Consider the following 72,089-nt stretch of genomic DNA (forward strand, 5'->3'; position numbering starts at 1 on the left):
AATAATAAGTCTTTTTTAAGCCATTTGACCAGGGGTCGTGGCCCCTGTCCCCGGTCGGGCGCAGACGGGCTTGCCTTTGGAGCGCCAGCAGCATGCCCACTGAGCACGTCCGCTGCGCGTGTTGACAGGCATCTGGTTATTGTAGTGGACGGGGCTCTAGGTCATGTGACCGTCGGAGCTCCGCCTCTACTCGTCCCGCCGGTAGTGAGCAGGCAAAGGGGACTGAATTGTGCCAAACACCCTCCACAACAATCAGGCGTGAAGCACGCGGTGGACCGAGGTGAGTGCAAGTGTTAAAAACAACAGTGAGTAGCAATTAATCAATGTTACTGCAAGCGACGAATTTAAAACACAGGTTTTGGTTTCTTGAGGACAAAGGAGGAGTGCAGTGTCTATCAACAGAATTTAGCGAGGCTATGACTTACTCCACTTGCTGCCTTTCTAGTCCTGCGCGCTTTGGCTGTGCGTGTTGACAGGCATCTGGTTAAAGTAGTGGACGGGGCTCTAGGTCACGTGACTGTCGGAGCTCTGCCTCCACTCGTCCCAACGGTAGTAAGCAGGCAAAGGGGACTGGATTTTGCCAAACACCCTCCACAACAATCAGGCGTGAAGCTCGCGGTGGGCCAAGGTGAGTGCAATTGTGAAAAACAACAGTGAGTAGCAATTTAGCAATTTTATTGCAAGCGACAAATTTAAAACACAGGTGTTGGTTTCTTGAGATCAAAGGAGGAGTGCAGTGTCTGTCAACATAATTTAGGGAGGCTATGACTTACTCCACTTGCTGCCTTTCTAGTTCTGCACGCGTCCTTTAAGAGATGTATTTGTACAGAAAGTATATTGTTCATATCTCTGTCTCAATATTTTCTTTTGTTCTGTCCTGCCACATGTCTTAGTAAGACACTGAAGCATTTTATTGCACGCATCATGTAAATTTCCAATTTGAACTGATATGTTATTCCTTTACCTCCCTAGACAACATGACTGATGAAGAGGCCAAACAGCATTATATCCGTTTGGAGCGCTACTGTGACATCCAGCATGTAGTCAATGCCTACAAAAAGATGGGGAAGATATTAACTAGGACCGGGAGTAAAATACCGCTCTGCTTGCGGAGCTGGTGGAATTCAGCAACTCCACATTCCCTGGGGAATGAGGAGTTACCGATAAACTCATCAACAGAGCGAACTTTTTTATGCACTTGCACATGCGCAGGGAGCAAGACGAGACAGTGGTGGAGATTTCGTTGCGCGCACTGCATCGCATTTGGGGATGCAGTGCGTGCAACAAAATCCGTTTTATTTATTTATATGTTTACTTACCTGTAACCCTCCGTAATCCATAGTTTACAACACCCCACCCTGCCCTCCACATCTCCACGTCACTGACCGGCAGGTACTCCCACTACCGACCGCGGCTGGTTGAAAGAATCATGCCCATACGTCTCCCAAGTCATACTCCCCTGAGGAGGTGTTGCTGTGTGCCGTGTTCTGTGCTCTGTCTTCCATGCAGCAATATGTGTGTGCAATGTGCCATAGATTACACTTGCGCTCAAAACATATGAGAACTCTTAGGGTCAGATCGACACATTTACCCTACTTATACCAATGTAGCATTATTTGCCATTTACCAGTTGCCACTGAGCTCCAACAGTATGTGCTTGCATTTATTGTATACTGGCATCCAAGGTATTGGATTAGACCTATGCATCCTTGTGTGGCACAGGTATCATGCTAATTCAGGAGGAGTATGGGAATGGCTATCTGCCAATCATTAGTGCCCAGCATGACCATTTATGTACTTTAGGATATCTTCAGTGTGAGCATTGTGGCTATCATATGTGTTTGATCACATTGTCATGTTCACTGAGCTGTAAATATGTGGATGAGTGGGACAGTGTTATTGGGTCACATGCATCACAGACCCTGTTTTTAGAAGATACGCATTTGTGTGTGTAGTTGGAGCTTTTCACTGTGTGTCAGTCAAGTAACTGAAGCTTATTGTCACAATTTGATGTTATTTTGTGATGCAACACATTCCTCATTATGCCATTGCAATGGATGTACTTGTTGGTGCTGCATATTCAAATAGAGAAGGTACTATTGAATTTGACTTACTCTCTTTGAGATGCTATGAATTGAGTTATGCTGATACACATCTACCATGGTATAACTAGTTCTTTCTGCAACAAACACACAAAACTCTGGTTTATAGTAGTGAGTTTATTTACAAATGTAGGTGGCTCCGAATGAGCTTTTTGTAGTGTTTGGAGCAACTACACCAACATTAATAGTGAGCAAAAGATGTCCTGACACAGCTCATTTGGGAGACATGTAATGCGACAGAGGTGAGGACAGTTTCAATGAGGAGGTATAAATTGGAGTTAGGCAAGGTAGACTTCTTCAAAAGTCCACGAGTGGAAAAGATGAACAAATGCACAAACAAAAAGTTACAGTACTGGGTGACATGATGACCGACACAGGAACACTGGAAAATGGCCAGGGGCTGCGGACAAATGTTACCTGCCAGTTCACCGATGGAAACTGGTAAAGCCTACATCTTCCTCCCCTGATGAGTAATGTGTCTCTTCTGCAGTTGGTGGTGTTTGTGTGGGAGGCACACACACACCAGGGGAAGAAGATTTGGCTACCCTGTCTTTGCCAGCATTTGTCTGTGCCAGCAAGGAAGGCAGCATAGCCCTGACAAGGGACTGATGTATTCACCACAATGCAGCAATGTTGCTATGGAGGGCAGCCATTGTTGTTATGTAGGAGTCCAATTTGTGCTCCATAGATGCCATGAAGTTAATGATGTTTCCCCACTTGGTGGCAACCTCACTGGTTTCAAATATGAGAGCTGTTGTTCTTGCTTCTCCCTGATGACACCAGCAGTGTCAGGTAGGGACTCGTCTATTCTTTGGAACCATGGGTAGGTCCCTTTAATTGCCTCAGATGTATCCTTTTTGGGACCGATGCACCAACAGACTCCCTCTAGGCTGGCCACTATGTTCTCTATCCATGCCTGTAGCACATCAAACGACCAATGCTGGACTCCTATCACTCGCCATTGGAAGACACCTTGGTGGGCACACAGAGTCCACAGCTAGGCCTGCACTGGCAGATTGGGCATGTTCTGTGGGTGGTGCTTCCTCTTGAGACCCCACAACGCTGTCATCTCTTGCCATGACCAGAAATGGAGATTCTATGGAATTAAGATGTTATTGGCAGGTTCATTGTCAATAGGGGTCAGGATGTCAACCCCAACAGGTTTGTCATCCAGGGAGAGGCTGCTTGACAAGATGTGTTGTTTGTCCCTCTGCAATGAGAATTAAATATGTTAATGATGATCTATGATATATGCTGACAAAAAGTAATGTGGGTCACAAGACTTTTTTCAAATGTACTTTGTGTTACTAATAGTTGTGTAGAACATGTGTTACTACAAGTAAATGAGGGCCAAGCTATACAGGTGTTGCCTTTCACATGGAAACATCTTCACATTGTTCACACAACCACTGTGTGACAAAGGCTCCTTTTTGTGTCATACCACACATTCCAACGCAGTTACACAGCTTGCTGGCCTGCCTGAAAGGGTGAGTGCAGGTGAGGGCCCCATTTTCCATTTACTCAGCTGGCTACATTTTTAAGGGCTAGAATTATGTTAGAATCACTTATTGACACCACTGCTGAGAATAGTGCACCATATCTCCAGGGTTCCTGAATTCCCTCTAGGCATCTAAAGAAGTTGTAACTCTTTATTCTGCCTGGTTGGAGACGTTTGCCATTTCCTTGTGGAAATGCTTAGAACATTGTTATATAACAATCAGGGGGTATAACATTATCCAGATCATCTTACCAGTGACATCCGCAATTTTATAGAGGATAAAGGAATCTAGGTAGGAATAGTACACAGCTATTTTCTTTTGCAGTGGTGTAACAAAGGCCCCCACAGGCCCTGAAGTGCGGGGGGCCCCTGCTCCAGGTGGCCCCCTCACAGAATACACTGGCCTGAGAGCCCCCGGGTAAATCTGCAAGGGGCCCCTGATTGTACTTTGCAGAGTGGCCCCCTAAAGGTTTGTTACACCACTGACCTAATGCTATAAAGTAGTTTGGGAGTTTGGAGCCTCGATATCGAACGATTAAGCAGGTGGAAAAGTGCCACAAATCATAAGTAGTCCACAAGCTCTGTTTTGAGAGAAAAAAAATCCTTAGCGTGTTGGCTAAAACTAATCAAGATTCAGTTTTCATCTTGTAGCTAGAGAATTTGGCAGGTTATTCATTGGTGCAGTGTATTGAGCCATGCATAGGAACCTACGGCCAGATTCATGAAAGACCCGTTTTGCGAGTCTGAAATAGCGATTCATAAGGAATCGCTATTACAGACTTGCAAAACGGGATTCATGTAGGAATCGCAAAATTAAATGCGATTCCTACAGATTCCTTATTTGCGATTAGCAAATTGCTAATCGCAAATAAGGAATAACTCCCCATTCATTCCTATGGGCCAAAAGGCCCATAGGAATAAATGGGGAGTATTCCTTATTTGCGATCAGCAATTTGCTAATCGCAAATGAGATAGCGATTTAAAGGGTGCCAGGGGTGTCCAGAGGACACCCTGTAGCACCCCTTAAATGCTAATTTAAACAGGTGTTGCGCACACACATGTCCAAAGGACATGTGTGTGTGCAACATGCAACTCAGAAAAATGCTTTTAAAAGCATTTTTCTGAGTTTTCGCTATTTACCACGAGGTTTGACCTCGCGGTAAATAGCGGGCCGAAATTGCGAATTCGCAAATTTTAAATGGATGATGAGTTGCATTTAAGGAATCTCAAATATAGATTCCTTAAATGTAATTCCTCGCAAAATAACGAAATCGCTATTACCGATTTTTGCATTTGGGATGATGAATCCCAAATGCAAAAATAGCGCTCGCAAAGAGCCAGATTCTCAGAATCTGGCCCTTTGCGAGACGATTTCGGCTTGATGAATCAGGCTGCTAGTGAAGCAGTTATCTTTTACAGTTGGTGCTTCTATACCCATCCAATTCAGATTTTCCAAGCCATCCTCATTGAACCAGAATTACAATAGTTTCAATATAAATTCTCAGCGTTAGCAATTTAGACTGGATAAACAAAGCCCCACTTTTGCTTAGGGCATCTGGTGTCGTCCTAAATAGCACTGATGTTTTTATTTTTTTCCCAAAGGAAATCTTTCAATGTATTACTAAAAGTAATATAAAGGTGGTCGCGCCATACCATAATCAAATGAGTCAACTAAGTCATCCTTCAACTGACAATATGGTTTCCCAATTTTGCAACAGTGCCTTAAGAGAGTCTCTTAGAAGATACAAGCATAGGTCACAAGACCTTGAAATTCTTCAACAGGATTCAAGCAAAATTGGGAGTATCTCAGAACTCCCAATATGGTACATTTGACAATACTACACCAAGAATTTCAGATACTACAGTGTGTGATAACTCTGAGGTGCAGTGTTACTGCACTATTAAACGTTTGCCTCTGGGGAATTGGGAATAATCATGGGACTCGGTGTTACCATACCTAATCCTTGGTGTGTTTCCTCAATTCTGGGCATTTTCCTCATGTTTTTTCTCCAGTTTTTTCCCAATACCCATGAGAGAATATCTGCAGGTGTGCACAACTTGTAATTCCCAATTTGTTTCCAGCTCAATCAGTATTACAAAGGAACTCATTATAAGTACTATATTTCATCAGAAACAAACAGAATTACTCATCTGCAGACGTTAGATTTGTATACTTACTAAGACCTAGCTGTATGCATTTTGTCATAATGTTGTGTATTGTTGTTGTTAGAGATTTAATCACGATACCAAACAACCGGAAAGCCAGGGACCATCCCTGCCTTATCCAATTGCGCACTTCAAATGGATCAAATGAGTAATACTTCATCTTTACAGTGCCCTTGTAATCTTTGCATATTCCTTCTATTGTGTGACAGAAGATAGGGCCCGAGGTTTTTGTGTAGTAAAGTAAATATTAGATAATGCAATAGTATTAAAGGATTTTTCAGCATCAGGATTACTGACATATGCATAGGTACTCACAAACTCTCCATGGCCCATTCACTCCCAGATTACCTGCTCTTGTCAAGGAAAAGAGTAGCAATGGGCCCGATTCACAGAAATAACTTAAGACAACAAAATCATAAACTTACTACCACTTTGGAATTCACAGAAGGCACTTACTCAATTTGGTATTCACAGATGTTAGGAGTCCTAACTTTAGGACTCCTAAATGCCTTCGGTGAATACTGAAAGTCTTAAAGTTAGGATTTTTCTCAGTTTAGGAGTGGTAAAGTTAGGACTCCTAACTTCTGTGAACACCGAGATGAGCAATTGCGTTCTGTGAATACCAAAATGAGTAAGTGCCTTCTGTCAGACTTTCGGTATTCACAGAAGGCATTTAGGAGTCCTAAAGTTAGGAGTCCTAACTTTACTACTCCTAAACTGAGAAAAATCCTAACTTTAAGACTTTTCGTATTCACAGAAGGCATTTAGGAGTCCTAAAGTTAGGACTCCTAACTTCTGTGAATACTGAAATGAGTAAGTGCCTTCTGTGAATACCAAAATGAGTAAGTGCCTTCTGTGAATAGAAAAATGGTAATGAGTTTAAGATTTGTCTTACGTTAGTTCTGTGAATCAGGCCCTATGAGTTCAGCATCAGTATGCGGAGGGAGCGCCCACAAACTTGGTTTGGGTGTTTTTGAAAGGTTGTATTTCTAGGGGGAAGCAGATTCTCTATGAAGGCTTTAAAGAAAGCCTTTATGGAGTGAAAGTAAATCAGGTTTAACCTTGCACTTTATTAGTGTCTCTGTTGGGTGCCATAAAATAAATAGGTTTATAAAACACACAAAAGAAATCCATATTTTAATTTGAAACATTCTATTGGTTGTACATCTGCTATTTAGCCCTTATCCACAAATGTGGCAGCATCTTCAGTTACCGCATATCTAAAGATTACAAAATCACCTCATATGAACAACTGGAGAGCTCAAGGAAAGTGTGGGCATGACTGATCTCCATAGTGTATGGCCATAAAGTCCAGAAAGGGCTCCATTTTCAATAACACTTCTTCAAAGAAACTCCTCCGAGAGAACATTATAGTTTCCAATGGTAACTTAATTCACACCTTGACTACCTCCATCATCTCTTGATTTCCACTCTTTTTTCCAAAAGCAAGCTGTAGCTGGCTACAGTCCTACTGTTACCAACAACATGGATGCACAATTTCTCTTTCCACTGTTATGTTTTTAGCTTTCTATCCTCTATCATCATCCTAAGCAGTGTAACGAGTCTTGTATCTGGTAATATAAGGATGCTCGGCTTGTCAATAAAGTCCCGGCAAAAAAGGAAGACTCTTTCTGGTACTGTGCAATATTAGATGAGGTGGATGGTGAATTTCAACTGACCAATAAGCTTTGGGGGCAGTTCCCTCTTGGACCAGGACATTGAACATCTGTGGTTATACTCCTGTAAGACACTGTGGGATGTAGTCAAACCAGCATGGCTCCGAAGGAATCACCTCTTCACCCTGCATAGGGCCTATTATTCACCACAAAGAATTTAAAAATGTTCAAAGGGTCCGCCAGTATTATGTATGAGGTGCAGGACAATAGCTGCTTCTGATCTCCACATGTTTTTCGACTGCCCAGCCCTGTCTTCCTTTTGACACTCCATAAGCAAATTACTGACAACATCTCTTGGCTGCCCAACTATAATTACCCCTTCGTTGGTTATATTTGGTTTATTGGAGGGCGTGATAGGCCCCGCTAAACAACTTCTCTTCTATGCTATCCTGTTGGCCAGAAGAGAAATCTGCAAAAAATGGAAGGAATCTACATCACCTTCTTTTCTGGATTGGAATGCATCAGTATTGCAGGTTTCTAGGTTGGATTTTATGAGATCAGGCAATCAAAATAAACAAGCTTTTTGGAATATTTTGAAATGGGGGCAATATTGAGACGACGGATGTTTTTTTTTTCCCCTCTCCAATGATTAGGCTGCCCTACTATTTTGCAGATACATCCGGAGACATTAGGTTGCGCCCTGATGTGGACAGGTTGGTTAAGCCCAGTAAGGTGGCTCCCCACAGATCTCTTTAAAAACCTTTGAGTATCTGATAACACTGGTAGGCAAAGGTCAAACCCTCCAGATGCCTATATATCCAGGGGCATATTATCAAGGGGGTTTATCTCCGCTTTTTTGGCTTTAGAGCTTTTGGCTGTTGGCTTTTAGAGCGGACTTCAGACTAGATTCATTATACTTCACATTCACAGACTCTCTTGTCCGCTGAGCTTTGATTGAGAATCTTATCCCACTCGCTTGAGCTATATTATGCTGAGACTCTACTGAGTTTCTTGAATTTCTCTTTATGGGATTTTTTGCATGTATTTCTCTCAAAACCTTTGAACTGTACTTATTGAAACTTTGTGCCTGCTCTCACTCCCTCAATATAGAGATGTTGATGAGTTCTAACTGACTCCTTTCTCTTAGAATAATGATTATTTCCTGTATGGAACACGCTTATTGTTTATAATGATTTATGTATTTTAGTAATACTAACAAGATTTAAATGCTTTTGATTACTAAAATGATTACCTAATAAGGATAAGCTACTAAAGATCGAATTATTAAAACCGTATAAAGTTCTCTAACTCTCTTCATTGACTCAGAATTATGATTATTGATGATATATTGTTGATATATTGATAATTTGCTTTTCTCTTTTCGCCACAGCAGCCTAAGTCCACTGGCCTGACCGAGCAAGGATTAGCCCAGCTGAATAGTAAACCATAATATTGAATTTTACCTGACTCTCACTCCAGCAATGAGAAGTGATCCTGTTCCAGAAGAGCATTGAAAGCTGATTGGCTGACTGGAGGCGGAAGAAGCAACATATTGTAAAGCTTCATGATATGTATAGTCTTTAATACGGCATGTACGTAGAGTAGGTGTTGGACTTTGTCCTTTTTGCAGGGTCAACCCAGTACATTTTGCCTCCCTCCTGTATTCTTTCTGTTCTGTTTTTGTTGGTTTTATGACTTTGGGCACTTTACCTCTGCTGATCAGTGCTAAAGTGCATATGCTCTTTGTGTAAATTGTGGTTATGGATTGGTGATTCCATAATTGGCATATTTGATTTACTTATCAGACCCTATTCTAGTGCACTGTGTGTGCTCAGGGCCTGTAAATCAAATGCTGCTAGTAGGCTGCAGCACTGATTGCGCCACCCACAGAAGCAGCCTGTAAAATGTAACTCTGGCCTGACGTTGCAGAGCCTGTGTGCCGTCTGGTACTGCCACGTCGACTTGGCAAGTGCACACACTTTGGGCCCGATGTAGGTAGGGCTTTACCGATCGGTATCGGCCGAAAATACCGATTTTTGGCCCTTACCGATCGGTAAACAGCCATCGAGATGTAGGGAACCAAAAACAGAACGAATCGGAATGAAAACCGATTCGGAATGAGTACCGAATGGGAAAGAATCCGATACGTACATACCGAAAATCGGATATGTAACGAATCGGAAAAACACCGATTCGGTTACAAAGACCGAATCGGTCCATGTACCGATTCGTTAGTGACACCGAATCGGAAAATCACCGATTCGGTCCTACTACCGATTCGTTAGTGACACCGAATCGGAAAATCACCGATTCGGTCCTACTACCGATTCGTTAGTGACACCGAATCGGAAAATCACCGATTCGGTCCTACTACCGATTCGTTAGTGACACCGAATCGGAAAATCACCGAATCGGTCCATGTACCGAATCGGAAAAAATACCGAATCGGACATGAGCCGATTCGGAAATCATGCCGATTCGTATGATTCTCCGATCGGGAAATTCCCCGATTCCGACAGTTGGGGAGATGTAGGGAGGCACAGAAACACCGAAATCGGCTCAAAATCGGTAGAATTCACTCGGTATTTACCATGGATTGCAATCAGGTGGTAACCAACTCCAACCCATATAAACAGTCCCAAAATGCATTGCAACTTGCAGGATGGCAGCTTTCTATGTCATTGCGAGGCGGCTACGGCTACAGCAGGAAGGACAGAGGGAATGGCTAAGAAATGAACAGGTCTACAGACAGAGGATAACCCTGTTCATGCTCACTGAGGCTGAGATCCTACAGAGATACAGGCTGGACTCTGACACCATACTTGAGCTCATCAGGGACCTTAAGCCATACTTGGACCACCACACCCCAAGGGCACACGCCATCCCTGCGCACGTCCAGGTGCTATGCAGCCTACACCTGGTAGCGTCTGGCAGCTATCAAAGTGGAGTAGCAGCAGCAGGAGGGGTGAGCCAGAGCAGCCTGTCAAGGTTCTTCCACATATTCCTTGACGCCATGATAGACAGGATGGACCAATACATCTCATTCCCTGCAACCCACGCAGAACTGCTACAAACCAAAGCTGACTTCTACCAGATGGCGCAATTTCCCCAAATCATCGGTTGCATAGATGGCACGCATATTCCGATTTGCCCACCAGCGGACACCGAATACATATACCGCAATCGGAAATCTACACACACCATCAACGTGCAGGTGATCTGCAATGCCAAGTGCACCATCACAGACCTGGTAGCAAAATTTCCAGGAAGTACCCATGACTCCTATATATTCCAACAGAGCGGCATATATGCACGGCTGATGGCTGGCGAATTTGGAGAAGGATACCTCCTAGGTGAGACACATCATCAGACCCCCATAACACATAGTAGGTAGGTGTAATACATGTATGCATGTGTCTAATGTGACCCCTTTCTCTTCCAGGCGACAGTGCATATGCCCTCCGCTCATTCATACTCACCCCCTACCTCAACCCCTCCACACCCAGCCAAAGGAGGTATAACCGGGCCCACATACGCACCAGGAATGTTGTTGAACGGACCTTTGGCATCTGGAAAAGTAGATTCAGATGCCTGCACAAGAGTGGAGGTGCAAGGCAGTATACCCCTATCACCTGCTGCAAGATCATAGCTGTATGTGCAATGTTACACAACCTTGCGGTCAAGAAGGGCACTGAGGTGGAGTTGTCTGACTACGAGGACTATGACGACGACGAAGCTGTGCCACTGACACAGCCAGCTGGGGTGTGTACGCCAAGTGATGGCAGATACAGACGTGAGGAGATCACTGAGAACTATTTCTGACTGAGTACAGATGCAAAGACAGCTAAATGTTGCTTGAAAAAAAAATTTATTAATAGTGATGCACCACAGTTACAGCACTGATGTGCATCAAAAAATGGAGAATGTAAACTCAAATAAAGTCCAGGGTTCTGGTTTGCACATCCCCCCTTGCCAGTCTATTTTTTGGCCCGCTTTCCAGACCCACTGGGGTGTCCCTCGGCCCCCTCCGAATGCCCAGCAGCATCAGCGGATCGCCTGGTGCTCCTCCTTGGCTCTGATGCAGCGCTGGCCGGGCTGCTGCGGCTGCTGCTGTCTCCAGCATCACCCAGGTCCAGGGCAGGATTGGAGGCGGCGTTTGATATTAACATGGCCTCCATGGCCGTGGTTATCCTGGCCATCCCCCTGGTGAGCTCAGCCGTATGCTGACTGAGCACTGACTCTTGATTTGAGCTGCGATGGCACAGCTGTGCGGTCGCCGCTGCAAGGCGGGCCATGGCCCGGTTGAGCACCCGGGCATCCCTCCTGCGCGCAACCTCATGCTCCTCCTGCCTGGCAGTTGAGTAGGTGATGGCAGTGGTCAGCCTGCCCAACCCTGCTGCCACCTCCTTGTTGCTGTCCACAACAGCCTGGAAACCCTTCACCAACTCCCCCATCTGCATGTTGTGCTGTAGGAGCTGGCGTTGGCAGGCCATGGTGGATCTGGCCTGTTGGCGCTGGATTTTTACCATCTGGCCCTCCAGGCCCAGGAACACACTGCCCTCCCGTGCTGGTGCAGCAGTGGTGGTGGTGGTGGCACGGCGTCTGGCACTGCTGCCTCCGGCCTGCTGAGTGGGCTGGGGTGCCACTGGTGGTGGTGTGGTGCTGGCCGGTCCCGGAGCCCCTGCTCCCACGACAGGTTGGACGGGTGGCAAGGCCACGGTTGTGGCAGGAGCTGTTGTCGGCGGAATGGTCTGCCTTGTAGGGGAGTTGTCTGGTGAAAATTGCAAGGGGGGTGTGCTGGACAGTACTGGGGAGTGCACTGCCTGGAAATCAATCACCAGGACTCCCTCCATTCCAAGCCCTGGGGTGTCTCCTTCCTCATCCTCATCCTCCTCCTCCTGGCCAGCCGGGCAGGTGCTCGGCCCTGCGACTGCAGTGTTTGATGTTGATGCTCCCTCTGCTGCCACAGTGGTGCCGCCTGATGGTGCCCCTAGGTACAAAGAAGCATTTGTAAACTGAGTGCCGATGTATTACAGTCAGTACAATTATGGCATTCCACATGTCCTTGCATCTCCTTACACCGTGTCACACTGTTTCCTGTCTTGTGATTCTGCACTGACATATTTGGCTAACTTCTGCTGACTACATGTACCATGATGCTTGTCTCTTGTATGTTGGTGACAGTACAGTGCTGGTGTTTGCCTATGCATTGTGTCTCATGGGGAGGTGTCTGGTAGGGTGTGTCATGATGCGCATGCTTCTTACCTGTAGCTGTGGCTCTCGCAGAGCTGTCCAGGGTCCCGATTCCTACAATGCTCTCCCTCTCGATGGTGCTGGAGACAATTTCCTCCAGCTCGGTGAGGGGTGGCGCCGGGTTCTTGCCTCCTCCCGTGAGACCAGCCTGCTTTTGAAGGTCAGCCAGCTTCCTCTTCGTGAGGCTGCGGAGGTCGTAAAACCTTTTCTTAAGTTCCTCAATGGACCTGGGGGTGACACCAGCAGCATTGACCTTCTGGGCGATGTCGGCCCACATTCTCCTCTTGGTGCTGTCTGGCACGTTGAGGGACAGCTTGCCAAAGAGCTGGCGGTGCACCCTCACCACCTCCTCAACCAGCACCTGAAGTTCGGTGGTGGTGAACTTGGGCTTCCTCTTTTGGGAGGACTTCTGGCTTCCTGCCTGATCTGCCATTTTCTGCTGTTCAGTCTGCAACCTCCTTCTCCCACTGCTGCTAACTGTGTGTTGGGCTCAGGCAGGCTTTCCAGAAACTTCTAGAAACTTCTTAATTAGCTGCACCTGCCAGGGTTGCCACTCCCTGTTTGGGTGGGGGAGGGGGAGCCACCTCATTGGCTGAATCGCCTATTGCCGAATCGCCTTTTACCGAATCGGTAAAATCCGATTCGGTAAAATCCGAATCGGTATTATCCGATTCGGTAAAAGCCGAATCGGTTCATTCAATGCATTCCTATGGGCTTTTTCGCCATGGGTCTATGATTGCCGATTCGGATTTTACCGATTCGGCTTTTGCCGAATCGGTATTCGCCGAATCGGGAATATCCGATTCGGTGGTAGCCGAATCGGTGTTTTCCGATTCGTTGTTGGCCGATTCGGTAATTTCCGATTCGGCCCGAGCAGAATCGGAACGTACCGAATCTCATTACCGATGCCGGCCGATTCGGTATTCATTCGGTATTTTTTTCCTACATCTCGTTTTCCGATTTCAGAATACCGATTCGGCCCGCCTCGGTATTTTGAAATCGGAAGATCGCGTTTACCTACATCGGGCCCTTAGTCCCTTAACCTTCCATTTTCTATATCTTAGCCACCCCTAAGGAAGCCCAAGGTACCCCTGTGGGCAGGGTGCAGTGTATGTAAAAGGAAGGACGTTCCCTGGTGTGTGTGCCATGTCCTGAGAGTGAATTATTGCCAAATTTATTTTTCACTATTGCAAGGCTACCTGTTCCCATAGGACAGAATAGGGAGTTTGTTTATAGCATCTTATAAACATCACTGGCCCAAGCAACGATGTAGAAAAATTAAGTTTAGTATGCCTGAACTCAGAATGTTAAAGTGCATATTTTAATGAGGGTGACTTTTTCATTCTGTGTTTGAAAGTACCACTTTTAGAAAGTAGGTATTTTCTTGCCTAACCACCAGTGTGCCTCGGCTAGATCTGTGTGTTGCATGTCTGGCTTTTGGATGATAGGAGCTGGAGAGGAGCTGTGGTTCCAAAACTCTGATGAGTCAGGGCTGGGCTGAATGAACCTGGGCTGCATTAAGAGTAAGGGGAGGAGATTTCCTTTTCACCTGAATGGGCTTGGTCTGCCTTCAACAATGCTGTCTCCAGCTCCTGCCAGGAAGCTGCACCAGTGAAGACAGAACTGGTTTTGGCTGGGTACAGACACTCTCTGCCTTAAGAGAATAAAGGATGTTGGTGTATAAAAAGAGGGGCCCAGACCACAGACTTCTAGATCACTTCTGGAAAATCAAGAGGAAACCTTTGCCAAGGAAAAGAGCCAGAGAAGATGAGGAGGAATAATGCCCATGTGCTGTTTGCTGTTTAGTGTTGGCCTGCAGTGGCTGCTGCTCCAAGGAAAGGAGAAGAAGGACTTTGCTGTTTTGCTTTGTCACTTGCTTGAAGAAAAGATCTCCAAGGGATTGAAACTGAGCTTTCCTCCTGTTCTGAAGTCTCAGGAGCACAAAGACTTCACTCCTTCTGTCTCTCTGCATCTGGAAGTGCTATTTCAGCTGCTACAGAAGGAAATTCCATCACCGACTCCAGAGAGCTATGCAGTAACCTGCACCGAAGCCGTGAGAGCTGCTCTGACTTGTGACGTAGGCCTTACGCCTGCTGCCGTGCTGCTTCGACTCTGAAGCCGACTTCACAATCGCTGAGCCAATCCTCGACATTGGTGACTCCCAAATCTATTGACAGCGCGCTATCGTATGGAACAGTGGTATTGGCGTAATCATGACATCATCTCCCCGACGCAGTAAAGAACCGTTGTCTCGCCTCCCCTGCGAGGAGTAAGGAACAGAAGCTGCAACTCCACTAGGGTCTTAAGGAGCTGACGCCGCACAGTACCAATGAAGCCATACCTCCCCGACGCCTTGAACTGTCTTTGCTTTCATCTTTCCAAGCTACCGTTCTGTGTGGACCCAAAGCCATGCAACTGGTGGTCGGCGCCGTACTTTGGGATTTCCATTGGTCATGATGTCGTTATAACTCCAAGTGGAGTTATTTCTTGCTACAAGCTTTATTTTAGTGAATAACTGATTTTTTAGGATATCTTGATAACTGCACTGTGGATTTTTGTTGTTTGGTCTTGTATGGTTTAGATAAAGATTATTTACTTTTCCAAACTGGTGTGGTGTTCATTTGTAGTGTTTTCACTGTATTACTGTATGTGTTCACAAATGCTTTACACACTGCCCCTGAGATAAGCCTGTCTCCTCATGCCAAGCTACCAAGGGGGTGAGCAGGGGTTATTTTAGGAGTGTATCCACCTTACCCTGACTAGAAGCAAGGGTCCCTATTTGGACAAAGGTACCTACCTTTGCCAACTAAAGAAAACCCCCATTTCTAACATTGGTGGTCAGCTGTGAGGATCCTGGACTTGCATTTGTGATTTACATACAGTGATTGGTGTACACCACTAGTGAGTGCAGACCATTACGCAACCACATACTGTTTTTTTCTGTTTTCTGGCATCCTCCTGGAAGTACTTTTGAAACTAGGACTCTGGTAAGTTGTTGCAAAATGGAATTTAACTTCTTGCACATGTTCATCTACACAATGCAGGAGCTATGTGTGTTCTGCAAAGAAAGGGGGTTGCCTGTGATGAGAAGGTCCAGGGAGGATCTAGAGGCATCCCTATTTCATTATGAGCTACCCCACTGGGGGCCAACACTACAAGTGGAGTCTGAGGAGTAGGACGTCCCTAAAAGTGAGGGAGAGACAGAAAAAAATGTCTGGCTTCTGGCTTGTGAATGAGGCTGAGGGAGCTTGATGAGGAGATCAAGAGGGCTGAGGCCAAGAGGGCCTAAACCCAAGAAGAAGAAATGTGTGTAGCTCAGGAAGTGAGCTTGGCTGAGTTGGAGTCCAGCTTAGATGGTGGAAGCAAAATTGAGTTATCTAGTGCTGAGGGAGTAGTACACACACCCAGAGATGTGGCACCTGACTTGAAGGAAGGGGTTAACATACAACAGGGAGTTCAAGGATAGGAGTTAGCTCCAGTGGTGCGCAGTGTCTGGCACAGGGGTTCAAAGTCCTAGTGGTGTGTGGGACACTCTACTGACTCTAGATGAGAGGTGCAGAGAAAGGGGTTCCCCCAGGATAGAAGTCCCGGTGTGTGAGGGTGGAGACCACCCAGATGAATGTGGGTTGAGTGACAGAGACAGTCAGATACTGTCTTGCCAATCTCAGGAGAGTAGTGTGGGGTACTTGTGTGAGGCACTGGATGGTAAGACAAAGTATAGCTTGGTTAACACCTGTGTGGGGTTGTATGATTCAATTCGTGGAGAGCATATTTTAAATCCCTGTTTTCCAGAGCTATGCCAACGCCTGGTGGAGTGTGAGTTCTCTGACCCTAGGGAGTTCACACTGGAGGCAGACATTTTAGTGGATTCCAGAGGGTCTGAAGAGGCATCTGGGGTGATCCTAAAGGAGGTGGCTTAGGGTGTTTTCCAACCAAATGAGGGGAGGGTGGTGGTAGCCCAGATAGGTCCCAGAACAGAGGTATAGGGTCCCATGTTCTGTCCCAGGGGAGAAGGAGTGGGAGTGGACAGTGTCCCAAGGTGCCCGAAACCCAGTCCCAAAGCCTGGTTGATTCCATGAGTGAACGCCAGGAGGGGGGCCTAGTCTTTACCAGGAGGCCATCCCCTGGGGGGATCCCAAGGTGTCAGTTGAGCTGGGGAGACTACTGCAACAAGCATTCCACCAGCTCTGGTGTCTGGCCACACCACTCCAGTGGGGAGGGTGCATGCGTCCAGAGAGAGGGGTGAGAGGGGGACACAGTCCACAGTGGAAGGACCATCTCTGAGGTCAGAGCACCCCAGGATGGACCCTGGTAAGGCCACATCTGGCCTTGGAGGACTTCATGCTCTGTCAGATGGACAGGAGGCTGTATTCCTGTGCCAGGAAGACTCTGACACAACTCCAGAGGAGAGTGTTTCCCTGGAGGGGGGTTGCTATACTCCCCCAGAAGTCCTGGGTTGCCAGGCACAGGTCCAGCCTAAGGGTACAGACCCTGGGGTGGAGGGCCAGGTTCAGGGTGTCCCCCATGACCTGGAGGAAGGGGTGACTGCTAACAGTGTCCCTACCAGTTTGTCTTTTGGGGGCACCTCTCTAGGTGGTAGGGTGCAGGGCCCCAGTAAGGGGGGGTGGGGAGAGGGCAACCTCACCCCTGACCTCTGCCCAGTCTAAGGGTACAGACCCTAGGTTGGGATCCCAGTTGTAGGATAGAACCCCTGCACTGTGGGCGAATTGTGCAGGACACCTGTCCCAGATGCCCTGACAATTCCAGAAGGGGGTAATGCTCCAGGTGAGAGGGTTACAGAGCCCCTGGGAGGAGTGCCAGGTGTGGGAGAGCCCACCCAGTCCCCTGTCCAGTATCAGGATACAGACCCTAGGCTGGAGGGTGACGGTCAGGATGTCATCCCTGACCTGACCGAAAGAAGAGTGGACATAAGGTGCCCACACTCTCTGATGCCACAGAGGTTGGATAACCATGAAAGGCCTGGGGCCTGGCTCTCATCACTGACAGCTGTCAGTGGCCACTGTGTCTTGCTGTCCTGGTTTATAAAAGTGGAAGGTGCTCTCCGATGTAATCTCTAGATTATCAATTTATAGGTGTTTCAGTAATTGGTGCTATGGTACTTCATCCGCTGTCAAACCGGATGACTGGATAATGGAAACAATAATAATAGTAGGAGAACCTACTAGTACCATGCACTGTTCACCGGGTTTTATTTGATCCCAAAACCCTATTCTTAAATTAAAATAGACAAGATTGGACAAATGTACATACTGTCATTATATTTAGTTTGTTCAGAACTACGTGGACAGAGCTATCCCTGGGAGGGTGACAGGAGTCATACACCTGGGCTGAACTGAGCCAAACCACTGTGTTGGCGATGTGAGTACTGCCTGTCAGTTGGGAGACACCTGTGAGCAAGCTAAAGTTAGGTGCTGCACAGATTGTGTCCACAGGTGAGGAAAAGCGTTCCCCATGGGTGAGCTTAGTGGGCCCTGAGAGTATGGACAGAGGGATCCAAATGGGTTCAGATTGGCATAGGACTGGAAAATGCCCCTTCAGTAGCGGGCCAGGGTATATGTTCTATTGCCCCAACTTGGAAAGCCTATCAATGTATTGATTAGTCTACCCTGGTTTTAGGCTGGAAGGGGGCCATATTGGACTTGGCCCTGTGATCTTAATAAAGATGATTTACTAAAGATTTGAGTAATAAAATCTGACTTTTATGACTGAAAATAGATTAGTGATTGTGATCATAATTTATTTGATGTATAGCTCCTGATCTTCTCTAAAACAACGGAAAAGATACATAAGAGCCCCAGATGAAAGTAGAGCGGGAATTAGCCCATGTGATGGTACACTGAGATTCTTTTAACAGAGACCTGATTCCCACTCCAGCAATCCAAAATGTTCTTTAACGTATGACCCAAGTCCACGCCCCTTGTTTCCCACAACCACTCTTCACCCACTCCTCTGTTGCTTCCTGTTCTGCTCAGGGCCTCGCCACTCCACCCTTGCTCCCCACCCTGTGGGGTACATTACATTTATTTGAGGGGTTTTTAGAGTGCCTGATAGTTGACTTTTGATGTTGCGACACTGAATTCCAAAAAAAGAGTGTGCCCTAAAACATTAATTTAGTTGTATTTATGTATCTAATTAGTATGTACTGTGTTGAATCTATAAATAGAAAATAAAAGAAAATTGTAGCTTCTTCATTCCTCTGGCAATGGCATGCATGATGATGCATTCCATGACATTATCATGCATGTGCACACAGCAAACCTTTTTGTTGACGCTGCGGACCTTCAAAAAGAAAACATTTGCTAAGCTAATAGTCCGACAAGGTAAAATTTTTGATTCTGCCAATGCTTGCTTTTAAAAATTCTATAACAATGGACCAATTTACTCTTCCATTTTGTGAATAGTTTCCTCCTTCTATTTGCCCTTCTCCTTGCCATCTTTAAATAAAGGTATCAGCTGCATCTTTAGGATCAGCGGGAGCTGTGATTGACTCAATAGACGAATTAAGGATCTCTCAGTGTGGCTTTCCAAATGTCCAGACACCTGCCAGTTATATGCAGTTGGCTAACAGAACTGGTACTGGGGAAACCCTGCACGTTTCTTATTCTTTACTAAGAGCAAATAGTGTTCCCCAAAGAATAGTTTTAAATGACCTAGAAATCAAAAAATATTAGGTTTTAATGAAACAAAAACAGAATAGCACATTAAATCATAGTACAAACAATAAACTAAATAGACATAAACACAATATCCTTATACATAGTAGCGCGATAAATCAGTAAACTGTCACAATCAGAATTGATAAAAAAAAGTCATAGTATTGTTTTGTAGTGATTAAAAATACAAGATGGACTTAAAATGGAGGGCACACAGACAATGCTGCTCAAATACCTAGAAATCAAATGATAACTATTCTGCTGGTTATATCCGACTCCGGAATACCTGAGTGCCGGAATACAATAATGTAACACAAGCCGGCCGGCAAGCCCAAACTACTTTCAAACAGCTGCACTATCTAGTATAACAATCTATATGTTAAAATATGGTGACAAGCTGTGGTTTCTCAGTAGAAGCAGAGGAGCGTTTCCCCCCACACACTGCAGAGCAGAAAGCATCATAAATGAAATAGCTGCTATTTCCATATAGGTAAGAGCGGTGGGGCGTAGGGGCCGAGTGGGGGGGATTTCGACAGACAACCTTGAGGGAAAAATAATTATTTATTTAATGTTCCCTTGTGGGCGTCTGTTGAAATCCGCACCCCGCGCTTCACCCGGCCCCATCGCCCACCGCTCTTACCCGCAAGGGCCGCGGCTGTGAAATGGTGATAAAATGATTTTACCGCCGTTTTATTGTTGACACTTCCTGCCAGCAAACAGAGTGCAAGGGCAGGGCAGGGCCAGAGTATCACTGCTGCCAATGATTGGCAGCAGTGAGGAGTGGCCCCTTAAGTTTGCAGTGTGCATGTTGGTTTGGATGGCTACTTTAAAACAGTAAAACTGACATGTGCAGTTTAAACTTCTCCAACCTGGCTGTCTTGGACAGCTTGGTTAGAGAGCAGGCACAGCTCTACTTTTGGAGTGTGGAGCCAGCCCACTCCATCCAATCAAGACGCTTTAGAACATCGTCTTGATTGGATGTTGAAGTTGGCTGTGCGCTCGGAGGACGTGCTGCAGAACATTGAGCGGCAGTATCAGGTAAGTGATTTTTTTAATGTGTATATTTATGTTAATGTGTATATTATTGAATATTTGTTATGTGTATTAAATTTACGTGCTATGTGTATATGTATATATGCGTATTTGTTATGTGTATATTTTTTGCTCTCCCCCAATGTGATTTGTCACCAACCGCCACTGATGGTGACCCCTATCACTCATGGAGTTTAGGCCTGCCAGTCTGTCTTCTCTTTTGCGACAGCTGGTTTATTTAGGTAGTGGCAGCAGGGCTTTAAGTGGGCCGGGTCTCACCGGTGCTGAGCGCCAGCAGTTTTTTAAGGAGGCCTCTATCTGGCTCTGTATTGTGCCCTGGCACAGGCGCTCCATTTTTTTCCGGACTACAGTGACAGCAGGCACATCAATGTGTGCATGCTCACTTCTCACTAGTGGAGAAGATACGCATGACTTCATGCCTGGCGAACGTTGTAGGGGAAGGGGAATCCCTTAAAGAGAGCCATTTTCTCTATGGAATTCCCTTCTCTTTTTGAAAATCAAGAGCAGCAACATATTGCGGTGTCACCAGGGCTTTGAGTGGAACCCTTTTCAATTTTATATACAAGCCATAGTTGCTGCATATTTATCTTATGCAACTAACAACCACTGACAAAGCCAATAGTCGTGACTTGTTGTAGGTATATGCTACTTGTTGTATCATATATCTGGATGCAATGACAGAAACAGCAAAATACAAGTCGGGCGGTACACTATGCTAAGCGCAGACTTTTACCCTAAATGTGTTTAAGCCACGCCCTTAATCACATTTTCCACGCCCCTTAGACAGACTCCACCCCTCCCCAACCCCAGTTTTTTCATCCCACTTAAAGCCCTGGGTGGCCTCAAACCAGGCACGCAACACCCATTGGACTCACCCCCCCCCCTCGTGTGTGGCAGCCCGGGATGAGACAGATCCCGGGCACACACACAGCCGCACCCGATCGTTTAACAGGTCTTTAAAAGACCATTTGAATGCTGATTAGGCCTGGCTGTTGTTTCACCCCTTGTTGGAGGCCCTGCAGCTCCACTCTGCCTACTGATTAAAGGTTCAGCCCCGCCCCCCCCGAAATTCGGCTCTAGTTGCGCCTCTGCCGCAAACTATTGGCATTTAGCCAATTTTGCAAAAATCCTTCCTGTACATCTTTCGAACACTATGAAATATTAAGACGGTTTAAACTGCTTTAATCTGCGATTTCTTAATCAATGTTGGAAAGGAGCGATCGGGAGCCGGAGCTTATGTCAGCGGGTGCACTGCTGCCTCGGCGCTGACCCTCTGACGCGTTATGTAAGCTGCCAGGACTTCCCGGCCCTGCAGGCTGATGAAGGTGACAGATGGTCAGAAAAACCGCAGCAAGCACTGAGCACGGGCTGTCTGGGAATGCGGTTAAAGATACAAGAACCAATGAATTATTCTCTTCCCATTCATTTTCTACACACCAAAACTGAGACCATGTTCCTCCTCGCGCACCCCTGCTCGTGTATCGTCCTCTATAAAACAGTGTCTTCTTGCACATGCAGTTTTTTCTTGTCCACTCCTGTCAAGGCTTTAAGTGAGCCGGGTCTGTCCGGGTCTGAGCACCGGCAGTTATTTTCTGGGGGCCTCGAAACGGGTCTCTTTCGGGCTCTATATCCAGGCCTTCAAAGGTAGTCCGTTTTCTTATTTTTTTCCTCGACTGCAGTGAGAGCATGAACATCGATGTGCCCATGCTCACAAACAACTTCAGAAGTACTGACTTCTTACTTTTTAACAGCGCCCCTTGCCGCGCTTTCCCTTTTCCAGTAGCTGTCTCGCTGTCCCCGGACTCGCAGCACTCACTCTCCCCGCCCCCACTTCTAAGCAGCAGAAGCCAGGAGCAGCAGTGCCACCGGGTCACAACTCCATCCATCTTGCAGGAAGACGAGCTGTTGGAAACTGCGTGGTAACTGCCATAGGATCACCTAAAAGCCCTTTGAATTAATTTTGTGCATGTGAAGAAGCTTTTCTTCAGCTTACATTCTAACCTCCGTAACTGATCACAAAACGACCCCAAAGGCAGTGTTTCCAAGTAGAACAGCGTTTTCATTTAATGACTGAGTTTTTTTGTCTCGGATATGAAAGGCACAACAACATACCCTCAAATATTATTCATACACTCTAGTGTGCTTCCTTCGCTGTATTATTTGATATAAAGTGATGAGCATAATTTGGGCAGGCACTCGAAAAACCACGTGCAGGCAGTAAATAAACATTCATACCACCAGCCGAAAAACCAAAGTCACCCCTCCCTCTGACCCCAACTGCTGCAACTGCTTTGCACTTAGGTACCGGCCGCAACGAAAATGAAAAGTAAATTGGGGTGGTTCCTTTCACCAAGTGTATTTCTGCCTAGGTTTGGACAGTTTCACAATTATTTCGGATCTAGTCACTTAGCACCCTTTCACCTGTACCTGCGATTCTTTCATTAACAGCACTTGCAGAGATGGGGTAAGCCAATGCTGAACAGCCTCACCCCCATTCTGAAAAGGATTGACAGCGAATGAGGAAAAGCAAAGACGTGCACCTGCCCATTGGGAGAGGAGTTGAGTGGTGACAGAAGTTTTGCTGTGCTAGGGGACTCCCTTTGATTTCATGTCATTTGTATTGTAGGCTTAGTTTGGCCAGCCAGCCAGTTAGTTTTAAAAGTGCATTTGTTTTATGTACTTCGTGCAACACGTTATTGCTTATATAAGGTGCTTAATGTGCTTCGGTTGGCAGTGCACTGTTTGTGTTGTATGTTTAGTGCAGGGCTTTAAGTGGGCCGGGGCTGTCCGGGTCTGAGCACCTGCAGTTATTTTCAGAGTGCTTTGAAACGGGTCTCTCACAGGCTCTATTTTCAGGCCTCCAAAGGTAGTGTGCTTTCTTTCTTTTTTTTTTCCTAGACTGCAGTGAGAGCATGCACATCGATGAGCGCATGCTCATTTTGCTCACTACTGAGCAGTGGAGGTAGTGAACATGCCAGGTGAGCCGTGTTGTAGGAGGAACGGGGCTTTAAAGAGAGAAATGTTTTCTCAGGATTTCCCTTCTGGCAGCGCAGGTGCAACTTCGTTGTGGTGCCAGCCTTCACATGGTGGGACGATTAGGAGAGAGATGACCATAGGCAGCCTGCTCCAGCACAACCCTGCTCTGACTCTTCACACTGAGCGTCAAGGCTGCAGTGTAACCCAGCAACAACTGAAACGCAGAGAGAGGAACTAGTCTGCGTTATCCTGCCCTAGCCCTAACACAATGCTAGTTATCTTGATTTAGACCACGCCCCTACTTGGATAGACCACGCCCTACTTGGATAGGCCACGCCCCTCTAAGAGGTTTGCTCCGCCCATTTCAGAGCACCACCAGTTTTTTTTTACCACTTAAAGCCCTGACTCCTGTACAAATTAAAATCGACTGCTTTCCACCGATGTCATTACTGGTGTGCCCAGAGCTGTCACAGGTACATTATCACCATTTTATTACAGAAAGCGTGCACTGGTTTAAGTAGGACGTGAATAAGAACGGCACGGCTTTCATTATTTACATTTGTAACTTCTCCTCATATTCTAAAGTTCATCTACAACTTGTGTTTACATGCACTATAAATACATCTTTTGAAGGTTTATGGAAAGTTAATTTACGTAAACAAAGTCATTAGAGATTCACTTCTCGTTCCACATAAAATGTATACGTTTTTCATTCATCATTCTAAAAGCAAGTATCAGGGCCCATCTGCAAATAAAGACGTTTGGGGAATATGTTGCATATATTGAAAAAGCGAAATTGCCAGAGGAAAACGTGTCTCACTGATCAAATCAATAAAAGACAAACCCATAATGAAACATTAGGAAGTGCCTCAGGGGCGTAGGAGACACTAACATTCTGGGGGGGACAGGGACAACCTTGTGGACTTTCCAGTGACCCTATACAAATCACTGCCCGTTAAACAAATACAATTGCATTCTTTCGAAATTACATATTGCGAAAAGCAGGCATGTTGTCACAGTTTTCATGTATGCTTTATTGTTATTTACATTCATATAGTAATCAGACCAAATGTTAAAGAACCATGCATATGAATCTTGCTGCACCAAGCAAACAAAAGTCGCTACCTTAGGGTGGGGGCGTCGTGTTTACAAGTGCATTATGATTTGAAAAGTACCTGCTGCTGCATTCCTGGTCTTCAGCAATTTTCAGATAACTTTGGTGATTAATGTTCTTTATTGAGAGAGATCGGAGGTTTGTCTAGTGGAAGTTTTGACTCTTGGTAAGGTAGCCACAGTGGGTTAACATGTCTGCTGCAAAGAATGTGTAGCACACAGATCACAAAATGCATATCATGTAAATTGAAACAAAAGGGGATGATGAACGGAGCATTTGAGCAAATCAAACACTCACCCCCAGTCAACTGATCTGATTTTATTCCATCACCATTCTTTAGCTCACTCAGTCACCCCAGTTCAGACATGGCCATATGCAAATCAGTCTGACCCTGTGCCTCATGGGAACAGTCCAGCCCGAACTGCCAAGCCATGTCTTCCCTGGACCGGAAACAAGCATCCTGGGACCGGTTTCGGATTCGTAATCCTCATCAGCCAGGCTATCTTGAATCCAGTGGCCAAGTGAGCAAGGGACTCACGTCTGAGCATACCCTGCCAACTTAGGGTGAACAAAGCGAAACAAAAGCGGGTGATGATGGTTTAAACCCAGGTCAGTTGACTGGGGGTGAGTGCTTGCAATGTTCAACACTCCGTCCATCATCCCCTTTGGTTTAGCTAATTTCCCCCTGAGTTGGCACGGTATGCCCAGACTTGAGTTCCTTGCCTACTTTGCCACTGGATTCAAGATAGCCGGGCTGATGAGGATTATGAATCCGAAACCGGTCCCAGGATGCCTGTTTCCGGTCCAGGGAAGACATAGCTTGGCAGTTGGGACTGGACTGTTCCCATGAGGCACAGGGTCAGACTGGTTTGCATATGGCCATGTCTGAACTGGGGTGGCTGAGTGAGCTAAAGAATGGTGATGGAATAAACCCAGATCAGTAGACTGGGTGTGAGTGTTTGATTTGCTCAAACGCTCCGTCCAACATCCCCTTTTGTTCCGCTTTGTTCACCCTAAGTTGGCAGGGTATGATCAGACGTGAATCCCTTGCTCACTTGGCCACTGGATTCAAGATAGCCTGGCTGATGAGGATTACGTATCCAAAACCGGTCCCAGGATGCTTGTTTCCGGTCCAGGGAAGACATGGCTTGGCAGTTGGGGCTGGACTCTTCCCATGAGGCACAGGGTCAGACTGATTTGCATATGGCCATGTCTGAACTGGGGTGGCTGAGTGAGCTAAAGAATGGTGATGGATTAAACCCAGATTAGTTGACTGGGGGTGAGTGTTTGATTTGCTCAAACACTCTGTCCATCATCCCCTTTTGTATCGCTTTGTTCGCCCTAAGTTGGCAGGTTATGCTCAGACGTGAGTCCCTTGCTCACTTGGCCACTGGATTCAAGATAGCCTGACTGATGAGGATTATGAATCCGAAACCAGTCCCAGGATGCTTGTTTCTGATCCAGGGAAGACATGGCTTGGCAGTTTGGGCTGGACTGTTCCCATGAGGCACAGGGTCAGACTGATTTGCATATGGCCATGTCTGAACTGGGGTGGCTGAGTGAGCTAAAGAATGGTGATGGATTAAACCCAGATCAGTTGACTGGGGGTGAGTGTTTGATGTGCTCAAACGCTCCGTCCATCATCCCCTTTTGTATCGCTTTGTTCGCCCTAAATTGGCAGGGTATGCTCAGACGTGAGTCCCTTGCTCACTTGGCCACTGGATTCAAGATAGCCTGGCAGATGAGGATTATGAATCCGCAACCCGTCCCAGGATCCTTGTTTCCGGTCCAGGGAAGACATGGCTTGGCAGTTCGGGCTGGAATGTCCCATGAGGCACAGGGTCAGACTGATTTGCATATGGCCATGTCTGAACTGGGGTGGCTGAGTGAGCTAAAGAATGGTGATGGATTAAACCCAGATCAGTTGACTGGGGGTGAGTGTTTGATGTGCTCAAACGCTCCGTCCATCATCCCCTTTTGTATCGCTTTGTTTGCCCTAAATTGGCAGGGTATGCTCAGACGTGAGTCCCTTGCTCACTTGGCCACTGGATTCAAGATAGCCTGGCAGATGAGGATTATGAATCCGCAACCCGTCCCAGGATCCTTGCTTCCGGTCCAGGGAAGACATGGCTTGGCAGTTCGGGCTGGAATGTCCCATGAGGCACAGGGTCAGACTGATTTGCATATGGCCATGTCTGAACTGGGCTGGCTGAGTGAGCTAAGGAATGGTGATGGATTAAACCCAGATCAGTTGTCTGGGCGTGAGTGTTTGATTTGCTCAAACGCTACATCCATCATCCCCTTTTGTATCGCTTTATCATGTAAATTGGTCAGTGAGTTGCTGCTTTTGTCTGAGAGATTATTTTGGTATTTGCAGTTTATAAGTTAAAATCCTAACATTGAACAGTGAGCTATTAACCATCATCAAAGAGCTGCATGAAAATTTCAAGGTATAGATTAGAACATTATGATTTTCCCCAGTGTTTCCTTATCCTAAAGTTGGAAAATGTGTTCATTATGATAGAAATCAATTCTGATTATTAAAGAGAACCCTCCAACCATGGTGTTATGTTTTAAATTCTGAGTTTGTGCTTCTTTAGTGTTGCAAAGCCATCCTGTGCCCTGGGTACTCCCCAACATTTTGCTGACTGGTACTGGTGGTACCTGACTCTGACTGACCCTGGCCTCTGCCTGAACAGGCACAGGGCCAGTTCTATTCCGAAAGAGACACTTAAAGATACTGTGAAACACCTCCATACACTAGGGTGCACTATGGATTAGGGTACCCCTATGATTGGCATGACCTCTCCTATAAGGCCCAGTTCATAATAGGGCAGGGAGAGTAGAACTTCCTTTAAGTCCCTAGAATATAATAGGGCATGGCAGTTTAGAGGCCAGCTTCCCTTTCTGCTTTTGCATGTGTGCACTGCTGAAGCCTGAGGTCAGTTTAAAAGTAGCCATGTGTTGTAGGACTGCTTTTAAAATGCAAATTATGCCCAAACTCGACTTTTGGGTTCGGGGAACTTATAAATTGATCAACTACAATGCTGGGGCAAACTTAAGTTAAGTTCAAAAATGTTTTCCACTTAACTATGAATGTATCATATTTGCAATACTATACACGAAGAGGGATGGATTGGAAAGAAAAACATATAACAAAGCGTACAAGCAGTGACACAGTTGTGTTTAATGTAAAACTGCCCTCACTCACACACAATTTGTGTGACATGCTTCATCATCGGGTCTGCTGTGACGCCCAGGCGTAGCCACGCTCAGGGCGGAGCATAGGGAGGGGAAACATAAAATACAAGGACAAAGTGCAACACAAAACTGAAAGTGATAACAATGTTCACAACAGCAAAAGACAATCCAGGACTGGGTACTGTGACAGAACAAAAAGTGCAGTCAAAAATAGTGAAGTTAAAACTGGCTCCTGGATACCCAATTTAACTTTATTGGTAGGTTCCAAGGACAGGATTAAAACTGATTTACGGATGGTGGTGTTAAAGTAGGAAATAAGGAACCCCTAACACCCCTCCTTTACTGCTAATATCAACATGTTTCGACCTAAGCGTGCCCTCAAATGGCCGGTCACATCGGTCTTCTTTAGGACGTCTGGCTGTCCCAGTTTCATATCGTAACCCCCTTACCTTAGTCTGGTGCTATAGAGGTACTAGTAGATTGCTCAATCAATTAGGTCCATGTGGAGGGAATTCCGCCAACACTGATGACATGTACTGCAAGGAAATAACTAGCATTCACAACTGTCAACAAGGCCAAATGTTGCCTATACTGCAGTGTTTCAAAACAACGTATTCCCTCGTCTTGCGTAATGCCCCTCCATCTTAAATATATTTCTTTATTTCAAACCCACAGGCAACTTCTCGCCAGTCAGTTGACCCTACCTTAAACCAATTGTTACAAAAATTGATATAAAAGAGTGTCCCACTAATCTTTTAAAATACCAAACATATCGTAAATGGCTCCCACAGGAAGATTATAATCTCCATTAGGTGACTTCATGATCTTATCGTAATCCATGATATGTGCCCATATATATGTGTATGTATGTATCCTCCTCGTTCATTAAAAATAGTACCAACTCACTGAGTTTATTAGGAGATTACACTCGTCCTGACGTCTGGGGGGAGGAGTTCCAAAGAACACAACCTATGTCATAAAACAAACGGAGATTCACAAATGCAGAAATGCCAGAATCACGACATGTATCTATGTCTACATAGTTCTGCGCCCCTCTAGACAGGTATAAATAGGTTGTTTTGAAACACTGCAGTATAGGCAACATTTGGCCTTGTTGACAGTTGTGAATGCTATTTATTTCCATGATGAAGCATGTCACACACATTATGTGTGAGTGAGGGCAGTTTTTCATAAAACACAACTGTGTCACTGCTTGTACGCTTTGTTATATGCTTTTCTTTCCTCTCCACCCCTCTTTGTGTATATTATATTTACTTTAGGAGGTTCGGGGTAGTAGAGTTGTGTGTAGACCCTCTCCCCTCCCATGTGTGAGAGATTGTATCATATTTGCCACATAATACATCATCTGCTGCATAATCTAACAATTTGACCCAAAACTATTTTTAGCTCAAACGGATCAAAATTACTAAAAGAAATGTGACATGTTCTGTGAAGTGCAGGGCACTTTGCAAAGGTTGACTGGTCACCTTTCCCTCTGCTGCCTTTGTATGTTATACAGGTACTAATGAGGCAAAAGCTTTGCAGAGGCTGTTAGTATGTATATATATATATATATATATATATATATATATATATATATATATATATATATATATATATATATATATATATATATATATATATATATATATATATATATATATATATATATATATATATATATATATATATATATAATAATAATAAAGTATCACAAAATGCACCGCATCGCATTGCAGCCTTTTTATTTTTGCATCATTTAGTCAACACTGCAACAGAAATTTGGCCTCCATCGCTGCATAACTCCAGTGGCCCGAAAGAAGGCTGCACATGTTAAAAGTGTTTGTGCATGAAGCAGAGACCATGAAGATTGCAAATTTAGGGGCTGCTTACGAAGGCAGGCGGACTTCAGTCCGTCCGCCATCGAATCAGGGAATGGGACCACTGGCCTTAATGGTGGCGGCCCCACGATAGGCATTACAATGCGACTGCCACTATGGTGTTCGCCGTGCCTATCTTTTACATTGCAGCAGGTGCTGCTGGCTTCATCATCTGCCGCAATATAAAAACTTACATGTTACATATATCACTGCACTATGTGGCAGGCACAATGCGGTGCCTGCGACACGGTGCAGTGATATGTAGGGGGGCTTCCTAGATGCCCCCCAGGTCCCATGTCTGGGGCCTGGGGGAAAGGGGCCCGCTATGGCCCTCCAATGTCCCTTTCCACCAAAATTTCATGGTGGGTGAACTGCCATGGATAGGCTGGCGGGTAAGGGGTATCGTAATCCTTACTGTGGTGCCTGGTAAGTACCACCAGCATTGTAGGAACCAGGAGCCCCTCCGCCGCACTGGTGGGCTCAATGAGCCAGTCAGGTGTGTGGCGGTTGGTCTTTCCGACCACCTGCCATTGTAATATGGTTGGCGTAGATGCAGTCACAGATGGCGGTGGGGCCGCCACATTCGGGGTGATGTGGCGGTTCCACCTCCATTATAATCACCCCCTACGTTTGGTGTGCATGCAAATCCTACATTGCCAACCCCTGGTAAGTTGCATCTCTACTGCTGAAAAAGGCCAATTGAGGTACCAATGGATGCGGTGGACTGGCCTCAAGGATCTTGTGACCTCAGTGACAGTCACTGTCAATCTAGGGTGTGCTTCTTCGTATGCCTGCTCGCAAGACTGTAGGTGAACTGCTGTATGGATTTTGGTGGACAGGCCTTCAAGGTTAACTCACACTTGCCACCATTAGGGTCCACCTGTGGGTGCTAAGACCCCAGGGCTTCTAAGGTCTATCGGTCCTTCTAAGGTGTAGCTTCGGAATGAGCTCGGTCAGGAGTGCGGTCTGGTGGACTCATCATGAAGGCTGAAAATGGTGCGCCAGGTCCAAATTCAGCAGCTCTGGCCAGAGTGCCACATACTCTCCCACACTGAACACCATAGTGCCCTACTGAGAGAAACTTGCACTGCCTTCAGCTACAACTCAATTGTGCTGCAACTAAGTTCAAATTATGCACTAGACAACAGTAAAATGATGCCTGAAACAAAATTAAGAACACCCTGAAAAAAGCAAACACTCATAAGGAATGCAAGAATAAGCAAATCATGTGAAATGTATTCAGGAACAACAAGGTTACCTTAACAGTTTTAAACTCATTATTCATAAATCAGTAAGTGATTTTTCCTGAAAAATTCAGGACATGGCTACAGGACCAGGAAGGCACCCGTTTCAATGTCCATTGTTTATATCCTTTCAAAATGTAAGCAGTTTGGTTTAAAAAAGAAAAAAATCACATCCCCGAACACAGAGCAGCAGTACACATTTGATATGCTAAAATAATTAAAACAGTTGAAAACGATTGTATTAAACATTTCCACTTCACCCATCAACCAGGTATTGCAGTCCCTTTAGGGATGGTTCACTTCCCCACCATGGGAAAACAATGTTGTTCAAAGAAAGAAGAAAAAAAGAAAGCGCTTTCACTGGCAAATTCTGTAAAGTGGTTCTAATATGTCTGGATGTAAATAACAATCTGGCCTGTCTGCTGACCACTCTGTATTGCTTTATTTAGGTTTTTTTTTTCTCTCCGTCCCGAGGTTTTTCTTTGTAATTATAAAATGGTCAGTAAATGAGGAAATATCCAGCCAAAGCGTCCGCCTATTTTGGATCCATTTCACAGAGAAACAAATAAAGAAAAGGTGATGCAAGAGAGAGTACATAAGAGCTCTTGAAATCTGAACTTAAGGAGGAGCGAGACAGAGACAGAAATGGGTATGAAGGAAAAGAGACAGTTTTGTTCCCATCCCTCTGCCCTTCCCAGGACGCCGAGCCTTCCTGCAGCATAACAAAGGGCAGAGGGCGGGTGGCCTCTTTGACTCCAGGCTGGTCAAGTGCAGGGCCATTAGGTAGCGCTTTCGCGCGCTAATGGCCCTGCCACAGACAGGAGAGAGAGGGGAAATTCTTTTGTCCCCTCGTCCCCCCCCACCCTTGTCCCCCGTGTCCCCCCCACTCCAAAATCTGGGGGGGGATATATCCCCCGCGTCCCCCACACTTCCTACGCCCATGAAGTGCCTTGCAATGTAGTGTGGGAGAAGCTGGAACAACAGTACACTTCCACCTGCGACCCCTTGTGAACAATCACTTTCCCTCTACTGCTAGAATCCTTGACATCTGCCACTGATATAAGCCTGTCTGCTTGTGCCAAGCTACAAAGGGAGTGAGCAGGGGCTATTTTAGAAGTGTATATCCTTACCCTGATTAGGAAGAAGCGTCCCAACTTGGACAAATGTACCTACCTCGGCCAACTAGAGACCCCCATTTCTTACACAAGCCTACACCTATGATTGTTTTATAATATAATCATGAAAAAAGAAAGATGAGGTTTGGGGATTCTACTGTTTTTTAGGGTTGTAACTATTTTGTGTTCCATGTTCTTGTGTTGTTAAAGGGCCGCTGTTTGAAGTGGCATTAAAGGAGACTGCAGTAATGTTAGCCTCCGGTCTTGCCATAAAATCACAGCAATTCCGGTAAAAAATTAAGGGGCATATTACCAAGGGCATTATCGCCGCATTAGCGGGACTTTTTCCCTCTAATTCGGCGATAATTTTATCGCCCTATTACCAAGATGTACTAACACCAGTTAGCGACAGCTTATAAGCGATAGCGAGCATTTAGGGGCCCACCTTGCATGTCAGCGATAATTATCGCTAATGACATGCAAAGTGGGTGTGCCAAGATGTTAGTAACTGAAAACAGTCACTAACATCTCTAACTCCTATTAACAACTTTTGGAAATATTCGTGCTAAGCGCGAATATCTCCAAAAGCTAACGCCTGCTAAAAGCAGTTCTTAGCCATGTTATCCAATGGAAGGTGGATAACATGGCTAAGAGCATTGTCACGATAATGCATGAATATCGCTGATTTTTCAGCGATATTCATGCATTTTGCAGGATTTTTTCAGCTTTTGAGATAAACCTTGATAATATCAAGGTATCTCAGCGGTAAAAATCCTCGGTGCTCGGCGATATTTTTTCCCGCTAACCAAGCAATAGCGATAATTATCGCTATTGCTTGGTAATATGCCCCTAAGTTTCTGGCACGGGAATATTTTTGACCGCTCACATATCAGTATTTCAAATATTTAAGTGTGTTGCTGATATATTCCAAGGTGTGCTCAAATTATCCAGTGTGCAGCTAATAAAGCAGTTTAATGTTTTAGCCAGCTGACAGGGGTGCTGCTTAATTAAGTCAAAGCTACTCAGTATGCCAAATTTACTTCTCAAATATGCCTGGACTGCATGGTCTGCTAAGCGCCAATCATAGTGCCAGAGCTAGGGAAGGCTACAGGTTTCCCAATGTCACGTAACAGATCGTAAACACTTTGGCAACATTTTGAATCCTCAAGCCACATGATGTCAGTTGCAGGTTGATGGTATATTAGCACATTTTGCCATAACAGCCAGCACATTAAAAGGAAACATCAGGGATCAAGTAGTGTATACATATGACGAATCAAAATGTACAATACATCAGAATAGCATTTTTGGATTAGTCGAAAACTTCCCATGTTTGGAAGATGCCATGCGTGCTTTTCAGCTTAGAAGATGAGAGAAATTTAGTTTGGGGACTGTAAACTCATACCCTACGAAATAACAAATTGTAGATACAATTTTTTATTTACCTGACCATTGCCCATGTAACAAAGGTTATATAGAAGGGACTCAGAGGTAAATTATAATCCGAATATGGGGCTATAGGTCAGCTATTTAGAATGTGTGGGCATCACTCTTAGTAAAACAGTATAATGCAATGGGCAACAATGAATTGGACTTGAAGTGGGTCATTTTAGAAAAATATTTAGATTAAACAGGAGAAAAGGTTATATATTGAAGAAGAGGAAAATGAGAAAAAAAATATGTAGTTTCTCTTGGGATGAGAAGAAAGGATTCCTTTTTAAACATTCTATTCTATGAGTTATCTTTTAGTATCATTATTAGCCATAGAATGTACTAAACAAAATAGAACCCTATTCGGTTATTCATTATTAGTCAAGTGGCACGTGTAAGAGTTGCTGGAAGTGTCTGTGTAGCTTGATGAGTAAAATTGATGGTAAGGTCTATGAGAACAGATTTAGCTTGAACCTATCTTAAGTTAATAAGCATGCTCTTGATTGCGTTTAACCGCAGACCTCACAGGACCTCAGATTCATATTCTTTATATACTGTAAAATATGGCACTCTTGTTATAATGATAAAGTGTATACAAAAATGAGTTCATTATTTGGAACGGGGGAACACCTACCTATTTAATAAGCCCACTCTGGTTAGGTCAAAACACAGTGCTGAGAGAATCTCAGCTCCACCCCTGTTAGCAGTTGCCCAAGCAGCAGGCAATCCCCAGAGAAGTGAGTCTTATTTTCAAGGAGTACCAACAATTTTACAGTAAGGAGAACTGAATAAAATTCCCAAACCAATTTAGAAACATAGAGAAAATAATAATGAGCAAAAAGATGCCACAGTCAACAAAATAGGTTCAGGGGAACCAAAGATAACGTTTAAAGATTTCACAACAGAAAGAGCCTAGAGCCTAGAGAAAGTCAAGTACTAGGAAAAAACAACAGTTCGTGGTGAACAGGGGGAAGGGTCTAGCCCTCTTTATTCAGCTAGACCTTCTTGGAGGCCGATCCCCTTCTGGTTTTTGTCTCTGAAACAGGTAAGCAGAAGATCAACCACGTAACCCTTCATGAGCAGTTCCAGCCATTGGACACTAGTGAGATTCATGAGTCCTTGAGTCCTAGTGTGCATACTTGTTAGACCTGGGGGTCGCTAGTTGGCTGAGGTCGGTATGTTAAGACAAATAGAGACCCTTGCTTCCAAGTCACGGAAAAGAAGGACACCTTCTCAGATAGCCCCCACTCACCCCCTCGGTAGCTTGGCACGAGCAGCCAGGCTTATCTTCAAGGAAAGTGTGAAAAGTATTTCTATCCACGCTCTCAGTAACCCAATGATGACACCACAAGTGTACTCCACACGAGTTTCATAGAAAATCAAGTATATGTTTATATAAAAAGATATAGGATGAGACCACACAATATAAATCAAACATATGCGTATTTGTAATATTTTTCCTGGCTGGTTATTAGGCCAGCCAGCCCTTGTAGGTTCTAGCGATAATATTGAGCAATTCTAGATGATCCAATGCAGTCCTAATGCAATGCTACGCAGTTCGTAATGCGCTTCGTAATGTAAAAATAATGCAGTTCGTTGTGCAACAATCAAGCAGTTCGTAATGCCAAAATAATGTAATGCTTAACACAACAATCAGGCAGTACGTTATGCAAACTAATGCAATGCGTGATGCAACAATCAGGTAGTTCATTATGCAAAAATAGTGCAATGTGTAATGCAATATTCAGGCAATTCGTAATGCAGCAATAATGCAATGCGTAATGCAACAATCAGGTAGTTCGTACTGCATAAATAATGCAATGCGTAATACAGTCTAGCACCGATCACTGTGCTTTAGGCGGTCTCTCTGCCACTCGTAATGACTCAAGGTCAGCTTCCGCCAACATATGCCCCAAAAATGAGTATGATGTAAACCACAGTGCAGTTCCACACTCCGGCCCTGATACTGTCACTCCTCGGCAAGTACGGGCCGCAATGCGAACTGAAGTAGAGGCTCGCGCTGCAAGTATATGAGAGGCTGAGAGCGCCGCTCTTTGAGCCCGCAACCCGCCCCAGGCGGCAACACACGTTACCTGGGGGGTGCGAACTCGCTCTCCTCTCCTCTTCTCTCGGCTTGGGCCTCCGATGCAACTTTGTGGATTCCGGGCAGTTGCGATAACGAAGATCTCAGGCTGCAACAGGGCACACGCACACAGCATCACTGAGACTCCCTTGAGCTTCAGGTGTGCGCGATTATGGTGCAATCCGCACGAAGGTCTCAGGCTGCAAGAAGCACACGCACACAGCATCACTGAGACTCACTTGAGTTCCGGGTACATATGATCACAGGACAATCCTTAAGAAGGTCCCAGGCTGCAAGAAGCACACGCACACAGCGTCGCTGAGACTCACTTAAGTTCTGGGTGCACACAATTACTGGGCAATCCTCATGAAGGTCTCAGGCTGCAAGAAGCACATGTGCACAGCGCCACTGAGACTCACTTGGACTCCAGGTGCACATGATCACAGGACAGTCCTCACGAAGGGATCAGGCTGCAAAAAGCACACGCACACAGCGTTGCTGAGACGCTGAGACTTGCTTGGGCTCCTGGTGCCCATGATCACAGGGCAATTTTACAAGGTTCTCAGGCTGCAAAAAGCACATGCACACAGCAAAGCTGAGACACTCCTGGAAATGTTTGTGTTCCTGAGTTTTGGCAACTGGGAGCCAGCTCTCCTAGGGTTCTTGGGGTTCAGTTACTTCAGGACACAGCACACAGCAAAGTCCTTTCAAGCAGGGGGACACAGCACACAGCAAAGTCCTGTTAACCTCTCCTTGGTTAAAATAGCAAACTGCAGGCCAGCCCCAGAACACACGACAAGGGTCAGTCATTTCCTTCAGTCTCTTCAGCTGTTTCTTCTTTGACAGAGGTTCTTTTTGACCATGAAGTTGTTTCAATCGTTTTCAGTATTGAACAATCTAATTCCAACGTTCAGGGGTTTCAGCTCTCATAGTTATACCACTAAATGTCTTTGAAGTCTTTGTGTTCAGGGGGGACTGACCCCTGTCCAAACCAGTTCTGGTTGTCTGCCTGCCAGTGACACCTTCTTCCTTTGATAGTGGGGGTCTGGATCCTTAATCGATCAGCAGTGGATGGCGCCATTGTTTTATGGTGGCAGCGCCTCCAGGGGCTTCTCCTCCCCCCTACACTCTAGATGCAGGTCAGCCTGTTGCTGTCTCGCCTCCTCTCCTGGTCAAGACACTCTCCAGATCTATCACTTTCAGATCCAGACAGTCAATACACAGACCGGCAGAGACACACAGAAATGGTAGCGCACAAAAACTCAGCCACTTATAAAAGAGTTGTTTCTAAACAAACAATGCAAAAACCACCTTCACAAAAAGATGTGTTATTGAATTGTGAGTTCAGGCACACTAAACTTCACTTCTCCATCTTAAGCCTTTGGGAAGATAGGTTGGAAACATATTACTCAGCCTCCTCATTCTGTCCTATGGGCAAGATGGCATTCAACAGTGAAAAACAAAATGGAGAGTATTTCACTGTCAGGACATGGTACACACCTAAGTACATGTCCCACCTTTCACATACACTGCACCCTGCCCAGGGGGTACATTGGACCTGCCATAGGGGTGCCTGATGTGCATAGAAAGGGAAGGGTAAGGCCTGGCAGGTGGGTGCACTTGTCAAGACAACATGGCAGTTTAACAAATAGCACATAGGCACTGCAGTGGCAGGCCTGAGTTCTCTCTTTAGAGCTACTTGTGTGGGTGGCAAAATTAGTGCTGCAGGCCCCACTAGTAGCATTTGCACTACCAGCCTTGGCACACATAATGCACTTTACTAGGGACTTTACTAAAGAGCCAAACATACTAATCATGGACAACCAATTACCATTATACTTTACACAGGGAGCACTTGCACTTTGACACTGATCAGCAGTGCCAGAGTGCCCCAAGCATCTAAGTTGGCCAAACAATATCTACACCAGCATCAAAAATAGAGGAGGTATAGGCAAAAATTCTGGGGTTATCACACCAAGAAATGCCAAGTCTGACACATGTCCCCTCCAGCCGAAAAGTGGAGGGAACTACCCACCCTCATGGGAGCTCTCATCACTGAGGTGGAAAAATCTGGACAGACCATCAGCATTGGCGTGTTCGGTTACATGTTCGTGTTCCACCGTGAAGTCCATTCCCTGCAGGGAGATGGACCACCTCAACAGTTTGTGGTTCTCACCCCTCATCTGCATCAACCATCTGAGGGGCCTGTGGTCAGTCTGAACCAGGAAGTGAGTTCCAAACAGGTAGGGCCTCAGCTTCTTCAGTGCCCAGATCACAGCAAACACTTCCCTTTCTATTGCACTCCACCTCTGTTCCGTGGGAAGTAGCCTCCTGCTAATGAAAGCTATGGGTTGCTCCAAGCCCTCGTCATTCAATTGTGAGAGTGCTGCTCCCACACCATGCTCTGAAGCAACTGTCTGCACCACACACTCTTTGGAGAAATTGGGCACCTTCGACACGGACCTGGTAGTTTTCAGGGCATCAAAAGCGGTCGGGCAGGCATCCGTCCAGAACACTTTCTTGGGCTGTCAGTTCTGTCAAGGGGCAACAATGGTGCCATATCCCTTCACAAACCGTCTGTAATACCCAGTGAGTGCTACAAAGGCCCTCACTCCTATCTGGGTCTTGGGGGGTTCCCATGCCAGAATGGTATCAATTTTTGCCTGTAGGGGCGCCACCTGGCCGCTCCCTACCTGGTGTCCTAAGTACACCACAGAACCCTGCCCTATATGGCACTTACTTGCCTTGATAGCTAGGCCTTCCCTCTGCAAGGCCTTCAACATTTCACACAGGTGTCGCAAATGTTTATCCCAACTGGAACTAAACACAGCAATGTCGTCCAGGCAGATGGCACTGAATTCCTCCAGCCCACTCAGCACCTGGTTAACCAGTCTCTGAAGGTAGCAGGGGCATTCTTTAACCCAAAGGGTAAAACTCTGAACTGGTAATGCCTCTCTGACATTGAGAACGCTGACCTCTCTTTGTCTCCCTCAGTCACGGCAATCTGCCAGTACCCAGACATCAAGTCAAATGTACTGAGGTACCGGGCAGTTCCCAGTCAATCCACAAGCTCACCAGCTCTGGGGATGGGGTGAGCGTTTGTCTTGGTGACCGCATTGAGCCCATGGCAATCCACACTGAACTGGAGTTCTGGGGTGGCACCCGTTGCAGCAGATTTTTTAACAAGGACCACTGGGCTAGCCCAGGGCTACTCGATGGCTCAATAACCTCTAGCGCCAGCATCTTGGAAACTTCCTCCTTGATGCTGGCCCTGACCTTATCAGCTACTCTGTAAAATGTTGTTTTACAGGCAGGCTGTCTTCAGTGTCCACATCATGGACGCACCAATAAGTAACTCCTGGGGTCAGGGAGAACAGGGAGGCAAACTGACCCAAAACCTGGCAACAGTCCCTCTGCTGTTTTGGGGTCAGGGTAGGCGAGCGGTTCACCCCATCCACTGACCCATCCTTCTCCTTGGCTGACAGGAGGTCAGGAAGAGGTTCACTCTCCTCTTCCGCCCGTCATCTGTAACCAAGAGCATGATCACCTCAGACCTCTCAAAGTGGGGTTTGAGGCGGTTCACAGGGAGGACCCTCACAGGGTTCCAAGGAGACTGTAAGTCAACCAGGTATGTCACTTTGCTCCTATGCTCCACCACCTCATAAGGCCCAGTCCACTTGTCCTGGGGTGCACAAGGCTCCACTGGTACCATTACCCACACTTTTTGCCCAGGTTGAAATTTGACCAGTGTGGCATTCTGGTCATACCACCGTTTAATTTCTTCCTGGCTGGCTCCCAGATTTGCCTGAGCAAGTAGCCTAGTTTTGTTCCTGAAGGCCAGCATGTAGCTATATACATCCTGGGTGGGGGGAGGGGAAGGGGGGGTGTTTACTCGGAACCTTCTTCCAGCCCTCCTTCACCAAACTCAAGGGTCCTCTTACAGGGTGCCCATACAGGACCTCAAAGGGACTGAACCCTAAGGACTTCTGTGGCATCTCTCTGTAAGCAAACAGCAGGCATGGTAAGAGGATGTCCCACTTATGCCTCATGGGTTCCTCAAGACCCATAATCATGCCCTTCAGGGTCTGGTTAAATCTCTCAACAGACCATTACCCTGGGGGTGGTAAGGCATGGTGAACTCACAGGTTACTCCGCACTCCTTCCACAGAGATTTCATAGACCCACATATGAATCTAGTTCCCCTGTCGGGCACCACCTCTCTGTGGAACTCCACATGGGAGAAAATCCCCATCAGTGCACAGCCCACCACGGGGGCTATCACCATCTGGAGAGGGATGGCTTCCGGGTACCGGGTGGCATGGTCCACCAAGACAAGAATGAACCTGTTGTCCATGTCGGTCTTGGGATCCAGAGGCCCCACAATGTCAATGCATACACTTTTAAAGGCGGTACTGACTACAGGGAAAGGTTGGAGGGGAGCCTTACACTTCCTTCCACTCTTACCACTTGCCTGGCAAGTCTGACTGGTCCTGCAATGAGTATCAGAGCTCTTGCACATTTTAGGCCAGTAGAAGTGGGTGACAAGCCTCTCAAAGGTCTTGTCATGCCCCAAATGTCCTGCTAAAGGTACATCATGAGCCAACCCCAGTAGAAAGGCTCTGAAGCGCTGGAGTACCACCAGCGCACAGGCTGACCCAGGCTCAGCAACCCTAGGCTCACTTTATAGGAGATCGTTCTCCCAGTACATCAAATGTGACCCGGACGGGTAACACACTGCCTGGTTTGCTGCCTGCTGCAGCAAACCTACAAGAGAATGGTACTTCTTCTGCTCCTCACAAAATTCTCTCCCGGTGGGCCCTCCCTCCTGCTGCCATTCGGTCAGCTCAGGTAGGTTCCCCAGTTCAGATACTTGCTCCCCCGTAGGTTCCAGGGCATCCCCCTCAAAGGATGCCTCTTCCTGGACCGTGGGAACTGTGGGGGCCCATTTCCTGTGCCCCCTGCCTCTTCTCTTTAAGGCAGGCACCTTGAGCCCCTATTTCAGGCTCCAGGTCCTCTTGAACACCTTCACTGGCAGCCATAGACTGAGTGGTCACACAAGCCCACTCAGGCAGACCCAACATCTCCAAATACATGCTGGCCTTCAGGAACAAAACGAGGCCTTTCCAAATACGCCTGGCGCTCCAACTCTTTCCGGGGGGATCTCTCCAGGTCATTCCCCAGCAGACAGTCTACAGGCATGGAGAGAATTACAACGACCTTCAAGGAACCTGAGACCCCCCCCCACTCAAATAGAACTAGCGCCACCTTGCAGAGGTGCATCGAGTTGTCTGCTGCAACTACAGGGTGAAGTACATTAGGAATCACCTGCTCTTCAGAGACCGACTGACACCTGACAGATGTCAAACTGGCTTCTGTGTCTCTCAGAGCCTCCACGCTCCTTCCATTGATGGTCACCCATTACCTGCACTTCTTAGTATTCTCAGCCAGAGAGATTTCCTGGGCCATCCCTCGATCTCCTAATGAGACCAGGGATTAAACTGCTTGCTCCTCCCCATTCCAAGGACTCAATTCCTCCCCCAATGCTACACTAACTAAACCCAGAGTTTGAGCACCAGTGGGTGCAGGTTACTTCTTGGGGCATTTAGGGGTGATGTGACCCACTTCTTTGCAGAAATAACAAGTAGGAAGACCTCTGTTCTCCCGCTTGCCCTTATGGGGCCAGGAATTCCTAGCCTTGGGGAACTCTGACCCTTTCACCTGGGACCTACTTTGGGGCCCTTTAGAGAACCACTTGTGGTTAACCTTGTCCTGCCCCACCTTCTGAGGGGAACCTGTACACTTTGGTAGTGGTACCTCCAATCCCCTTGTGGACCCTGGTGCTGGTCCAGCGGTCCCACTCTTCAGGAAGCTTACCAGGATCAGTCAGCTTCCTGTCCAAAAGACGTTGGTGCAGCTCTAGAATACACAGACTACTCTAGTGCGCCCAACTAATTAAATTGCATAAACCCTTAAAATCAGTTACCTTGCTGCCTTTCATCCAACCATCTAGTGCACAACGTGTACGCATTCACACACTCAACCCAAGTACTGGATTCCAGTTTCTTGAAGTTCCAGAATTTCGGCATGTACTGTTCAGGAGTGAGCCCATACCTAAGGCATAAAAGCCTCCTTCATATTGGCATAGGTCAGGGTTCCTGCCCTCTCTAAAGGGTGTAAAACATCCCTCCCAGAAGCCTCAAAGTGTTTCAATAGGCCCACCCCCAAGGCTCCTCAGTGCGATCTCATATGCTGTAAACCACGCATAAATATCATCCCTTTGGTAATCTCGCACTAAGTCTTTGGAATGTACACCTTCCTAACTGGCACTCGTTGTGTGCTGCCACCATTTGAACTGGACTCTTCCTGTATAGCCTTCATTTACAGTTCCCTCATGCTTAACTTATGAGCTAAGAGAATCTTTTTCTCTTCCAAGGCGAGAGCGTTCCTGCTCTCCTCTGCTTGCTTTTCACTTTAAATGGCAAAACACACAAGATGATGGACGGAATGTTGCACAATGGCAAAACATTCACCCCCAGTCACAGATCTCGGTTTAATCCATCTTTATTTTGCTCACCAAGCCAACCCAGTTCAGACATGGTCATATGCAAATCAGTCTTGACCCTGTGCCTCATGGGAACAGTCAAGCCCGAACTGCCAAGCCATGTCTTTCCTGGACCGGAATCAAGCATCCTAGGACCGGTTTCTGGCTATCAGCCGTCTTCAGCAAGGATAGCTTCACTTTAAATGAGCAGCTTCTTCTCTTCTGCTTGAGTTTTAGGTTTTAAAACCTCCAACTCATGCTCTCTGACCCTCTAGTTTTCCTTCAGCTCCTCTGGTGAAAAACTTCTCCCTAAATGGTTACTACCGACCCCTGAGATTGGCCCTTCCACTGCAAAACCAGTGGACCAAATCCATTCCCTGGGTCATCCTCATCCACCTCAAGATCACCTGTCTCCTGGGCCCCTTTGGCTTCCCACCATGCCCTCAAGGCCATTTTCAGCTCCTCCTTCTTGGCGTGACTTTTCTTGGGACATCCCAAAGCTCTGCAGAATTGCCTAAAGTGATCAACTTTGTAGGTAAGCAATGCCTCAAAGTCGTACTCTAATTCTACAGCCTCACTGGCTACTTGACTCCTCTGACACATGATGTGTGGCTTAAAGATCTCAGAAATAGAACCAAAAAATCGAAAACAATACGTGGGTACGTTGTGGTCTTCGCTCCCATGTGCTTGGGCATGACAATAATCACACACTATCTGTGACTCCACCTCAGCATCACTATAATCACAGACCATTTTTGCAGGGATCTGAGCATGACTAATATAATACACAATTTCTCCAGGAACCTGAATATTTCTATCACAATCCTCTTTATATAGGGAGTTGAACATGACTATCATAACACTTTTTATATGGGGACTTGAATATGATAGTAGCCACATACTGTCTCTGTGAGGACTTGAACATAACTACAACTGTACACTATCACTGAGGGAAACTTGAATATGAATAAATCACACTCTTTCTCTATGGGGATTTGAGACTGATTATGATCAAATACTATATCTGTGGGGACCTGGGCACAACTGAAATGACATTCTATTTATTCATGAACGTCAGCATAAGTATCATAGTACACTATGGAGCACTTGAACATGACTATCATAACACTCTATATGGGGACTTACACATGATTAGAGTCACACACTATCTATGCGGAGACTTGAACATGACTTATCACACACTATCTCTGTGGGGACCTGGGAAATACTGTAATTACTGAAATGTGTCCCTAATGAGCCATTATGGACATCCCCTTAGAGCACTCCTCCTCTCCTCCCTTAGAATCAGAGGATTCCACACACGTTTTTATCCATTTGTAGGAAAAAATGTTTATTATCTTTATATTTGCATTTACTTGTGTTCTTTGTATTTGTTGTTTAAATATTTCACAACAGTTTTAGCGTATATTCACATCATTGACAGAGGTTTTTTCGATATCCAATGCATTTCGGGCGTACCGAATCGCCCTTCATCAGGGAATACATACTCTAAACAAAAAAACATATGATAGCAGAATTAAAATACAAACGTACAGTTTCTAAATAAGTTCCAACCAATAACGTTTTGTTCAAAATACTATAGCTGACACATAGGCAAACCGCTAGGTGTACGTTCTTAATGTGCTAGTATATAGGTTCACTCACGTGTCACTGTGTTCTATGTTAGCTTCAGAATCTGTGAAAACAGAAATCAGTGCAAGCGCCAGAGTAAGTGATCTAATCTCATACTCAAAACTCCTCTAAAAACTCAAAAGGTCTATAGAATGGCGGTTTCTGGAAACTGACCTATTTTATGTGAGTTCGGCGTCTCAGTCGGCGTTCTCTGCCCTTCCGTAACGGATGGTAGTCAAGGTTACTAACAACTATTGTTCCTATATGCTCTCATTCCGCTCACGTGATCGTGAGACAGGAAGAAAGACGACGCTCGATCCCGCCGGGTTGGTATATCAAAAATATTCTAGATGTGTTAGAGTGGTGATCAGTCTACATAAAGTAGCCAAAAGATATTTATTAATACCAAACAAATTTCCGTACATACTTATGGTATAGGAGGATCGAACCCAGGTCTGTGTCTGTAACCAAGGACCAAAATGTTAACACTGGTGCTACACAACCACTAGATAAATCATGAGCAAGTTAAACAGTATCACATGCATTTGGCTGAACATCAACAAATTATACTTAAACGAAAAACATTAACATAATTAGGTATGTAATATCGCAGGTTATTCAATCCAGTGTAAGGGGGACCAGAGAGTCCCTTACTGCAGTAGGTTACCAGTTAAAGATAGCATGATAGTTCGCTCCGTTCGTTAAGTCCATTGGGACTGTGGGTAGACTAAGGGGATGTCCATAATGTCTCATTAGGGACACATTTCAGTATTCACTAAAGGCACCCAGGGACGTTGGTCGCCACCCATTGAAGCACCCGATCTTTTTCAAAACAAACTATTTGAAATCAAGGCTGTGCATTCACCAAATTGTATTGTATATTTATCCAAATACTGTAATTACACACTATTTTTTCATGAACTGCAGCATGACAATCATGGTACATTATCTCTAGGGGTACTTGAACATGACGATGACCAAACACTATGGGGTCTACTAGGATGGAGGACAGAGGTCCACCGCCGGCCTGGCGGTGGACATCCATTCACGAACAATACCCAGAAAACCCAGATTAGTATGGAGCTGGAGACTGCAGCGGAGAGAGTTTCCGACCGCCGCTTTTGCGGGCACATCCTGTATATTCAGCATTGTGCCTGCTGCTTTAATTATGCAAATGCAGGGGGTACCATAGGTACCCCCCCAGTGTGCATCCCCCTACTGTGCTTCACGCTGGGGGCCCGCAGGGGGCCCCCAGAGTGAAGTCCGCCTGCCTTTCCGTGGCGGCATTACCGCCACGGAAAGGCATTGAAAAATGCCCATTGTAATATGGCTGCTGGCGGTGTCTAACAGACACCGCCACCATGTTAAACATTTTCCGCCCCGGGCCGCAAGGCGACCGGGGCGGAAAACAGGCGGGCGAAGTTTTTCACCACCGCAGGCCCCCCCGCAATCCTAATATGGCGGGGGGAATTGGGCAATGGATGTCGGGCAGATTGCCTCCGCCAGGCCGGAGGTGGCTACCGCCAGCCTGGCGGAGGCAATCCACCCGACATCCTAATGAGCCCCTATATCTTTGTGAACCAGGGCATCAATATAATCATGCACTATCTCTGTGGGGGCTTGAAAATGACTATCATAGCACAATACCTCTGTCAGCTCTAGAACATTTTGCACGCCATATCTTTGGGGACTACTATTGTACAGCCATTTCAAGATAATGGTGAAGTTGATGAAGAATAAAAAAAGGCAATCACAACTTGATTTTCACATCTGACCACACCCCATGCTCTTTGCCTATACAAGAATTTAGCTATTCATTGTTTCCTTATCCCTTAATGTTTGTGAGAACGCAGCAATAGACTAGTTATCTGTAATCCCTTTCCGTGGACTTTAAATACTATATTTTTCAACTGAGAAATACATTATGCTCAAAATCTATTTGTTCTGGACGCTCCTATGGAGAAGTGTGGCTCACTGGTTAGAGCGGCAGACCCTGATGCAGAGATCTGACCCGGGACCAGGGTTCAATTCCCGTCGCGGCAGGGTCTTGGGCTCAATGTCCGCGGACCCGATAATTCTCGCCACGGTGCCTACTCTAATCATGGGTCCCACGCTGCAGCTCTGGGCAATAGCTTGCCTAATCTCCACACCGGCCCTAATCACTAAGGATGCCTGGCTTCACCTTGGGGTGCCCAGGAGTGGGCGCCTCACAGGAACAGGCCAGGATAGGTTCCTCAGCGGTACAGCGCGGGGACACACTGCTAAGTGTAACCAGGCGCTTTATAAGCTCAGTTACTACTACTACTAGTACACAAAGTAACATTCATATATGTTGACACTATCATGAAGCACAGAAAAACAACATTTAGCCATTTGTTTGTGAACGTATTCAATCAGAAATGATAATTATTGAGTAAGTCCCCACAAGGATGGCTCTGTGCCACCAACTCAATAACAATGTATTTGCAGGTTTGAAGCTGGATCCTGTATAATTAATTTTTTCTTAACATTTTTCTGTCATTGGTATGTTTTTAAAACATTGGGAAAAGGTTAGTCCCCAAAAGGCAGGTGTTCACACATAGTCCCCACAAGGATGGTAACACATGTATGTGTGTGTGTGTGTTTTACTGGCTAGAGGTTCAGGAGATCCATGAAGGTCCACCTTCAGAAGGTAGATTCATTACATTTCTGAAGTCTTTGAATGCAAATGTATTCATATGTTGCAAGCATGAGCTTATTACTGGTGCAAATATTTCAAAAATGAGTCAAAAAGGCAATCTACTGAAACATTTTACAGTGTGTTGTCCATATGCTCAACAATATTCCTCCATTTCCTGCAGAAAGCCTCACCTCTCATTTTAGGTTTTGATTTAAAAGAGCACTCTCACAAAACAAAACGTCGGTATCTGAATGACGTGAATACATGGCACACTATAGAGATCATCTGCAAATACTTTGGTCACTCTCTGTTTCTTACAGCTTCGTCTACATATAAATGCTAAAGAGAAAATGGGTTCCCTTGTTCAGCTATCACATAATAGAGCAACCCTCACAGTTAACAATTGCCAGGAATGTTTGTATGCAGCTTAGACCTTTATTAAAGGGCACTCACCAGATCTCGGGGTGCACAGTAAACTGCTAAAGACTTTATTGTATTTCGAAGTAGTGTAAGAAGGGGGTCTAGCCTGACGTTCAAAGAGTGGGGGGATCCTGGAGAGTGGCAGAGCTTGGGACTTCTACTATTTCAATTATGAATTTGGTGTCAGAGGTAGAATAGAACTGGGTAGATATCTACATTGGGAGAACATGTGACGCATAGTGAAAAACTGGGAAGAGATCTCCTCACTCCCTTGCACAAAAAATTAAGTCAAGGTGAGATATGCATTCTGAGTAGCCCTTTAATCCTGGTTTTCCTGCAAACCACTAAAATTGGATTACTAGTGGTGAAGTGGTACTATATAGTTGTTCCGTGTGAGATAACCCCGCATATTTTACTGAAGGCACATCTACTAGGTTGCACCTAGGGGACCAATTCCTCAGTAAAATCCCTGGAACTAGTAATTGATTAGGAGACACTGAATCTTGTGCATTATTTCCTGTTCCATAGTGGGCTTAAAGGGATCAACTTGTGATCCCACTGTAATTCTAGAGAAAGAAATACTGAGAAAGAAAGGTGAACTATGGCGAGTGATTGCTAAGTGGAGACTGCGAGGCCAGTATTGAAAATACAGTTCCATAACATCTTACACGGTTGGTGAAGTGTAATTGAGACCGGAGCAATGTAGGTGAGACTGAGCGGTCCTTAAAGCAGCGCTTGGGGACAGTGAAGCCAAGGTATGAGACTGTCGTTAGCGGGGGCAACCAAGTGTGAGGGGGAGCGTTACACTACAGCAACCACTCAGGGAAAGATGGTGCCTCTGTAGGCACAGCGCATGCACCCTCCTGGGCAGACCAACTTGAGGGGCCCCCTGCTTCAGACTTGCTACTCGAAGGGGTAAATCTAGTCACAGCAGGGCAGCGGCGGCCTGGTCCATGGACTGTTTCTACTGCCCCTCAAGTGCGACATTGAGCACAACGGACAAAGACAAAGTGCACGAGGGCCCCCCTAGAAAAAGTAGTACTTGTGACCGTCCCGATGTTCACTTAACTTGAGAGCATTCTGGCGATAGCGCCCACCATATAACACCCGCTCTTACCTATTCACCTGAAGATATTTTGGTGGGGCTCTGACCACATACAAACTCCCAAAGACGCACAGTGGCATTTCCAGCAGCGGCAGTCTGGTGCATAAAGATAGCGGAGGCCCCGGTCTGACTCAGTGACGGACCGTGAGGTGCAGGTGGCCAGTGCACCATCCCCCAAGTGAAGCACCCCTGAAAAACGGCAAGAGAGTCCCATGCGCTGCCGCGACTGGAAGGCGCCGGGAAGACCAGCCAACACTGCGCATAGAACTCCCCAAAATCACTGGAGGCCACGAGGTGAGCACGAACCGCAGACCCTATGGGGGGCCCCAGAGCTTCGGTGACCCTTATGACATTTGCCATCTTAGTGTCACTGTAGTGACAGGGGCCGCAGAACCATTTGGCCAACATTCAGCCAGGATTGCAGGATAGAGCTGGTATGTCCATGCCTGACCCTAAGATGGCCGCCGCTCAGGACATCCCCACAATGACAATTTGCAGGCACCTGACCCTAAGAGGGTGCCCACAGTGTGAGCTATTTCACAAGCCAGGCTCCCTGGGAGCACACTACCCACTTGTCTCAACAGTTCCTGGGAGGCTTTCATCCAGAGGGGTGGCTTGCGACCCAGTGGAGGAAGATGCGTTTCTCTGTCACCTCGTCAAACCCCCTTCCACCCCCTGTTGAGGGCAATGGTGAGGCCTAGTGTCCTTTTTAAGAACTATTGTGAGTCTGGCCTTCCTTCCCTGTTAACCTCTGTCATTCTCGGCACACTCACGGTGTGGAAAAGGGTCCCAGGATGCCCGACCCCAACATGGCCGACAGTGGTGACCTTTTTCCCCTCTTACTGATCTTTTACTTTTAATTACAAAACTCTGCCAGGACTGTGCCTGACCTCAAGAGGATATTTGGAATTCCCTCTGACCATGGCTCCCCCCTCCCACCGCACTATTCTGATATTCCCCTTAGTACACTTGAACCCTACCCGGACAGCGGAGCGCGAGCATTTTATCCAAAGCCGGGTGGAGATGCTCTGTTCAGCTAATTGAGGAGATCGGCCTTGGTCTATCCCTTGACTGTCACCTGCCCAGCCAGACACTGGACACTGCTTCTCCCCTTCTCACCCTCCCCCCTGCGTATTTCTGATGTTTTTCCTTTTCTTTGTCTCCTTTCTTTCCATTTTTCTGACCGATGCCCGTTGGAGCTTCCTAGAGAGATATAGAGGAGACTGGCCTTGGATTTTCTCTCTGGCCGTCACCTACTCACTCGGTCTCTGGGCTGACTTTCCCTTTATCTATTTTCCATCTTCCCCCTCGTCCTCTACCTACTCACTCCACCTCTCCCCTTTCCCTCTCTATTTGTCTCTCCGGACATTGGACACAGTTCTTCCTCGTCTCCTTGCTATGGCTCCTTACTCCCCTCCTTTCCTATAAATTCTCTCAACCGCGTTGTTTGTTTACTGTACCTTACTACGCTATTGTAACTAATGTAATTTGTAACGCAATGTTCCTCTGCTATAGCGCTCTGATACCTACGGGTCTAGCCAGCGCTTTATTATCCTTTTGATGTACCTTCTAATGCAACGTTCCCCTGGTTATGCGCTCGGATACCTTCGGGTCTAGGTAGCACTATATAACCTTCGCAAATTCAAATAAACTAAAAACTGGTCTTTCGTGAACGCTGAGACCTGAGCAACATGGCTGATGACCGGTGGAGCTGTTTGACAGCTAATGAGGAGTCTGGTCCTGGTTTTTCCCCTTGACCGTCACCTACCCAGCCAGACATTGGGCATTGTTCTCCCTCGTCTCCCCGTTTTTACTCCTTTCTCTCCTCCCTCCTACGAATTATTGAAACATTGTTTATGTGTACTGTACCTTTCTATGCTTTTGTAACGCAATGATCCTAAATGTAAAGTGCTCTTATACCCTCTTGTGTCAAGTTAGTGCTATAAAAAACTTTATAAATAAATAAAAATAAAATAAATAAATATATAAATGTTGTAATCGAATGCTAGGTGACACCATGCATAGGTCGAATTACACTTAATTTCTTTGTGTCTGTTCAAGTGTAATCTCCAATGGCTTGCCAGGAATCAACTGTCTTGGCATGGAAGACCACACTCAGCCATAAAAAAGAGAACATGATGCTAAAACACATTCTACAGATTCCCTAAAGGCATAGCATATCTCCTTTCCTTTGATATAAATACAAGCAACATAAAATAAAAACTGTAATCTTAACCACAAAACGTAACTACAGACGGAATACAAAATAAAATGTAATGTTAAGAAATTGAACTGTTGGATGACTGGGTTGTGAACCCTGGTCAAACAGTACCTAAAATCCTTGTAAAGTTGAGGCACTAGCCAACCCCAAATTGACCTGTGTATAACCATCTGATAGCATGGCACAGTGCAGTCAGGAACCTGTAACGTATTTGTGCAACACTTCAAACAGTAGTACAGTCATAACACCACACAAAAACGATCCCACATCCCTTTTGAAAAATACAGCTGAATTGAAAAAATAAAGCAAGACCAAAAGGACAAAAATCCACCAGTAGAACCGGAGCCATGGACTCTCAAAGATCCTGCAAAAAATTGTGCTAAAAAGCACAAAGCACCACCTCTGGTGTCCTGGCTTCGAGTAAGAAGCTGCAAGTGCAGTTCCCTGTTCACCTAGGGCTGCACATCAGGGAAGCAGTTTCTTTAGCGCAGACGTTCAGCAGATAGGCAGTCTTTTCAGCAGCACAGCAGTCCTTCATCCTGGTAGAGTATTCGCAGTTCCAGAAGTGTACTCAAAAAATGGTGTCTGGGGTCCGCTATTTATACCCAAGTGTGCTTTGGAAGTGAGGCGAAGCTTGTAGAGGCTTTCCTTTGAAGAGTGCAATTGGACTGCCTCTCCTGCCCTCTCTCCTGACTAACTACAGGTGTATGCATCCCTTTGTGTGGACGCAGGACACAGCCTATGCAAGTGTAAGTAGGGCTGTGCCCAGCACCTACCTCCCATCCTGCAAGTGTTGGCCTATCCAGGCACGCCTAATCTCTTTATTCTGTGTGGCTGACTAGGAGGAATACTCAAAGCGCAACTATCAATTACACCCAGTCATTTGAACCAGAAGCAGGCTACAGGCATTAACCCCTTTGCTGCGGGGCTAATGCCCTCGTGGTGCAGGTGTCGAGGGGGCGCCCGTGGTGCCGCAGTGCTTGTGATGAGCCCAGCTCGTCATGCAGCATGGTGGAGCTGTGCTCATGACGAGCTGAGCTCGTCATGACCACGCCCGTTTAATGGAACGCTCAGCACAGCAGGGGAATTTCCCCATGTGGACGCGCCGCAGCATCTCATGAGGAGCTCAGCTCGTCATGACCACAGCGCCACTGTGCCCCATGTTGAGCTGAGCTCATCATGAGCACTGAAGGTGTTAAATGGGTAAGGCAGGAAAATAACAATTTGCTAAAAGTGGCAATTTCAAAATTGTAATTTATAATCCGACTTAACCATATGTTGGGATTTTTCATTACAACTCCAAAGACACCAAACATGTTCTGAATACCTCTTCCCAGTTGGGAATTACACTTACAAAATGTATTAGGTTAACTCAACTGTTATCATATGCGAGAGGTGTGCCTTGCAGTGGTGAGAAATTAATGTAAGACTTATTCACTAACAAAAATTAAAAATACATGTCCTCCTTTTTAAATATCTTGCACCCTGTCTTCTGGGCTGTCCAGGGCCCACCATATGGGTAACTTATATGTATCAAAAGGTAAGGTTTGGGCCTGGCAAAAGGTTTATTTTGCCAAGTCAACATGGCAGTTTAAAAGCTCCTCACACAGGCTGCATTGACAGGCCTGAGATTTTAACGGGTTACTTAAGTGGTGGCACAATCAGTGCTGCAGGCCCACCAGTGTTATTTAAATTAAAGGACCTGGGAACATGTAATGCCACAGTACTAGGGACTTACAAGTACATTAAATATGCCAATTGGGTATACCCACGTTACCATGTTTTAAGGAGTGAGCATGTGCACTTTAGCACTTTTTTCCAGTGGCAAATTGTCCAGAGCCCCACAAGGGCAGCAAAAATGAGATCAGCAAAAATATTGAACGAAGGCAAAAGGTTTAGGGTAAGACCAACGTAAGGCTGACAGGTTTATCACTTAACTAGAGCATAAATAGAAATTACAACATTTCTAAGCTTGATTTTGTACATAATCCTACAAATACATAGGTGGTCTGCAACATCGCTGGCCTCTAACCATATTCTAACATTCATTCCTTAGTAAATCTCCTTTGTAAACCATCGTCTTTTGAGTAGTAGAACCCCCCTGCCTCCAGATACATATCTTCTCACACTTCCCAAACCTGCATTCCCCTCACTTTGCCTCAAATCACAGTATCCAATTAACATGATACCACTAGATTAATAATTCCTCGCAACGCCCTTTCTTCTGAGGCGGAAGCCGGGACGCTGGAGGTACTTAGCTGTGTTTTTAAAAATTGTTACTATCTGTGTGGTGTCACGTATTTGATCAGTTGTGTTTTTAAAACTGATAGCGTCCTACCTGACTCAGCGCCCTTCCTAGCGCTTCCAGCCTGCCGCCGCCATCAACAACGGCGTGCACGCTGACTCCGCCCCTTTTCGAGGCCACGCCCCCTTGATCCCTGGATATATACCGCTGATTTTCGAGCGGCTACCAGAAACCCTGACCCAGGTCCTGAGGCGGAAGCCGGGACGCTGGAGGTACTTAGCTGTGTTTTTAAAAAATTGTTACTATCTGTGTGGTGTCACGTATTTGATCAGTTGTGTTTTTAAAACTGATAGCGTCCTACCTGACTCAGCGCCCTTCCTAGCGCTTCCAGCCTGCCGCCGCCATCAACAACGGCGTGCACGCTGACTCCGCCCCTTTTCGAGGCCACGCCCCCTTGATCCCTGGATATATACCGCTGATTTTCGAGCGGCTACCAGAAACCCTGACCCAGGTCCTGAGGCGGAAGCCGGGACGCTGGAGGTACTTAGCTGTGTTTTTAAAAAATTGTTACTATCTGTGTGGTGTCACGTATTTGATCAGTTGTGTTTTTAAAACTGATAGCGTCCTACCTGACTCAGCGCCCTTCCTAGCGCTTCCAGCCTGCCGCCGCCATCAACAACGGCGTGCACGCTGACTCCGCCCCTTTTCGAGGCCACGCCCCCTTGATCCCTGGATATATACCGCTGATTTTCGAGCGGCTACCAGAAACCCTGACCCAGGTCCTGAGGCGGAAGCCGGGACGCTGGAGGTACTTAGCTGTGTTTTTAAAAAATTGTTACTATCTGTGTGGTGTCACGTATTTGATCGGTTGTGTTTTTAAAACTGATAGCGTCCTACCTGACTCAGCGCCCTTCCTAGCGCTTCCAGCCTGCCGCCGCCATCAACAACGGCGTGCACGCTGACTCCGCCCCTTTTCGAGGCCACGCCCCCTTGATCCCTGGATATATACCGCTGATTTTCGAGCGGCTACCAGAAACCCTGACCCAGGTCCTGAGGCGGAAGTCGGGACGCTGGAGGTACTTAGCTGTGTTTTTAAAAAATTGTTACTATCTGTGTGGTGTCACGTATTTGATCAGTTGTGTTTTTAAAACTGATAGCGTCCTACCTGACTCAGCGCCCTTCCTAGCGCTTCCAGCCTGCCGCCGCCATCAACAACGGCGTGCACGCTGACTCCGCCCCTTTTCGAGGCCACGCCCCGAAGTCGCCCATAAATGTGCCTGTACAGGACGCGCAGCGGACGAGCGCAGCGGGAGCGCCGTTTGCGCGCCGAAGGCGCGCCTAAGGCAAGCCCGTCTGCACCCGTCCGCGCTAAGACCGCGCCAGGCGCCAGACCCCTTGCCCAAATTCCATCAATCCTTAGGTACGCCTCTAGCGACCTCCACCGACTCCGAGGTAAGCTCGACTGCCCCTGCAAATTTGATATATCTACGGTACTTGTTTCCTCCAGTTGCCCTAATTGCCACTGGACCCTCAACCTAGAAGCAGAACGGTCAACCCCCCCCAACATCTTGCGACCTTTTTTTACAGGTGCCCTAATAAATGCCAGGTCAATGTGTAAACACAGCCAAGACATCCACGATCTCATCATTGACCACGATCTGGACTGCCTAATGATCACCGAGACCTGGCTTACTGAAGACAGTAACCCTGACATCGCCACCGCCCTCCCCCCGGGCTACTCCTTCCATAGACAAGATAGACAGAAGGGTAGAGGAGGTGGTGTCGCAGTTATCGTCAGGAACACCTTTAACTGTCACACCTTCTGCCTCGATCCCCTCACCGACGTAGAAGGCTTAGGATTCTGCATAAACCTTAGCAAAACGCTCTCCTTCACCGGTGGCCTCATCTATCGTCCACCTGGTAATGCCACGAAATTCCTAGACTCGCTAGACGACGCTCTTGGTAGTTTCCTCCTTCGCTATCCACACTTTACCCTCCTAGGAGACTTCAATATACATCTTGAATCCATAGCAGACCCGCACTCCAGAAATTTTCTACAATCGTTGGACGTCTTTAACCTACAACAAAGCGTCAAGCTTCCCACACACTCCCTTGGTCACACCTTGGACGGTATCTGTTCTAACCTCCCGTCCCTCTCCTCCCTATCCCCTATACCTCAAATCTGGACTGACCATTGTTTAATCCCCTTTCATATTTCTAGCGGCGTCATCCCTACTTGCAATAAACGTTTACGCCAGCCCGCCCGTTCCATCAACTGGAATACTGTCCAGAAAAACCTCACTCTTCACCCCCTTTCCCCATCTAATGCCCCTTCTCCCTCGGGCGATATAGATAGAGACGCCATAGGTCTCAACAACTGGCTCACTCATGAATTTTCGACTCGCTGTCCTCCCCACAAACGGGACAAGGCCTTGAAAACAGCTAAACTCAAGGCCCCTTGGTACACGCCGGACCTAACCGCCGCCCATCTCCTTTGCAGAAAAGCTGAGAGGAGATGGCGTAGTACCTACGACAACAGCGATCGCAGGAACTACATCCTACAGAGGAAAACCTACCTTGCATCCATCAAAATAGCAAAAAAAATCTACTACGTTAACGCTATTAATGATGCTAGCCAAAAGCAAAAAACCCTTTTTTCTATAGTTAAATCCTTTACCAAACCCAAAGCTCTTCAACCGGAAATCCCCCCATCTCAAGAATTCTGTGACAAAATCTCGGACTACTTTGATGACAAAATCACTCTCATTCACAAAAATTTCCCTCCCCCACCCCCAGCTTCGTCACCATGGGACCCGGACCTTTTCAACCAGCCTACAAAAAGTCTCAAAAGCTTTACTCCGGTTACCCTGTCCCAGACCAGAGACGCAATCCTTGCCTGCAAATCTGGCTCTCCCTCTGACCCATGTCCACCTAGGATTCTCCACCTCATCATCGACGAAATCAACCCCTCCATCAACACCATAATCAACCAATCTCTCTCATCCGGTTCAGTCCCATGCTCTTGGAAACAAGGGGTGGTCAAGCCGCTCTTGAAAAAGTCAAATAAACCCCCCTCTGACCTGACTAACCTTCGTCCGATCACCCTCCTACCTGCACTAGGTAAAATAACGGAACAGTTGGTCCACAGGGAGCTCAAGACCTTTCTGGACTCAAATAATTTACTTCACCCCCAACAATCCGGTTTCCGGCCGAAACATTCCACCGAGACGGCCCTGATCGAGCTGACCGAAACAATCAAAATCCTTCAAGATCAAAGGAAGAAGGCTATCCTGATCCTTCTCGACCTCACAGCAGCTTTCGACACTATTTCCCATTCCATCCTGATCAAGAGACTCTCAGACATCGGTATTACCAACTCTGCCCTATCTTGGATCAGTTCTTTCCTCAGTGACAGGTTCCAAACCGTCTCACTTGGCCCCTATCACTCCAAGGAGAAAAAGGTGTTCTGCGGCGTCCCCCAAGGTTCCATCCTGAGTCCCCTCCTCTTCAATATCTATCTTATCCCTCTCCTTACCCTCATAGAATCGTTCGGCATAACTGTCACTTCTTATGCCGACGATACTCAGCTGATCATCCCCCTTGATGAAAATACCAACACGGCTGAGCTCAACCTGAAACACTGCCTTACAGCAGTCTTCCAATGGATGGACACCAATCACCTGCGCTGCAACTCGAACAAAACCGAGATTCTTCCCATCGGAAAAAATGCATCCTTCTGCCCTGCCCTGTGGTGGCCGGACAACTCTGCTGCCCCTCCCCAAACCGTCTCATCAGCCAGGAACCTCGGTGTCCTCTTCGACTCCGAGCTATCCTTCGACCTCCACGCTTCGAATACGGCAGGTAAATGCTTCGGCATAATCAAGTCATTAAGGAAATTCTTCGACTTCCTCCCGCTCGAATCGAGAAAAACGGTAGCGGTAGCCCTCATTCTGTCCCGTGTTGACTACTGCAACGGACTCATGGCAGGGACAAAAAAATCGACCCTCGCCAAATTACAAAGTGTCTTGCACACTGCCGCCCGGCTTGTCCTGAAACTTCCACGAAAATCTTCCATCTCTGCAGCCCTTAAGTCCCTGCACTGGCTCCCCCTGCACAAGAGAATTCTCTTTAAAATTCTCATCGTAGCCTTCCGAGCCTTCAATAAAACCGGTCCTTCCTACTTAACCAAACGCTTCCCCCATTATACTCCGTGCCGCTCCCTAAGATCTGCACAAGACAACCTCATGACCTTGTCTAAATTCAACCTGAAATCCAAAGGCGGCAAAACTCTAAGCAACTTAGCCATTAAAGCCTGGAATAGTATGCCAAGGCATCTCAGGCTTCAAACAGCTGAGAAACCATTCCGGAAGCTGCTCAAAACCTGGATCTTCACGCTCCCCGATGACTGGTCCAAAGCTGCCATTTAGCCTCCCCCGCTCCACTCTGTGACTGGAATCAGGACCCATAGCGCCATGATGCTCCTTCCGGAGCGACCGCTTGCGCTTTATAAATATCACTCCAAATACTCCAAATACTCTTCTGATACAGCACTATGCTTTGGCAGTTTCATTTGTCATCATTATCAAGACCTACATACCAAGCATGAACCTTCTTTATTTTGAAAGGACTACAGAATTTGGTCGATACTCCACCTACCAGTCCGGGCTTGACTTTAACCCAATCACCAACTTTAACATACCCCCATTCAACTTTCAAATCTACTGTCACTTTTGCCATGAACACTTTTTTGAGACTCAACCATCATCTTATTTCTAAGTTTCCTTCCTCTCATGTCTACAAATGGTGATAACTTTGTAACACTATTTTCTGCAGTGTAATGAACTCACACAATTTTAGCTGCCCATCTTTCCACACCACTTACATTCTCTAACACCATTTGGATAGACCCTTTTACAACCCTGTTGGCTCTTTCAATCATTCCATTAGCCTGTGGGTTTTATAATGCTGGATGACTATGTTTAATTCCACAAGTGTCAAAAATGTATTTGTCTCATCTGAGTTTTGTGCCTTTATCAGTAATAACCATCATGGGAAAACCCTCTTTTCTAAAAATTGCCTCTAATACAGCAATAGTAGTTTTAGTAGTTATCGCTTTCATACATTTCACAACTAACCATTTTGAGTGATCATTTTCCAAGAAAAAGGCAAACCTTAAATCACTCCTTTCTCCATCTAGCCTCCCACTGAAATCCAAACATGCTGCTCCATGCCTTACCTGGATTATGTATGTGACCCATTTCAGATTGTGCACCTACTTTAAGCAGTTTCTCTCCTTCCTTGCATTCACTGCACCAGTCATCCAACCTAATTACTTGATCAGTAATCACTGGTCACCAGAAATGTTCTTTGATTCTCTTTTTAGTCAAGATTTTACCTAGGCGACCTGAGTGCCCTTCATGTGCTAACTGTTTTATTCTCTTCCTTAAGTTTCCAGGTGGAGTGAATTTATCATAGCACATGATGAAAGGCCTCATGGACGAAACATCTATAATTTCTTTACACCCACCTTTTATTACAAGGTGAGTACGTTCATTTAAAACCACATCGTCTTCCATTCCTCTCTCCCAGTCATTCAGCTCAATGGCACCACTTCCCACTGTACAATATCCTCCATATTCGTCACGCACCTTATTTTTCCTTAACCAAAACTGTATGGCACACCAATCAACTGGAAGATGGGAAATCCAATCTGCATGTGCATTTTGCCACCAGGAATATATTCTATTCTAGCCGATGGTGTTAGAAATGAATAGGTTAAATTACACTTTATTTCTTTGTGCCTGCCTGAGTGAGTCTCCCGTGGCCAGACGGAAATCAACACAGTCTTGCAATTGAATCCCACACACAGGAATAAACAGCAGAACATGACGCCTTTAGGGAATACGTGCTAAACGAACATCCATAACACCAGGTAAAGTATTAATGCCCTGTATTACCGGGCTACCCAAAATGAGGATCTTAGTATGTGCTGGCCTTGAGGTGTGGGGGAGGCTCGGTTGTTGGGGGTGGATTGTAGGGCTGGGTATGTTTTATGTAATTTTGTCATTCATCACAATATATTGAAAATAAGATATATGATTAAACTCAAAATATTAAGGTCCCACAACATCACCCATCAATTTGTGTAGTGCAGTGCTCTAGTGTTCCTGTCACATGGTGGCAAGGAACGCTAGGAGGCGGGTACCATTTCCGGAAAAGGAGTCCAGCGAGCTAAAGACTGGTTTGTTCCCAGCGCTCTCCGGGATAATTATATAGTTAAATCAACCCCTACTGTGTCTGCCTCATCTGTACCCCCAAAAGCCACCAGCACAAATTAGCGATGAGGCTGGGGGGGGGGGGGGGGGGGGGGGGGCAGACACAGTGCACGCAGGTCCTGACACTCGGCGTGCGGGCTCACGCAGCCGATTCCTGGACGCGGTGACCGCTGCAACCACTGGAGAGCGCGGCAGAGGAACCAGTGGCCCTCCTGACGGCGCGGTGCGCCTGATTTTCCCACGGAATGATTGAGAAGGTGAGGAGCTGTGATAATAAGCACTCCCTGCACCAGCAACTCCCCTGGGGATCACGATGCCAGGAGACAGCTACAGAGAGTACAGAGACCCACCTCCAGCGTGGGAGAGACGAAGAGGGTGTCTGAGGACAGCGCTTGGTGACAGACACACTCAAGGGTGCGCAGGGGGATCACAAGGGTCTAAAAAGAAGGATCTGGAGTGCGCAGGAAGAGCCCGCTGAGCTGCCTGCATTGCTCAAGTCAACCTCCAGCCAGCTAGGACAGAGACACACACATACTGAGGCCACATTGCACTGAAAGTACCAGCATTCAGCCTCCTTCTGCCTCCAGACCCACAGCTACCATCGGCGGACGCATGGGTAGACTCTGGGGACCCTGCAGAAACTACTTACGGTGCCCCCACGGTCCGGCATCCACAGCAGGCCCAAGCAGCATTGGGACACCTGATCCTGGCGCACCAAGGCCACGACCACGTGGGTAACAACCTCACGTCCCAAGTAGGGACAGTGGATCAGCACGATCAAGGCGCTCCTGGAAGCCTCCCACCCCGATCTGACAAAAAGGCAGTGCGAAGACAAGCCAACATGTGCGCACAAACCTTCTCCCTCACGAACACGGCTCCCTTCCTGCCCAAACCAGGAGAGCCTGCAATGAAATGGGAGGAATGGAAGGAGTACTTTCTGAACTATCTGTCGCTGCTGGAAGACAAGGGAGACGAAGATGTGGCAACTGGGCGCATGCGCCCAACGACAAGCGATGCCTGGCCTTCAGAGCAAAATGCTTGCACTGCGGTATCATGGGACACTTTGAGAAGGTGAGAAGGTGCAAACCCCGGAAAACGTCAGTGAAGTACGTAACACAGGATTCAGAAACAGAAGAAGGAGCGGGTGAAGAAGAAGACAGCGTGCTGTGCATTGATGACCAGATTTTGGGCATAGACTGTTCCAGAACAAGTAAGCTGTTGTGTGACCTATCATTCGGGGGGATAACTGTATCCACAGTGGCAGATTCAGGTTCCCCATACACCATCATACAATACAGCATCTGGGACCATGAGTTTGCAAATGTTCATAGGCACACACCTACTTCCTCCGGACATCCACCCTGTCACATTCACAAGGGAACCAATCTCCATTGGTAGGGTTCCGCCCACTGCAGTTTAAATTCAAGGGCCGTACGGCAGAAGGGAAGCTATATGAAAAGGGACCCTCAGGGTTGGGGTGGGTGGACGAGGGAGCATTAGGGATTCAACTTAACCCTGGTGGCACGACGCAAGTCCTTATGACAGACCCCTTACAAAGTATCCAGGTCACTCCGCTCGGAGAACGAGAATCTGGCCAACGTCCCTAGGCATAGGAAGACACGCGCAGGTGGCCGCCGCTTCTCGATCAATGCCGCCACGAGATGGAACGCCCTCCCCCGTTCCCTCCGACTGGAATCTAATCACCTGCGGTTCAGGAAGAAAATGAAAACGACACTGTTCCCTAAATAAAAAAATTTCCCCCTTGTCTGCCCTCAGGTTCGCCTTCAAGATTTAGCGCGGGGATACCCTCGGGTCACCATGCGCTGTACAAATCGCTAAAAAAAAAAAAAAAAAGACCCGGCACAAACGTATGAAACTAACACATGGAAAGCAGACTTCCCGGCTGTCTTGGCAGCACCATAGGCAAGCTAACAAAGTTTACGCATAAGATATGCCTCAAGGAAGGTGCCAAACCAGTGAGTCACAAAGTGAGGAATATTCCGTTCAATTGTAGAGATGCAGTGCAACATGATTTGCAATGCTTAGAGGACAAAGGAGTAATCAAACCCATAGAGAACGCAGAATGGCTGGTACCATTGGTGGTAGCTAGGAAGCCCTGCAAAAGTGTGACTTTGCATAGACTTGCAAGAACTCAACATAAATATCATTGTGGCTAAGTTTCCGTTGCCCAAAATAAATAAGATGTTGGCGCAGACAAAAGGCATCAAATGGTTCTTTACAATAGACTTCACCTCGGCGTACCACCAGATCACGCTACACCCAACCTGCAAGAAACTAACGTCATTCATTACGCCATTTGGGTGCTACCGCTTCCGGCGGATGCCCTTTGGACTGGCATCCGTCGCAGCAGTGTTTCAAAAGTTGATGCACAAGCTCTTCAAAGATACGGAAGGGTTGCAGTATTTCCAGGACAACATCCTAATCATGGGTAGGACCAAAGTGAACCATGACACTAAGCTGACTACAGTGCTGCGTATACTGACACAGAACAGCCTCACAGCAGAATGGGACAAATGCAATTTGGCCTAAGCTCAGTCACGTACTTGGGCCATGAAATAAGTGACAAAGGATTCACACACAAACAAGCGAATGTAAAGGCCATCAAGGACGCACCCACACCCAGAAACAAAGATGATGTCCGCTTCGTCCTGGGAATGGCGGAATTCTATAGTAAATTCATGCCACATTTTGCCACTAAAATGCACAATATGCGCCAACTACTAAAGGAGAAGAACGCCTTCACATGGTCGGAGGCATCCCGGGAAGAATTTCAACAACTCAAAGACGACAGTGCCCCTACACGGTTTCGACCAAAAGGCACTATCCGTCCTCACCACCGACGCGAGTGACGGAGAGTTGGGAGCAGTCCTAATGCAGAGATCCATGGAAGGCATAATGACTACGATCAGTTTCGTGTCACGATTCCTGGCCCCCAATGAAGAAATATTTTGCGTAATCGAGAAAGAGATGCTAGCCGCAATATGGGCGATGGAAAGATTTCGCCAGTTCCTGTGGGGTTCCAGATTCCTGCTCAGAACGGACCACAAGCCGTTGGTCAAGGTGCTCATGTCCAGCGGACACGCCGGGGCCATGCCTCGCATCTTGAAAATGGCGCTTTGGTTGCTGGCCTTTGTATATGATGTCGAATACTTCCCGGCTACAAAGAACAAAGTCGAAGAATACCTCAGTAGAGCGGCAGCAATGGAGAAGGGACCAAAGCAGACTGAAAAAGACGACTACACCATAGCATTCATGGAGGACCAGGAGGCAGTCATAAATGCACAAGATTGGACCACTGCATACGAAAACGATGCATGCCTAACTACAGTATAACAATTTGTTGTGACAAGATGGCCAGAGAAGAAACACTTGGAAACAGAACACAGGAAATTCGGGGAGGTCCGTGAAGAACTGTCCGTGGGGGGCAAAGATGTATTCAGTAGGTGTGGCAGTGGGGGTCCTGGCCTGACAAGAGGAATTGCCACCACCGGAGGATGTTACGTTGGTGCGGGGGTAGGGCGCGGCTCGGAAGAAGCCCGACCCCGGGGGCAGGTGGAAGAGCCTGCCTCCACGCGTTAATTTTCCTCCGCTGGATTTCCTGGGTCAGGGAGCAGGCGGGCCTCCGGCCTCCGGGTTTCCACCGGGAAGCTGCTACCCGGCATTGAGAACCGGGTGGGAGCGGGAGTGGGGAGGGGGCGACACTGGGTGTCCCATTGATTTGTGAGGCTCCGGGTGTGTTGGGTCTTGAGACAGTGGAAGAGGGGGCGGGGCGAGGGGCCCACACATACAGCCTCCGTGACAGAGCTGTCCCCTGTGGATTGGGGGGTCACTTTGGAGCAATGGGAGGATGCTCCCATTGACCTCTGTAGGTGTTCCTGGGTGGGCACCCCACCCCGGGGGGGGGGGGGGGATCTTTCTGGGCCCAGATTTGGTGGCGTTTAGAGAAGGGGTACTCCCCCAGCTGGGGGGGCCCGGGCTTGGCTATTCCCGCCTGGAGTGGGTTTCCAGGGCTTCTTCCCGCCCCCTCCCCTCCCGAGTTGGGAGGCATTAGCGTGGGAGGACAGGATCAGGGAGCTGAGACTTCTTGTCCAGCTTAATGAGGCGCGGTGGGCAGAGCAAAATGCACCAGGGTGGGCGCAGTTTGAGAAGATGAACTTGAGGGCCCCCTACTCCCACTTCAGAGGAGGAGAGGTGGGCAGAGCAGGAAGAAGAGGCCAGGGAAGTAAAGGGCAGGAAGGGTGGCGCAGCAAGCATCAGCAGCTTCAGGCAGGGACAGCCAGGATGGCTTTGAGGCCCGATAGCGCCGGTCCCACTCAGGTTGGAGCGACCTGGGAGGTGGGGGGGGACTCCAAGCCGGCAGATGTCGGCAGAGTTTGCGGTGTCCCGGCAGGGCGCAAGACGGCCCCGGGACTCCGGCTTGAAGCAGCAGGGCGGTCTGCGGTAGCCATACTGTCAGACTCCACGCTGCCGAATCCGATTCATGCACATATGACTCCACCTCCCGATCTCACCAACACGCTAGTAATAGCAACACAGCGTGTTCGAGTGATAGGGCGAGGGAAAACAGGAAACAAAACAAGGAGGGGACGGAAGGGAACTGCAGGGAAGGGACAGCTGAAAGACAAGAAAACAATCATACAGGTTATTCTTATTCACCACGAAATCCTACTCTCAGTTCTTCTCACTAAGTATGCGTAATATTTTCACCTTTACAAAAGAAGATTGCTCCTCCTCCTCCCTGTTTCATGTATGTTGATGTTCGCCACACTAGTCCCTAAAGAACACAAACACCAGTTATTGTTTAGTCTCTCCCAGAACCAAAATACAAGACTGTCTATTAGTGTTGTACCTACCCTGCCTTGTGTTGAAGTGTGCTCAAATAATAAACATGTGCTAATCCCAAAACCTATGTGAATTCAGCAACAATCCTCTTCTTCAGAGAAGTCTGTTCACCTATGTACAAATGCATCAATATAATCCATTAAGGACACGGTAAGACGTAGCCTCCTACTACTGTCTTCCGCTCTCTAGTTCGCACCACAGCGTTCCTTTACTTGTTCCACTCCAAATACGGAAAGGTGTAGGATCTCCCCCCACTACCTTCCGCTTTGGCACTTGCTTAGCTAATCACTAGTGACTCTCTTCGTAACGGTAGTACGCAGTAAGAATAATCCGCTGTACTCCGTTCTCACTGTAATGCAAAACAAATCCTTTAATTCGACTTCGAACTCAAGTGCGCCTTACTTTTCTTTTGCCGTTGAACAATGCCGCCTATTAAGAACACATCAGCATTTGGCAAAACAACGCGTTAACATTCACGCGTTGTTCAAAAAACTCACTGTACTGACGCAGCGTAGTCCCGGTCTGTAGTTCTCCGCACTTCTCTTTCTCAAACCGGCAATACCTTGCAAGCCTCCTAAAACTCCTGAGAGGTATCAAACAACAGAAAGCGCATACCACGCGCTCCGGGGAAATTCCAATGTTTGCTTCCGAAGCGCCAAGACAGATCTCTTTGCGCTGACGAACCAACTGGAAACCAGGAACCAAATCCTCCTCAGAAGGACAACTAAGTAGCACACCACTCTAGTCACTAACAAACACGGTTGTTACACAAAATCACGAACAACGTGTAGAGGGTCCGCCCTGCCTTTATAGTGCCACGCCCCCCCTCACTGGATTTCTGGGAGATGTAGTTGAAAGTTTGGTGGCGCAATTTGGTAGAACCTGACACATACCTCTAACGCAGGAACGGGCAACAGCGTCGGGGGTGTCTGGTGGTTGGGGAGCGAGTGCGGTGAAGAGTAAGGGTGTGAAGAGGGCTGTGAGAGAGGTGTTGTGTGCGCCTGTGGATGTGGAGCCTGAGGTAGAATTGGACTATGAGGAGGAGAGTGAGGAGCTTGAGGAAGGTGAGGTGAGGGATGACGATAACGGGACGGGGGGAGAAGGACAACAGTGGACTTGGTGTTTTGCAGGTCCCTAGGCAACCGAAAGGAAAGGAGAAGGCGGAGACGACCAAGGTTTCTACCGCCAGCGGACGGCCCTGAGTGGTGCACTCATCGTTAACGGGTGAGGGGGCTTGGTGGAATGCTTGGAATGGTGGGCCAAAGGGGGGTAGGAAGAAGGCTTGTAGGTCGGTGGGAGTGGGGGAAGGATCTGTGCGGGAGCCCAGAGAGTTAGCTAAAAACAAGAGGCCGTTGGTTGACAAGCAGGTGGGAGGTAAGGCTGTCTCTAGGGTGGGGGTGCAGACTGACTAGGTGGAAGGGAAGGACGACAAGGGGGACAAGTCAGACGACAAGCACCAGAAGAAGCTTCTTTACATGGGACTGGCCATGCCCCTGGGGTCTCACCTGTCTGAAAAGATTATGGGTAGAATCTGGAAGCACGAGTATGTGGACGTGTTTAAGTTGTTGCACAGGAAGGTGCAGGTGAAGGAGGGTTCCAAGGAGGAAAAGTGGGAGTTCACTGGGCGGCCCAGGGTTCCGGTGACTATGGAGAATTGGACTTCGGTGTTTCATATTTACGCTAGTATTTACTGTGAGAAGCACCAAGATAGGGCCATATCACTGATGAAATACATGGACATTATTGGGAAGGATTTGCTTGGCTGAGCTAAGATGAGGAGTTCAGGGCCAGGGTTAGTGCTAATCCGGACAAGCAGTGGGGGAGGTGGATCAGGAGTTTTGGATGCAGTGGATGGCATCCACGCATTTGTCTGCATCTACCCACAAGGCCAACGGTTTGCGGGTGGCCTATCGGTCCTTTCCGCTGTGGCCCGCCCACAGTGGGGCGGGAGGGGATGCCGCCGGGGGCAGTGGTGCCGGCCAGTCCACCAAACCAGACAGCTATAACACAGGGACCTGTTGTTACAACCGGGGTTACTGTTCGCGCTACCCTTGTAAGTTCAAACACCAGTTCTCCAAGTGTGGGGGAAGCATGCCCTTAACCAATGCCTTACACTGGTCACCCCCTCGGAACAGTGGCGCAATGTGAAAGGGAGGGGACAGACTGGACAGAAGGGCGCCTACACCGATTAAGGTGAAGGCAATGGCCCCGTGGCTCTCTGGTTACCCGGATCAGGCGGCGACGTTGAGAATTCAGTGGGGTTTCACCGAGGGCTTTTGGGTCGGCTATCAGGGTCCCAGAGTGAAGAGATGGGCGGAAAATTTAAAGTCAACAAAGGAGTTGCCAGGAGTGGTGGTTGCCAAATTGTGGAAAGAAGTGGAGGAGAGGAGAATAGCTGGCCCGTTTAGCGACTGGCTGGCTGATGATCTAATCATCTTTCCGCTTGGGGGTGGTGCCAAAGAAGGAGGAGGGCGAGTTTCGGATGATACACCATCTCTTGTGGCCGGGGGGGGGGGGCAATCTGTGAACGAGTCAGCTTTCCGCCTTCTGCCAATACACCCCGTGGATTTCTCACTCCTAGGGATGCAATTTGTGTGAGTCATCTACACAGACAAGGTCTTGCCCATGGGATGTGTTATTACCTGCGCGGTCTCATCGAACTGTTTAGCACCTTCTTGCAGTGGACCTTCACACAGATCAGCGGGCATCGGGACGTTACTCACTATTTGGCCGATTTCCTCTTTTTAGGGAAGTCACACTCTGGGGACTGTGGCAGGGCCCTGTCACATTTCCAGGAGTTGCCGTGGTGTTTTGGAGTCCCCTTGGACCCGGAAAAGACAGCTGGGCCCAGCTGCAGCCTGACATTCCTTAGGATTGAGCTGGATTCCATACACTGGATGGCTCGGCTCCCTGCTGCGAAGGTGACGGAAATTCAGGTGTACCTGTTGTGGGCGATCAGAGAGAAGAGGATTGCTTTGAGGGTGGTGCAGCAGCAGCTGGGTTTCCTGAATTTCGTGTGCAGGGTGGTCAGGGCGGGTCGGACGTTCTGCAGGTGGCTCTGCATGGTCATGTCGGGGGCAGTGCTTCCACACCACAGGGTACGGATCTCCATGGGGGTTCGGGCGGACTTGAGGACTTGGCTGACGTACTTGACGGATTTCAACGGGGTGTCCCTGGACTTTGATGTTGAGAGGGCGGTTTGGCAATGTCAAATTTACTCTGATGCAGCCGGGGCAGCTGGCTTTGGGATTTTCTGGGATTGCAGGTGGTGCACAGAGAGCTGGCCGGCTCACTGGGTGAAGCAGGGGAGGAGCATTGTTTTTTAGAATTCTTTCCCCTGCTGGTGGCGCTGGAAGTGTGGGGTTCCGAGTTTCAGAACCGATCTGTAATGTTCCATGTGGATAATATGACTATGGTTGAGCTGGTTAACCGTCAGAGGGCCAGGGATCTGAGAGCGCTGAGATTGCTGAGAAGTTTCATGTTGAAATGCTTGTGATTGAATGTGGTTTTTAGAGACAAGAATGTCCCTTGGGTGAATATTGACATTGCAGATGCTTTGTCTTGTTCGCAGTGGCAGCAGTTCCGGCGTCTGGCACCAGGAGAGGATCAGTGCAAGACCAAGCTGCCGACTGGCATCTGGGCCTTGGGGAAGTGAGAGTGATAGGCCTGGTTTAAAAATCTATTGCTGATACCACGAGAAGGTCATACCAACTGGCTTGGGCGGAGTTTGGATCCTTTATGGATTGGCGTGAGATTTCTGTTTTGGGAGACCGCTCAGCGGTGGAGCAAGGGGTTCTGCAGTTCGGATTGCATTGCATTGATAGGGGGCTGACAGCTGCGACGATATCTGGAAAATTGGTGGGAGTGTCCTTTTACTGTACCTTGTTTTTGGGGTTTGATCCTACGAAGGATGTGAATATCGGTAGGGTGCTCAGAGGTTGGGGCAGGGAGAGCCGGGAGGTGGAGGGGTGCTGCGGGAGGCTATCACTTTTGATTTGTTGGTTCAGCTTGTTGGGGTTTTGCCATTTTGTTGTTATGACTTCTTTGAAGTGCAGGTTTTTTGTTTGTGCATGATATGGGTGTTTTTTGTGGCTTTTTGCGTGTTGGAGTTGTTGGGCACGAGGTCGCTGTGTGGCAGGTGATATGAGGAGATCAGGATGGATGGCGAACGCCTGGGGAGTTGGTTGGGTCAGTCTAAGACGAATCTGTCGGGCCGTGGCAAGTGGGTCTGGCTGTGCGAGACAGGTGGGGGAGGGTGTGTGTCCGGTGACTGAATTGAGGATGTTTGTGGCTGCCTCACAGGGTGCATGTGGTGAAATATGTTGTCACAGGTCTGGGTCGAAGGTGACGTCTGGGCAGTTGTTGGCGGTGTTGCTCATGGCGTTGTGGCACTTGGGGATGGAGCTGGCTGGTTTCGGGACTCACTCTTGTTGCATTGGGGCCGCGACAACCGATCCAAAGGGGGTTACCTGGTTGGCGATACTTTGGAGGGGTAGGGGGTCAAGAGCTGGCGCACCCATCCCTGGGGGGGGGGAGATTGAATGAGGTGGGGAGCTGGAGGCATGACTGGAATGCCAGAGGTTACAGGGTAGGACGCTAGGTGATTTGTGGATATGGATGAGGTACGGAAGGGCAAGGAGTGGTTGGAGACTTGAGTCAGAGTGGGTCAAGAGAGTGAAGCAAGGAAGAGTTGATATGGGGATTTCTGTTATTGATGTTGATTTTATTGTGTTTACTGTTTATTGTTGTGCAGCGTGGTCCTAATAAATGGCCTTTTACGGTTAGACATCTGCGTGGTCTGTTTATTGCGCGACCCCCTCAGCAGCATTTCACTTGCTAATGTTTGTTTGGGATATTGCAAAGGGGGGAGATATGTAGTGCAGCACTCTAGTGTTCCTCTTACCTGGTGGCAAGGAACGCTAGGTCCCGGGCGCCATTTCCGGAAAAATAGTCCAGCCGCGCTAAAGGCTGGTTTGTTCCTGGCACTCTCTGGGATAATTAAATAGTTAATCCACCCCTATTGTGTCTGCCTCGTCTGTACCCCCATAAGCCACCACAATTTGGGTTTTGCAAACTTGCCAAAAAAGCATTTTTCATAGTTTTTCTTAAGTGGCAAGTTATCATCTGGATTGAACGTATTGTTTTGTAAATTTGTATTGTAATGAAATGATGGGTGTCTATAGTAGTAGGTGAATACTTTATAAATGCATATATATGACTTTGCTGCCATCTAGTGGCTTCATTAGGTATTGCACTTGTGGCACTATTTCGCGTAGAAAGGCCTCCGTGAATAATAATTTACATACAAGGAATAGCTTCCGTGGATAAAAAGCAATGAAGTATTTGGAAAAAAAAGAAGCTGAAACATGTTTTCTTTTATTTTTCAAAACATGAAGAGCATATATGAATAATTCCTGTAGTCAATAATAATCAACAGAGTTTTAATGAAATAAATTACTAATCAGGTCAGTCTTTCTGAATAATTACGCAATTTCTCTACCATCCTTAGGTTAATGGGCAGCTGTTATGCGCCTTACAAGCAAACAAAACCAAACCCAGACCCTAAGAAACCTCTCTGTCTATCCATTTAATCATGAATAAACACCTCTCTATTACCTGAAGGAAACCCTTCCATTATAGAAAATCTACTAACTTGACTATGGAAGTGTCTTCCCAGTGTGTTCTTGTGGTTTGAGAGTCTGCCATTTTTTGCAGTATTATCCTTCTACCTGTGTTTGGTACTCGTGTGTAACATGCACCCGTCACTTTCTCTTGTAACACACTGTTTTCTACCTCTTACATTTGTTTGTTTTCGATACCTGAACAAGTGCCTCCAATGCCTTCGTAACGTTTGTTCTTGTGCTTGAGTGTCCTCCATATATTGCAGTATTATACCTCTATGTTTATTTTGTACGCTTTTGTAACCGGCACACTTCACTTTTTTCCTCCTGTAATGCACCGTTTGCTACCTCTTGTATTTTGGTGGCTCACGATTGTCACTTTTGTAATGCACCGTTTTCTACCTCTTGTATTTTGTTGGCACACGATTGTCATTTTTGCTTCATTTAATGTAATGTTTGGTTTTGTATTTTGCTCACTTGTAATGTTCTCATGTATCAGTTATGTTCCTATTGTGAAGCGCTCTGACACCTTCGGGTAAAGTCTGCGCTATATAAAAATGCATAAATAAATAAAGTTTTCCAAGAGCTCATTGGAAGTGTGGCTAAATGTCTATTCCTCAAAACAAATCACACCTCCAGCCTCTCTTCTTGGAGGTTATCTAGACCAGTGTTTCCCAAACTGTGGTCCGAGGACCCCCAGGGGTCCGTGACACATTCCCAGGGGGTCCGTAGGCAACATTTTTAAAAGCACAGAAACGTTTCTTGTATAATTAGCAGCTTTCCAGCAACAATAAAAGTGTCAAGAGAATGCCAGTGATTAATGTACCTGCTGGAGAGTGAGGAGAGTTCAGTTCAGTGGCAGCTTTGATTTAACTAATGTAGCATAGAGGGTTAATGTGCCTACTGCAAAGAACGTGAAACATGCATCTTAAAAAGCAGTATTTTATGTGCCTAGATTCGTGGTTACTGCTTTTGTCACAGAGTTTCTTTTGTTACTGTGCACTTCATAGGTGACAATCGTAATCTAGCAGAGGGACCCATAAACTATCATCAAAGAGCTGCTTGCAAACTGCATGGTACCAGTTAGTAACTTATATTTTATCCCAGTTATTCATTATCCTGATGCTGCTAAAAAGATATATTTGGGTGGAAATACATTTTTAATGTAAAAGTCAATACTAGCCACTGTGTTATGTTCTGAATCCTGAGTTTGTGCTTTTCCAGACCGGGCACTCTTTAAACATTTTATATACACACTGATTTACATGTATGATTCAATGTCTGTATATGTGTGTGAATTAAAGTGCTCTGACATCCTACAATGGTATGAGAGATGCTATAAAACAAATGAAATACATGTGACAGAGGGGCTATTACTTCAATATAAAAAACTAAGGGCCAGATGTACGATCTGTATTTATGTGCACGAATGGGTTCGTGAACCCGTTTGCGCATGCAAAAACCTATTGGGCCATGTACATAGCCTATTTAGCGAGTCGCAATTTGTTTGCGACTCTCTAAATAGGTTTTGCAACTTGCTAATTTTCAAAGGGGCATTCCCTTCCAAATAGCGAGTCTCGAAACCATGTACAAATGTTTTGCTGTCGCAAAACAGTCACAATTACCACCTACTCTAAGTAGATGGTAATGCATTCGCAAATGGGAAGGGGTCCCCAGGGGACCCATACCCCTTTGTAAATACATGCAAAATTATTTTTTTTTTTAATGCATGGTTAACAGGCTGCATTTTTTAAAAACTTCTTTATTTAAAAGCAGTCCGAGACATGGTGGCCTGCAGAGCCCAGCAGACCACCATCGCTAGGAGGGCTGGCATTCCAATTGGGCTCGCAAATTGCGAGAGGCTCATCAATATTAATGAACCTCCCAATTTGCGACCCCATTGGGAATCCCAAACAGTGTTAAACACACTGTTGTACATTTCATTTAGCGACTCACAATTTGCCACTCGCAATGTGTCGCCAATTGCGAGGCGCTAAATGAAATGGTCCTCCATCTGGCCCCAAAATCCTTAGTACTTTGAGTATTTGTTTTATGTGCACACGTGTATTTTTTTTAGAATTACCGTTTTAATGTTTGAAATTTAACTCATGCAAATTGCTTGGGGTTCCCCGGCTTCCAGTGGTGACTCAATGGGGGTCCTCAGGAGTCAAAAGTTTGGGTACCACTGATCTAGACTATGGAAGCCGGCTCCCAAGCTACTAGAGCAGCGGAGGCTGTCAGAGCAGAGGTCCATGATCCACCACTTTCAGTTATTCCTCACTGGCTCATAAGACGCATTTTCTCAACAGTTGATGGCAGACGGGCCGGCTTGTTAAAGCGTCCGGCTCGGAATTCTGTTAGTGAAAGATGCCACCAAAGCTGGGGAGCATTGTTGTGATATAAAAGACAAATGTCTTTGATAAGCAAGTGTTGTCCCTGCGTGTTACTGACATTTGAGCATTTTCCTTCATAGGTCAACCACGCCTCGCTGGCAGTCCCAGGAACGAATACACAGTGGGCAACTTGCTGACAAGCAGGGCTGGTTAAGCTGCGCTACGATTTGCAGTGGTAAATGGGTCACCAGGTGAAGAGCTTCTGCCGATGGAGTCACATGAAACAGTGGGGCATATTACCAAGCAATAGCAATAATTATCGCCACTGTTCCCTCTAGGCCGCGCGCGCGCACCTTCCCTGACGTCAGCGCGCACCACCTAGCGTGGAGCGCGCACACAGGCCGTCGCAAGAGATTCGCGCCGCCCGCCGCTTTTACAAAGTGAGCGGCGCGAACATGACATGAGGCACTTTTTACAGTGGTGACGGCGGTGCGGGCGTGAGGAGTTGCAGGTAAGGAGCGGGAGGCGGGAGGCGGGAGGTGGGGAGCGGGGGCGGGAGGGGAGAGGCGGGGCGGGGGAACTGGTGGTTATTGGGAGGCGGGAGGCGGGAGGAGTGTGTAGGACAGAGCTTTCCAAACTCTATGTCGGGACACAGTACTGTGTCGCCTGCCATGTGCGGGTGTGTCGCCTAATGAGGCATAGCTACCAAGGTTTCAGATTGTCATGTGTGACGTTTTCATAATTTCAGGTTTACGATGAGTGACATTT

Source organism: Lissotriton vulgaris, chromosome 3_1, assembly GCF_964263255.1.
Source record: "Lissotriton vulgaris chromosome 3_1, aLisVul1.2, whole genome shotgun sequence".
NCBI classification, from domain to species: domain Eukaryota; kingdom Metazoa; phylum Chordata; class Amphibia; order Caudata; family Salamandridae; genus Lissotriton; species Lissotriton vulgaris.